Consider the following 57,176-nt stretch of genomic DNA (forward strand, 5'->3'; position numbering starts at 1 on the left):
GATAATACCAAGATAATACCAGATTTTCTTATCAAATAGTGTTCAGTAAGCAAGTTGTTAGAATTGTCATGTTTCTTGTAAGAGTATTGTGTAGTATGAAGGAATTATGGAACAAAAAAATTAAAACAAACGGAAATGCCACTTTAAAAATGTACCCTTCTGACTTCTTCATTTTAAAAATTATTTCTATTCCTATCTAGAATAGTATGAGCACCTAGTAGACATTTAATAAGTTTAGTGGCAACTTCTCTATTCTTAGGCTCCTTAGTTTATAAAGCATTGAACAGTTCTTATTCAAAGGAATTATAATTTTGTAGCATTTTATTCTGTCACTGTTTTTAAAGGATTTTCTGATTTGTAGACTGCCAGAAAGCAGAAACTGTATTTACACATTTTTCCCCCAGCTGTTCCTCTTAGGGTCTGGCATATAACTGGTACTCACTAACTGTCTAATAGAAATAAGAATAAGTTACATTCCTGTTAATAAAATGGCTCAATTTTCCCTGAAATGGGGATATTTAGTATAAAGGAGTGCCTAATGTGTATAGAAGTTTTTGTTTCGCTGTAAAATGGTAATTTGAAACTGAATTTAAACAGTACAGTAATGTTTACACTGCATTCATAAACATTGGTATTTTTGTCTTAGCTTTGAAAATATTGAGTTTAAACTTTTTAACTTGCTTTTCAGGAGAAAGGCCATTTATCTGTGAATTATGTGGAAATTCTTACACAGATATTAAAAATTTAAAGAAGCACAAGACGAAAGTCCATTCCGGTAAATGTTGTGTTTTTTTAAAAAATTTAGTGCTCTCATATTGGTGCTACTCCTAAAATGTTGAGATGCACATTATGACAGTTTAAATTAGATATATATATTTTTAAAAACTAAATAAATACATAATAGGAAGGTATCTAAGTTCACTAGAAATTTCTTTCCATATTGACCTTCTAATAAACGGTACTTGAAATATTCCTTCTTTTAAAAAACCTGATTTATCAAGTTTCAAGAAAAAAATACATAAACAAAATATGTATCACTATTCTCCATACTAGAGTCTGGGTTACCTGGGGATTACTGTAGTTATGTGATGAAAAGGGTATCATGAACACATGAATCCAGAAACATATAAGAAGAAATAGGGAAATGGGTAGCCCCAAATTGTTAAGTAAAAATGAAGTCAGACTTCAGAATTTTAAGTCCACTGCTTAAAATGAATCTTTGAAAAAGTTTCACTATGTTTGTCATGATTAGAAACAAAATACTAGGTTTCTTCAGTGTCTAGAGATGTTGACAAGTCCTTGATAGTAAACAGCAATATCATAAGGATTAAGGCAGTAACATATGAAAACTACAATGTCATTAATTCAACAAACATTAAATGCCTCCGCCTCCAAAATACACATAACTACAGAATATATGAAGTTGAAAAAGGCACAGTCTTAATTCTCAAAGAGTTTACAATCTGGTATAGGAGACCAGAAATCTAAATATATAATTGTGACTACAAGACAAAATGTAGCATATAGTAGAGACAGAAGTGCTAAAGAAGAGATTAAGTGCTTCTGAGGTGAGTATTGGAAAAGCTTACTTAATTCTAGGGAACTTGAAGGGAAGAGAGGAGTTCAGAGAATAGAGATGGGGAAAGGAGGACTCGTCCCAAGCAGAGAGAATACAGTAAAGGGAGTCACTGGGACAAGGATGTGCAGGTTGTATTGGCTGATTGAACTGAAGAGTAGTTTGGCAAGAAAGAGAATTCTAGTTTTATGAAAGCAAATATGCAGTTTTATCTAATGAAACAGATTAAAATCCTATAAATACTTTGGAGTGGCAGAAGCACTGTAAAGCTTGTGGAAAATTTGAAGGCAAAAGTATATCATAATCAGTGTGATAATTACGCCCTTAAATAGAGTAGAATTTCTTACTTCTGAAAGATATACAAAAGTGCCTATCTCTGAACTTGAACTCAGAGAATAGTACTTGTTCATACATTCAGGGAACAAATCTGTTTTGTGTATAGCACTATTATTAAGTGCTTTAAAGGAATTAGGGAAGTATAACTTGACACTTACCCTTTAAGGATTTTACCGTCTGTTTGAGAAGACATACCGAAGCAGAGTGTTCCTTAGCAATAAGAAAGAGATATCACAAGGTAGATAACAGCTCACCTTAGTCTAGAACAGTTAAATCCCTTTTAAGTTCAAGTTGGTGCTTGAACCTAAGCTTGAGGCCCATATTGGATTTGTGTAAATAATGAGGGTAAATCAGTATAAGAGAAACAGCATGAGTAAAGCTGTGGAGGTTGGAATGCAAGTTTTGGGAATGGTAAGCAGATTTAGTCTCTAAGAATTCTCTAAGAATTTTTGTTTTGTTTTCAAGGATACATAAATTTCTTTCTCTTCTATTTCAGGTGCAGATAAACTTCTAGATTCTAGTATAGAGGATCATCCATTGAGTGAACAAGATTCCATACAAAAAAGTCCTTTATCAGAAACACTGGATGTGAAGCCTTCTGATATGACTTTACCACTATCTCTTCCACTTGGAACTGAGGACCACCACATCCTTCTGCCTGTCACAGATAATCAGTCTCCTACATCAGATACCTTGCTGAGATCAACTGTGAATGGGTATTCAGAACCACAGTTGATTTTTTTACAGCAATTATACTGACTTTGTGAGGAATATGGAATTGCTAAGACGTCTTTGGTAGTAAACATAAACATCTCTGGTAAGGTGCATATATTCATATTAAATTACCATTCATTTGAGTTGTGACCATTATTTTTCATTCACTAAAGTAAAACACCTGATGCTGCATCATAACTGCAATGCTTGTTTTGATTTTTGGCTTCTATTGCCTAGATTATAAACATGACATGTTAAGGAGTGAATTATACTGTAGTAGCACTATTTTGGATGGTTAAGTTTTTTCTCTTAGAGCTGCCTTAATTCATTTTTATTTTGCATTTTAAATTGCTTTTCATTTATTAAAGTGGAATCTTTCCATTTATCTGAGTCAGTTTTGACCTGTGGTATTTTTTAGTTTTTTCCCCTCAAAATTTAAGCAAAATCTTTGATAGTATCAGGCCAGTAGTGTTGCTGTTACTAAGCCCCATAGATCAGTACATAAACTACGAGGGAAAAGTGAATTTTCATTCTTCTACTTAAGAGAACTTAGGTACTGAATAAGAATGTGTCTTTATTAGTATATTCCATTGGAGGTAACTTTTCTAATGACACTAAAAAAAGTGTTTTCCTTAAAAGCTAAAAAACTGTATATACATTTTTTTTCATTTAGAACTCAGTATTCTGGGAGAAAAAGCAGTCATGAGTACTTATGAGTTATCTGAGTCTACATTTATTTGCAAAATGGGTTTTAAATAGATCATTTGGTATTTTTATCTTAGTAAAGACAGTTTCAAAATTTGATTCAGGTAATCTTTTAATAGGTTTCTGAGTTACTGGAGATGAGGAAAATAGGAGCTTTGATGATTTTTGATAAGCCTCTCCTATACCTGTTACACACTTTTTAAAATACTAAGTTCTAAAAAGCAATTTTTAAATACAAACTTAATGTGTACTCTAAATTATTTGGCTTCTAAGTTGACACCTTGTAATTACATAAAGAATTAAGAAATTAGCTTCATTTATCAGTGAACATTTAATTTATCAGAAAGCCCGTTAAATATTTTATTTTTTTCTTTAAGTTTTGAGTTTTAAAATTTTATGAATTAAACCACATTTGGTTGTTGTCAGACTTCCTACAGTAGTCTGTCTTCTTCCTACTGAATGTAAAAAATTCAGTCTCATTCTGATATTTCCTTCTCCATGCCACTTTTCCCATATAATTCAGTTACGTTACTGCCTGATCTTCGGACGTTAAATTACCAGTTCCACAAAGTCAATTCCTATGCTGCTGATCAAACACCGTGGTGACATTATTTCTGTCATGCATTAGTTATGGCTTATTTGTTTTCGGTAATAAAGTTAATATGGGTTTTTTTCGGTACTGATTTCTTTAATTGTATTTTCTCTGGCGTCCTGGTCGGAGGAACCAGAGGATGTAGTGAGGCTACTTAATTCCTGTACACTGTAGAGATGGCCACCGTTTTTCAGCACACTCCGCATTTTCCCAACAGTCTGCCACCAGTGGGACTGACTTAACCGAACAGAGTTTGAAATATTGCCTTTGTGTAGTATACATCAGACTTAGGATTTAGTTACTTAAGAAATTTAATTATGCATGTGTATTAATATGCTGGGCTTAAATATAATTTACAAAGTTATAAAATGTTCACCTAATCTATTCTGGCTTAAATTCAATAGGAATTTATTGGAATGTGAAGAAATTAAAGAAAATTAAAAGACTCAGCCTCTTTAAGAAGTCTGCTGAAATGGAGAGGTTATATTTAATTCACATCTTCATTAATCCAAGCATCTAAAGAATAAAATTTCAAAAGCTGCTACAGTGATGGAAAAATTTTATGAGAGCTGTAGTTACCAAATTTCTTCTAATAATGGTGGTAATTAGCATTTTTTATAGATTAGTCTTCAAATTTATTATTTTTAATATTATTGGATTGGAATGGCTAAGGTTGATTTTCTGTGCTTTTTCTCCATCACATTATCTGCTTCATAGCTAAAATACTTTTATTTTAAACTGACATGGCTCGATGTTCTTCCAGAGTGACATGTGAGAAACCTTGAAGGCTGAGGTCCCTGTCCTGTCTTTCTTCTCATAATGCTGTATTTCATCATAATATGCTTATATTTTAGTTGTATCTGGTGTCATTCTAACACTCATAATTTTAATTAAGTCCAGTTTTAAATATATTTGTTAACAATGCAGTTTTGGGAAAGGTCTATTCTTAATTAAATATTACTACATTTTTGAAAGTCTGTTTAGGATGTTGAAGATGTCACTGAGAAATTATTTTCTAAAATAATTTTGTATGTATTAGATTATTCTTATTGTATTGTTAGATTTTAGACTTTTTAAAAAGAAACCATAGATTATATATAAATGATTTTTTGCTGTTTTTTAAATGGTATTTTATGTTTAATTTCATAGGATGATTTTGATAGACAAATTTTAGAAAAAAATTTTTAAATGGTTCTAACATTGTATTGCAAAAGTAGTTTAGAGCTTCTGTATGTTTCAATTCTACAGAAATTTTATGAGTGAGAGTAGTTGAAATGCACATGTATAAAAACAATGTACATGTACTTGTTTTTAAAAATATCCTAGAATAATAGTTCTAACATTTGATGCATATCAGAAACATTTTAAAAATAACACTATTCCAGCCCCGCCCCACCTTAGGCTTACTGAATCATACAATCTCTGGGACGTATATAGCTGGAAAAGCCCCATAGGTGATTTTAATGTAACCAGACATTGAGAACTAATATCCTAAATGTTTCTTGGTGTTCTTTTGGAAGATATTTAAAAATGAAGCTTTTGATATAATTCTCCATCTGGTACTCAGTTTTGAGTCTTTAGAACTTCATTAGAAATACTGCTGAGTAAAAAGAAATTGTATTTTAATGCAATTTCTGTACATTCTATGTTTTTACTCATTACTTATGAACAACATGGAGATTTAGTTATTGGAGCATTAATTTCTTGAGACAATAGTATGGTCCTCTGCAACCCCTGTCCCCTTTCATTCAAGAGAAATTTGTGGAGCATGTGGGTGTGTCCCAGGTGGTTAAGTGTCTGACTCGATTGTGGCTCAGATCACAATCACATGGTGATGAGATTGAGCGCTGTGTAGGGCTCTGTGCTGGGTATGAATCTTGCTTAAGATTCTCCCTCTCCCTCTGCCCCTTCACTGCGTGTGCTCCTGTACATGCTCTTTCTCAAAAGAGAGAGGTTTGGTTTATTTGTTTAAGGAATTAGATAATTATCCATGTAAACATAATAACCATGCAGGAATAGGGTATTTAATATCAAGAAGACTACACTAAAATAAATACCATGGGTGTAAATAAATAATTCAGATTAAAATGTCTGGCCAGTATTTCAAATGCTAGAAAATTATGGAAATCAGAATACATAAACCTACAAAAGTAAACACTACCCTAAGTCAAATGAGAAGGAAAAGCCTGAATGTAACTGGCAGTAAACAAGACACAATGTCAAGTGTTACAGGGGAAGGCAAGAAAGAAGATGTTGAGCAGTCAACCAGAGTTGAATGGACAGAAAAGGGGTCATTACTCCTTTGGATAGGCAAACAAGAAGAAATGGATAATAGGAAGGAATGTGCACACAGCCAACTGAAATAGGCAGAATGAAACAAGTATGAAACTTGGAGGAGATAGGAGTGAAAGACGTGTCTAGCACTGTGCCTACAGCATCTTACGTGAAAGTCTTCGGTCCTCTGCCTGTGCTGAGGGGTGGGATTGGACAGCCAGGTTTATAACCCACTATCTCACACACCCAAGCACCGTTGACGCTGAAGGCCAGGGCTTAGATAGCCACAATTATAACACATGATTCCATACTATGTCCACAGCTAACCAAACACCTTACCAGGGAGAAGCAATTCTTAGGCCTGACTGAGCGATTAGATTCTCAAGAATTTAAGCTATGAAATTCAGAGACTGTTAGGTTTTGGTAGGCATGGGAGTGAAAAGATCATTTAGAACTGGCCCAGAGTCAGTGAAGCAAGCCAAAGTCTAATGGAAATTATGAATAAGCAGACAAAGCTGATCTATAGAGTGAAGCAGGGGAATGAAATAGGTTCACAGAACTAGCCACAGATTCCCTGTGAGAGAGAGAGGCATGGCCTTGCCTTCTGGCTTTGCATTTCCATTCTTTCGGTGGCACAGCACATTGCTTTATTTCCTTATCCCGGGGTAGCAGTGATTCTTTTTTCCTGTTAGACCCTTCCGGTAAATCCTTTTCTTAAACAGGCATGAATTCGTTTCTTTTCCTTGCAGTTAGCTCCAACTTAGACACCTAAGTTTTGATCCTTAATGATTGGGAAGATGGTGATCCCATTGATTGTGATAGGGAAGATCAGGAAGAGGCTTATGAAAGAGAAGACTTTATTTTAGATGCACTGAGTTTGGTGACAAAACAGCCATGTGAAAATGTCTAGCAGTAGGTGGAGCCTTTAACCCAAGTGAAGTTAGAGCTAAAGATACAGATCTTGTAGCATAAGGCTGATAATTGTGATAGGAAGGATTAAGGCAGCCCTAGGAGATGGTAAAGAGAGAAAAAGAGGGAGGGAGGGTGGGAAGGAAGGAAGGAAGGAAAGGAGATAGAAAGTGGTAACAGGAGGGTCACCTGAGTGGTTCAGTTGGTTAAGCGTCGGACTTCAGCTCAGGTCATGATCTCATGGTTCTCGGGTTCGAGCCCCACATCGGACTCTGTGCTGACAGCTAGCTCAGAGCCTGAAGCCTGCTTCAGATTCTGTATCTCCTCTCTCTCTGACCATCCTCTGCTCACGCTGTCGCTGTCTCTCTCTCTCTCTCTCTCTGTCTCTCTCTCAGAAATATTTAAAAAAGAAAAAAGTGGTAATAGGAAGAAAATCAGGGTGGGGCAAGTTTCACAAGGACAAAAGTGATTTTATACGGGTCATATGGTATAAAGAAATTAAATAGGGTGTAAATCAAAGACAGCTTTGGGTTGGGTAATTGGAGCATGATGATCCTTTGAGAAGGCAGTTATAGTAAGCTAGGTGGGTATGGTTTGAGTAGTAGTTAAGACAATGAATACTGCTATTTAGCTTGGAAAGCAGAGTGTAGAGCAAGATCATTGGTTCACCAATCAAGCACTTTGTTTTCAAATTTGAAACATTGCAAAATGAAAAGCATAATATGATTGGTGACACCATAATCAGAGGCTGTATTTGAGCCTGATCTTAAAGGATGGTAAGAAAAAAATAGAAGGAAACCTACATATGGTCACTGATTTACTCATTATGGTTCAGATGTGCAGAGGAAGTAGAGTTTTCCGACAGAAGGTGCATGTGTTTACTCTTGAGCTCCCACCCAGTGGGAAATATGGAAAAAATTAACCTTTAGTCCCAGCCAATTTAAAACTTAGTCTAATATAAAGGAGATACAATTTATAGTATTTTAAGGTAATGCTTAAACTTTTGGGAAAATGCTGTCTTATTTCTGCCCTTTGTGTTCTCTTTAAACTGGTATCCATATATATGGAGGAGGCTTACATATGGGATCAGGGAAAACCATGTCTTAGGTCTTCATTCTCTGGGCATCCTACGTGGCCTCTGATGTAATAGGTGACAGCTTGTAAAATATGTGATCAAGTTTTTCCTAGCTTAGAGCCCAGTGATTCTTGACTGAATTGGCCTTGCCTTAGTTCTAACAAATGTGGAGAACTCAGACTTCTGCAACTCTGTCTCAAGCAGGCCAGTGTAGATCAGGTTGCAGGTTTAACCTGTGCCACCTCACCACAGGCTTAAAGTAAGCTTGTTTGCCTTCCATTCATGAACTTGCTTCCCACTCAGCTACCTTCTGAGTCTCCCCTTGAGAGAATGTAGAAACTTATGGGTCCCCTCTATCCCACACAAGAATAGAGATTAGCCTGGACAAGCAGATCTCGTTACCAAGGTTTACTTTCATGTGAGTGTTTCCTAGCCTGATGAGAGGCCACCTCTTACCAGAATCTGCTAGACTGGTCTACTACCCAGCATATTACAGAATACTCCAAAGCAAGAAAAAACTATTGCTACTTTAAACATGAGTAAATCACACTAATGTACAAGAGAAGTCAGACACAAAGTGCGTCCTATAAGATTGTTTCTATAAAATTCGAAAATAGGCAAAACTGTTTACTGCGGTGTTAGAAATCAGAAAAGTAGTTGCCTATTGGAAGAAGGTTGGGGGAGCTTCTGGGAAGCGTGTGGCATTTACTATCTTTAAGTCATGGCTGACACAGATGTGCTATTTATAACTCACCTATCTGTTCACTTAAGATTTGTGTACTTTCCCCTGTGATTGCCATACTTGTGTTTTAAAAATTATATATTTAAAAAACTGAAGAATAAGAAAACCAGAGCATTGGTTCTTAAACTTTAATGAGATCATAGATGACCTGGTTTGTATAAAAATGCAGATTTCTCAGACTATCCTCAGAAAATTTGATTCAATAAGTCTCACTCTTAACAAATCTGTAGTTTTAACATTTGCTCCAGTGTGTTCTGATGCTCCTCCACATTTTAAAAATGCTGATTTAGCATCTATAGTTTACTGAACTACTCTTAACTCTCTCAAGTGTAAGAGGTTTGTCATATTGTTACTCAAGTCTGAATTTATTGGATCTCTACTTGCTGGGAGCAATTTCCTCACCAGCTTAATGTTTTACAGATGTAATGACAGTTGTTTACAATGTTCCTATGTTTTCCTATAGCTTGGTTTTATTGCATCCACTGAATTCTGCAGTTTTTCAAATTTGATTAAAAAACAAAAAATTTTATTCTCTTTCTATTGTATTTTTAACAATACAAAAACATTTGATTTTTCCTGGGATATACAGAGTTTTAGTTACAGATATTCTAGATTATTCAGCATGTAATAATGTTAAAAGAACTCTAAAAAAAGTCTTTATATCTGCGTAGCAGAGATCTTAAAATGGAAATAAAATAAGATTCGAACACATAGAGAAGAATGTTACCAAGTAAAATTTGATAAAACCTATTAAATAAAGTCAGTAACTAGTGAAATCAGTCAGTTTCAGCATCAGGATACATAATGTCATTTATAGAATTCTGTAATCTATACAGTATAGTTTTGGTGGTTCCATTGTAAACATTTGCAGATCATTAAGTGATTTTTGCATCAATGGAAGGTCATGTTATTTCTAAAATTTGATTACAAGATTGTGGTAGTTTTCTTTGATATAACATATAAATAATATTTATCTTAAAAAACCCTTGAAATCCATTTCACATTGTTATTAACATGAACTATTATGTATTTTTCAACCAATTCCAGATGTTTTAAGATTTTATTTTTCAGCAGAGACAGCCTGATAGCAACCATCTGCCCTGTCCTGGATGATTCAAATTCATATCTGAAAGCATGAGAATGGATTTGGTAAGGCATTTAGGTCTTTTCTTGCTCAATGACTCTGTAACATTAAGTGAAAATAATGCCTCATATAGTTTATTCAGATGTTCTTCCCTTTACATAACCACTGTGCCCACCTTCCCACCTCCCCACCAGGGAGTATAGGAACCTATAGTAATTTAGTATAGGTGCTAAATAGAAGGAAAGACCTATAAAACTTCAAAAATCATTAAATACCGAGTAGGGGATTTTATCTTAATTGTTTAAAGGAATGGACCGATGTGGTTTTTTTATTGCTAATTTAAAAAATAAATATAGCTATGATTTTAGAAATTGACAGTACTTTAAGTGAATGCCATACTTTGATGCCTGTAAAGTTGACCACCACCTTGATTCCACCTCCTTGCTGTCAATTTAGAGATAGGTGGTATTTTCTTTAAGACTGCAGAACCTCACCTCAATTTAAAGTAACCTTTTAAAACTGTCCACGTCTTCTTTTCATAGTTTGCTTGACAAGTGAATCATTCAGATGAAGCAGCCTCTTCTTGGTATGTGTGAATAAATTTGTGTTATAGTCTGTAATTGAAGCATCATAGTGTCAATTGCCTTGTCATAGGAATCTTTTTTTAAGTGTTTATTTTGAGAGAGAGCGAGAGCACACAAGTGTGCCTGACCCAAGGAGAGGCAGAGAAAGAGAGGGAGAATCCTTTTTTAAAAAAAATTTATTTACTGTTTAATTTATATCCAAGTTAGTTAGCTTATAGTGCAACAATGATTTCAGGAGTAGATTCCCTAATGCCCCTTACCCATTTACTCCCTCCCCCCTCCCACAACCCCTCCAGCAACCCTCTGTTTGTTCTCCATATTTAAGAGTCTCTTATATTTTGTCCCCCTCCCTGTTTTTGTGTTCTTTTTGCTTTTTTTCCCTTATGCTTATCTGTTTAATAACTTAAATTTCTCATGAGTGAAGTCATATATTTGTCTTTCTCTGACTAATTTCACTTAGCTTACCAGCTCCATTTACATAGTTGCAAATGGCAAGATTTCATTTTTTTTGATTGCCAAGTAATAGTGTATTATGTATGTATGTTTGTGTGTGTGTCACATCATATATAATATATGTATATCACATCTTATCCATTTTTCTGTTGATGGACATTTGGGCTCTTCACACTTTGGCAATTGTCGATAGTGCTGCTATAAACATTGGGGTGCATGTGCCCCTTCAAAACAGCATACCTATATCCTTTGGGTAAATACCTAGTAGTGCAATTGCTGGGTCATAGGGCAGTTCTGCTTTAATTTTCGAGGAACCTCCATACTGTTTTCGAGAGTGGCTGCACCAGTTTGCATTCCCGCCAGCAGTGCAAAAGAGATTCTCATTCTTCGTATCCTTGCCAACATCTATCATTGACTAAGTTGTTAGCCATTCTGACAGTTGTGAGGTGGTATCTCATTGTGATTTTGATTTGTATTTCCCTGGTGATGAGTGATGTTGAGCATTTTTTCATGTGTCAGTTGGCCATCTGGAGGTCTTTGGAGAAGTGTCTATTCATGTCTTTTGCTCATTTCTTCACTGGATTATTTGTTTTTTGGGTGTTGAGTTTTATAACTTTGAACTTTGATACCTATAAATTTTGGATACTGACTATTTATCTGATATGTCGTTTACAGATATCTTCTCCCATTCCGTCGCTTGCCTTTTAATTTTGCTGATTGTTTCCTTTGCTCTGCAGAAGCTTTTTATTTTGATGAGGTCCCAATAGTTCATTTTTGCTTCTGTTTCCCTTGCTTCCAGAGACGTGTTGAGGAAGAAGTTGCTGTGGCCAAGGTCAAAGAGGTCTTTACCTGCTTTCTCTTTAAGGATTTTGATGGCTTCCTGTCTTACATTTAGGTCTTTCATCTATTGTGAGTTTATTTTTGTGTATAGTGTAAGAAAGTGGTCTGGGTTCATTTTTCTGCATGTTGCTGTCCAGTTTTCCCAGCACCATTTGTTGAAGAGACTATTTTTATTCCATTGAATATTCTTTCCAGCTTTGTCAAAGATTAGTATACATTTGTGGATCCATTTCTGGGTTCTCTATTCTGTTTCATTGATCTGAGTGTCTGTTTTTGTGTCAGAACCATACTGTCTTGATTACAGCTTTGTAATACAGCTTGAAGTCCGGGATTGCGATGCCCCCGGCTTTGGTTTTCTTTTTCAAGATTGCTTTAGCTATTCGGCATCTTTTCTTGTTCCATATAAATTTTAGGATTGTTTGTTCTAGCTCTGTGAAGAATGCTGGTGTTATTTTCATAGGGATTGCATTGAATATGTAGATTACTTTGGGTAGTATTGACATTTTAACAATGTTTGTTCATCCAATCCAGGAGCATGGAATATTTTTCCTTTTGTGTGTGTCTTTGGTTAGGTTTATTCCTAGGTATTTTATGGGTTTTGGTGCAATTGTAAATGGGATAGTTTCCTTTTTCTCTTACTGTTACTTCATTGTTGGTGTATAAGAATGCAACCGATTTCTGTGCATTAATTTTATATCTTGTGACTCTGCTGAATTCATGTATCAGCTCTAGCAGTTTTTTCATGGAATATTTTGGGTTTTCCATATAGAGTATCATGTTGTCTGTGAAGAGTGAAAGTTTGACTTCCTCCTGGCCAATTTGGATGCGTTTTATTCCTTTGTGTTGTCTGATTGCTGAGACTAGGACTTAAAATACTGTGTTGAATAGCTGTGGTGAGAGGCGCCTGGGTGGCTCAGTCAGTTGAGCATCCGACTTCAGATCAGGTCATGATCTCACAGTTTGTGGGTTCGAGCCCCGTGTTGGGCTCTATGCTCACAGTGCAGAGCCTGGAGCCTGCTTTGGATTCTGTGTCTCCTTCTCTCTCTGCTCATACTCTCTCTCTGTCAAAAATGAATAAATGTTAAAAAAAAAAAAAAAAAAACACAACGAATAGCAGTGGTGAGAGTGGACATCCCTGTTGTGTTCCTAACCTTAGGGGGAAAGCTCTCAGTTTTTCCCCGTTGAGGATGATATTATCAGTGGGGCTTTCATAAATGGCTTTTATGATCTTCAGGTGTGACCCTTCTACCCCTACTTTCTTGAGAGTTTTTATCAAGAAAGGATGCTGTATTTTGTCAATGCTTTCTCTGCATCTGTTGAGAGGATCGTGTGGTTCTTGTCCTTTCTTTATTAAAATTTTTCTTAATATTTATTTTTGAGAGAGAGACAGAATGCAAGCAGGGGGAGAGGTCAGAGAGAGAGGGAGACACACAGAATCCAAAGCAGGCTCCAGGCTCTGAGCTGTCAGCATAGAGCCCAACAATTGGCTTGAAGTCACTAACTGTGAGATCATGACCTGAGCTGATGTCGGATGCTTAACCAGCTGAGCCACTCAGGCGCCCCTTTCCCCTTTCTTTTATTGATGTAATGTATCACATTGTTTGATGGATATTGAACTAGTCCTGCATCCCAGGTATAAATCCCACTTGGTCGTGGTGAATAATTTTCTTAATATATTGTTGAATCTGGTTGGCTACTCTTGTTGAGGATTTTTGCATCCATGTTCATCAGGGAAAGAGAGAGAATCCTAAGCAGTCTTCACTCCTGAGCCACCCACGCACCCCATCCTTATAGGAATCTTAATTTGAAAATAAGATTGGCCATAGACGACAATAATTAGTTGCCATCAAATCATTAAAATGTTACTGGCATCTTCAGGTGCCTGAGTGGCTCAGTGGGTTAAGCATCCGATTCTTGATTTCAGCTCATGTCATGACGTCACGGTCCTGAGATTGAGCCCGATATAGGACTCCGAGCTGGGCATGGAGCCTGCTTAAGATTCTCTTTCTTCCTTTGCCCCTCCCAGCTCGTGTGTGTGCTATCTCTCTGTGTCTCAAAAAATCTCTAAAAAACATTTTTTTAAATAAATGTTGGAACATCTGGGTGGCTCAGTAAGTTAAGCGTCCAGCTCTTGATTTTGGCTCAGGTCATGATCTCCCAGTTGTGAGATTGAACCCCGTGTCAGAAATGCACGGAGCATGGAGTCTGTTTGGGATTCATTTTCTCTCTGTCGCCCCGCCCTCTTTTTCTCTCTGCATCTCCCCCACTTGTGCACTCTCCCTCTCTCAAATACATAAACAATTTTAAAAAATAAAAACAGCTCTTTTAAAAAACGTTACTGGCATCTTCTAAAAAATAACGATCTTAAAAAGTTCACTGGCGTCACTGACTTGTTTGGAAAGCATCCACTTATATGTATTTGTAATTTGTATGTTTATAATATATTTGCTTATATTTGTGAGATTCTGTCAATACACATAATACCTAAATATATAAAATACTTTTTCTACTTCTGAACCTCCTGAAATTCACTGACAGCCTACCACCTGAACCTTTTTTACAACCTCATGGCAACTTGCAGTTAGGATACCTAATAATGACCATTACTTTTTTAGGCTATTTTTACTACTTAATATTTTCTTTTTAAAAACAAATTTAGTTCCTTAATTTTTTTTCTACCATGCTTAAAATTTTAGTCCTTATTCCTTTTTTCTCCTCAGTCCTTTTTTTTTTTTTTTTTTAATCAATGTATAGGTGACATATTAGTTTCAGGGGTACAACATAGTGATTCAGCAATTACATACAAAATGCTCACTGTGCAAGTTTAGTTACCACCTATTACTATACAGTGTTATTGCAATATTACTATGTTCTCTGAACTATACTTTTCATTCTCATGACTGACTTATTTTAAATATTTATTTTGAGACAGAGCATGAGCAGAGGAGAGGCAGAGAGAGAGAGAGAATCTCAAAAAGGCTCCACGCTGTCAGCACAGAGCCCAGTGCAGGGCTTGAACCCACAAGAGTGAGATTTTGACCTGAGCTGAAACCAAAAGTCGGTTGTTTAATCAACTGAGCCACTCAGGTTCCCCTGATTTATTTAATAAATTTGGAAGTTGGTACCTCTTAATCCCTTTGTCTATCCTCCCTTCCAACAGCCACTAGTTTGTTGTCTATGAGTCTGTTTTGTTACTTTTTCTTTTGTTTTTGACTCCACATAAAAGTGAAAGCATAAGTTGTCTTTCTCTGTCTGACTTACCTCACTTAGCATACATAACCTCTAGGTCCACGGATGTTGCCAGTGGCAAGATTTCATTCTTTATGGTTGAGTAATATTCCATCGTGTATATGTGCACTACATCTTTATCCATTCGTCCACCTAAGGTGCTTCTGTGTCTTGGGTATTATAAAGTTGCTATAAACATAGGGGTGCATGTCTTCAAATTTGTGTTTTTGTTTTCTTTTGGTAAAGAATTAGAAACGGAATTACTAGATCGTGTGGTAGTTTTTAGTTTTTTTGAGGAATCTCCATACTGTTCTCCATAGTGGCTGTACCAATTTACATTCCCACTAGCAGTTCATAAGGGTTCCTTTTCTCCTCACCAACACTTATCTCTCGTCTTTTTTTTGGTACTAGCCATTCTGACAGGCGTGAGGTGATAAAATGGTTTTGATTTTCATTTCCCTGACGATTAATGATGTTGAGCATCTTGGGGCACCTGGGTGGCTTAGTCGGTTAAGCGTCTGACTTTTGCTTGGGTCATGATCTCGCGGTTCGTGGGTTCGAGCCCCGCGTCGGGCTCTGTGCTGACTGCCAGCTCAGAGCCTGGAGCCTGTTTCAGTCTGTGACTCCCTCTCTCTCTGACCCTCCCCTGCTCATGCTCTCTCTCTCTCTCTCTCTCTCTCTCTCCTAGAAATAGATAAAACATAAAAAAAAGATGTTGAGCATCTTTTCATGCATCTGTTGGCTATCTATGTGTCTTTGAAAAAATGTCCATTCAAGTCTTCTGCACATTTTTAGTTGGATTATCTGGGGTTTGGTGTTGAATTATAGCTGTAATTAATCTGAAACTACTTCTGTTTTCCTTACTGGGTTTACAAGTGATTGATCTAAGTTAACTATATATTTGCTTTTACTGTGTATTTTTTCCTCTCATAATTGTCTTCTAGTTATGGCCTTTGCTTTCCATTTATAGAATTTCTTTTAACATTTCTTGTTAAAGGAAATCATCACTACTGAACTAGTTTTACTTTTGTTTGTCTGGGACACTGTTTCTACCTCAGTTCTGAGTGATAATCTTGCTGAATATTTTGGTTGCGGGGTATTTTGCTGTTTTTTTTCTTTCAGCACTTTATGCCACTCCCTTCTGGCCTGTAGAGTGTCTGCTGAAAACGAGCTGATAGCCTTATGGGGTTTCCCATGTATGTAAGTTTGCATTTCTGTTGCTTTTAGGATTCACTCTTAAATTTTTGTCATTTTAATGTGTCTTGGTATATATTATGTACGTATAGTTATACATAATTATATGTATTGCCATTTTAATTATATGTCTTTGGGTTCATTGTAAGGCTCTCTTTGCTTTTTGCACTTGGATGTCAGTTTTCCTTCCCCAGGTTAAGGTAGTTTTTCAGCTATTATTTCTTCAAATAAGTTTTCTGTCCCCCTTCTCTCATCTCCTTCTGGAACCTCCTATAATGCAAATGTTCATGCACTTGACAGATCACAGAGGTCCCTTAACTTATCATTTTTTTTCTTTTTGCTGTTCAGCCTGGGTGTTTTCCATTACCCTATCTTACAGATCATTGATCTGATCTTCTGCATCCTCTAATCCACTGATTTCCTCTAGCACACGTCTTATTTTAGTTATTATATTCTTTACCTCTGACTAGTTTTTAAATTTTATATCTGTTGAAATTCTCCCTGAATTCATCTACTCTTATGTCAAGTCTGGTATCTTTATGACCATTACTTTGAATTCCTTATCATGTATATTGCTTACCTGTTTCATTTAGCTTTTCTTCTGGGGTTTTGCCTTCTTTATTTGGGACATATTCCTATCTCCTCATTTTGTCTGTTTCTGTGAATTAGGTAGGTCACCTCCTTCTCTTGGTCTAGAAGGTAGTGTCCTTCTGTAAAAGGGGTCCTGTGGTTCCCTGTAGCACAGTCCTCGCTGGTCACCGAACCTGTTGTGGTTGATCTGTGACTGATGCCAGCGTGCTGGGGTTGATGCTAGACCTCCACCCAGCTGACTATAGTGACCATCCTCTAGTGGTAATAATAAGCCCTGCTTCAGCCTCTGCATGTAGACAGCCTGTCTGCAGTGATCTGCTTTGCCTGCTGCGGGCTTACTGATGAGTAGGGCTTGCTTCCTCTGCGGCTGGCTCTGAGACCCGGTTGCTGCAGCTGTGGGTTTGCTGGTAGGTAGGGTTGGCCCATAGCCCAGCTGTCTGCAGTGAGCCTTGGTGACTGCTGCAGACACACTGATGGGTAGGGCTCGCTCCCTCCTCTCCAGAGCGAGAGTTGCTCTGCCAAGGTGGCCAGGTTGGAGAGGGCAGGGCGCACTGTGCTGAGAAGGTAGATTGCGAACGTCAGAACTGGCTTCCATACATGTTTGGCTGTCTAGGCTGGGAAAGCGCAGGAAGACTGGCACCCACCAGTACTCTTTCCTGGAGAAAGCTCTTGCCCCTCCTGTACACATCCTCACACAAGGCAATAAATCTCCCTCACATATACCCCAGGTACTTTTCAACTGCTTTTTAGTTATTAGTGTGTTGACTTTTCAAGGGTGGAGCCTTGGTTTCTTACGCCCCTTCAGCTCTCCTGGAGTTAAGCCCCACTGATGTTCAAAGCTAGACGTTGTGGAGACTGGTCTTCCCAGTGCAAGTCCCCAGGACTAGTGGTGTCCATTGTGGGGTCGCTTCTCCTTACCTGTAAAATACCAGGGGTTTCAGGGTGTTTGCAGTGAGTTGTAGCACAGGGAGCAGTTGCCTTGGTATGTTGGGGGATGAGGTGAATTCCGGGTTCTCCGACTCCGCCATCTTCGTTTTCCTATACAATTTTTTCTAAAAAATTTTATCACTCAGTTTTTCCACAATGGACAGCTAAAGTTTAATATAGTCCTATCTTTTACACATTTCAAAAAGTTAACATTCAAGAAGTAATTTATGAATGAAGAATGTAGGCCATAAACTACTAACATAAGGCAAGTATGTGAAAATTATTGTAGAGCTTGTTTTTCATAGATCTGGACCTACTGGTACAAGAATAGAACCTGCATTAGATGAGTGACTGCAAGCTTCTCTGTAAGTTGGTGTCCAGTAATAATGCTTTTTAAGGCCGTTGGAGACTTCTGCAAGATACACATGTCCATCCACCACAAATGGCTCCACATCTGTATTGTCTGGTTTTAGACGGCCCATTTGAATTAAGTCTGAATATGCCTATGATTTTTAAGAAAAGAACAACTATCATTAATAAAATAGGCTATTCATTTTATAGTAAACAAATTTCTATATCAAATTAACTGTACTAATTTCAGTTTAAAATGTTCTGAGTAAATTACTGAATTTTAATATTTTCCACATAGATTTTTCACTTAATTTCACAATAAAATTAAAAACAAAGAAATAAATTTTGCAAGATTATAAAGATTTTGAAGTTTTTTTTTTTGGTTTGTTTTTAATGTTTGAGAGACAAGGCATGAGGGGGCTGTAGAGAGAGGGAGACACAGAATCCAAATCAGGCTCCAGGCTGTCAGCACAGAGCCCAACAAGGGGCTTGAACTCCCTAACCGTGACATCATGACTTGAGCTGAAGTCGGATGCTTAACTGACTGAGCCACCCAGGTGCCCATTATGTTATAATCATTTCTAAGGCCACCTGTAAATGTCTGATGTTATAGAGAAGACCCCAGAAAAAGCCTTCAATGAAGGGGGAAAAAAAACAACTTACCACACATGTAGCCTCATCAAATTTGTTTCCCCAAATGTAGACATTCGAGAGTGTGGGGTTTGTTTTCATGGACTGTGAAAGTGCAACAAGTCCTTCTCCCTCTATGTTGTTGCTGACTACTGACAACCTAGGGAGAAACCAGAACAACCCTGGAAACCAGTAAGTCCACAAAGAAGATGCATAAGTTAGCCAACAAAATTTATTACATTTCTTTTTAAGTTTGCGATTTTAAGAGAGAGGAAGACAGAGGATCCGAAGTGGGCTCTACACTGACAGCAGAGAGTTCGATGCAGGGCCCAAACTCATGAAGTGTGAGATCGTGACCTGAGCCCAAATTGGTCGCTTAACCTACTGAGCCACCCAGGTGCCCCTATTGCATTTTATTGTGTAAAATCTTAGCATTATTCTTAAGCATCTAATGTAATCCTAGAATCCAAGAAACAGTTCTCTAGTTAGATGCTTCATGTACCTAGCATGGCCACCTATATTTAAAAGTCAATAGTCTTTTAGATCATTCAGTAAATGTTTGGAGTGGATTACAAATACAACCTTCAGGATTAAGTCATCCAAGTAGTATTTTCTTTCATTATTTTTTCAGTCTTGGTCATACTGAATGATTGTAATTTTTCTGTAGAATTCAGGATAAATACTGTCTGCAGTAAGAATTTTCTCAATTAAGCGATCATAACTAGAATCAATTCATTACTTTTGGGGGCATATGGGTGGCTCAGTCAGTTAATTGCCTGACTTTGGCTCAGGTCCTGATCTTGCAGTTCGGGAGTTCGAACCCCGCGTTGGCCTCTGTGCTAACACCTCAGACCCTGGACCCTGCTTCAGATTCTGTGTCTCCCCTCTACCCCTACCCAGCTTGCACTCTATTTTTGAAAGAGACAAACAGACATTAAAAAAAAAAAAAAAAAGACATTACTTTTGAAAAAGATGTTGAGATGTTTAATATGTCAAACTATTTTAATATTTCATCATGCATCTGGAGTTAAGGGGCCTGAAGTTAATATTTTAAAGGTTTAAGTTTGTTATTTTGATTAAATATAAAGGCATACTAACGCTTTAAGACTCCTGTTGTGTGAAGCAAGAGTTTCACTGAGATACTTTGCTCCTGCATTTTCTATTCTGTTAAAAGAAAGATCTATTACTTCCAGGGTAGTATTGCTTTTCAGTACGTCAGCCAAATACACCATTCCATCACGACTTATTTTGTTGCTGGGAAAGGAAAAATATGTGTTACATTTGGAAATACGAAGTTTTTTTCTTTTACTTATAGAGATTAACATGCTTCAGAATTGTTATATAGAATGGTACTTTCTAGTTTACTAAAAGATTTTAATCAGTTTCCGAAAAAGTTAATGAAAATTTGCTATAAAATGTTGCTTCCATTCTGGATCACTCGTGATTAAATTGCTCATCCACATTGTAGGACATACAATATATGAACTACATACTAAGGCTTAGGATAAAAAGTTGACAACAATGCTTGCATTTTCTGACTTTTGGTATTATTGTCTAACAACGTATTGTATATACTGTAAATATTTACATAGATTATTCCCAGGACTACTGGATTAATGGATTGTCACTTACCAGCTGACATCAAGGTAGCGTAGGCTTCTGTTCAGATACAGTGCATCACATAGCTGTTTTATACCACAGTTTTTCATGTTATGCTTACACATGTGTAGTGCAACAAGGCAGTGATTTTCTTTCAACATGTGGCCTAGATGAACTGTGGACTCTTCCTAAGAATAGGTAAAATCTTTTTCTAAAATATAATTTGAAGCTCTACATGTTTATTCCAAACATATGCTAAGTTATTTAAATTAGCTTTTTAAAAAAATATCAAGACTTAGTCTATAATTTTCATTTGTTTTGGCTTGGCTTTTAATAAAACTCATTTTTGCCACATATGATACTTTATCATTTTAAAAATCGGCAATAGGCACTTGCAGGGTACAGTGATATAAGAGAGGCTGGTTTTAAAAAGTCCATAATCCTAAACAATCATTCCAGAAAGGAAAAAAAAATTTGGCCCCATGATGTATTAAGCATATTAAGCTCCCTTGCTGTCATCCTCTGTCTCTAAATTTTTCTTACACCCTCCATACATTCCTGAACTTTTCTCTTGATTTCTACTGTTCCTAGTCTTTAGACAAAATACAAAGACATTTCCCAATGTTGATTCTGTTTTAAAAAGACTCATTAATCCTATGATATCCAGTTCTTCCCTTTTATAATCATCCCAAATTTCTAAATATGTTTTACTTTTCTAGTCACTGGAAGGCATATTTTTAATTCCAAAATCTAGCTGCTTCCAGGCAAAAGGTATATAAGCCTCAATGAAGATTTGACTACCAGGGACTTTTTTTTTTTTTTTTTTTAATTTATTTCTGAGGGAGAGAGAGAGAGACATTGTGAGCAGGGCAGGGCCAGAGAGAGAGGGAGACACAGAATCTGAAGCAGGCTCCAGGCTCTGGGCTAGCTGTTAGCACAGAGCCTGACCCACGAACCGGGAGATCATGACCTGAGCCGAAGTCAGATGCTTAACCGACTGAGCCACCCAGGCGCCCCTACCAGGCACTTTAGATTAACAGAGTCCAAGCATGTCTTAAAATGATGGGTCAGAGTATTTTATGGTAAGTCCTCTTGCGTGATTGCTGTATTTATAAGAAGTTTTACAGTCACTGGAAATGCTGAATACAAACATGGATAACTGTGTGCTCAAGTTATGTACTTCTACATAATACTGAGAAAAACTACTTTGAGAAAAGCTTTAAAAGTTAACTGAGTCCACATGGCAATAGCAGATAGTACATGAGTTTTATAATAAAAGTATATGAGCTTTATAATAAAACTGTCCAGGGGCACCTGGTGGCTCAGCTGGTTAGGCATCTGACTCCTGATTTCGGCTCAGGTCATAATCTCAGTTTGTCGAGTTTGAGCCCTGTGTCAGGCTCTCTGCTGACAGCTCAGAGCCTGCTTGGGATTCCCTCTCTCTCTGTCCCTTCCCTACTTGTACACACTCTTGCTTTCAAAATAACCTTAAAATAAAACTGTCTAAGTACTTGCATTATACGAGCTGTATGACTTTTATACTAGTTGTATGACTTTGAGCAAATTATTTCATCTAGCCGAGTCTGTTTCCTTTTCTGCAAGAAAAAGTAAAATTCCTGCTTCCGTCACAGAATTAACAAAAAAGTACCTGACCCCAAATAAGTGTTCTGTAGCAAGGCATTTACTATTGTTCGATATTCTGTAATCCTGTATCTGATTTAAATTATTGCCAACACTGAAATAGATACACCCAAAGGGAAGCTATAGTTTAGATTTTAACGAATGCACACTAGTCGCTTATGGGGTCAGGTATTACTCTGCATGGGACAGGATACATATTTGTCTTATGCTTTAATTGCATTTTTTTAGGTCAAGAAATTCAGTTGAAGGACTACCCTTATTAAGGGAGGAAACTAGAATCAGAAATAGTGAATCGATCTAAAAACCCTTTACTGAGTTTAACAATTTGCCTAGATGACACCTGGCATCAGTATCTTTCTAAGCTCCCCAGATAGTGAAATGAGATTCCTTAAATGGAACAGGTTTGCAGGCTTATGTTTGGGAAGAGCAAAGTATGAGGAAGCACATGGGGATTTTACTCCACAGCCACTGAAGAAACTAGTGCTCACAGGGAGAGAGAGGGTGGTGGCTGCCTTGGAGAGGAATAGAAAGCAGGCTAGAGTTTAGCTGACTGGCTTTCAGAAGCACCAGGCTGAGAGCAAGGGCTTGGACCTGAGAAAGGCCTTTGAGCTTTTCATAATTATTAACAGGTTTGGGAATGATGACAACACCTGACACACTTACAAGAGGAATCATGTCTGATGTGATTTCATATAGTTTAACATACTTATTTCCTTGAGGCTTTCATCCAGAAAATTTTGATTTAGCCTTCAAATCTCACGTCCTCAATCTGAAAACCTTCTCTGCCACTTCTCCTAAAAGGATGTTAAAGGAACAAGGAGAAGCCTTGACAGTTGGTAACCATGTTTTCATTCATCTTATCTCCAGTAGGTAACTTACCTATAAGATCAAGTCCATGCTTCCCAGGCTGCTAGTTACTCACATTTGCATTACTCATAATTTCAAAAGTGGTTTGTTTAGTGATACCAATATAAAACAACAAAACACTTCACACTGAGCTTTTATAATCCTGCCTTTAAAACTTGAATCATTCGGGGGCACCTGGGTGGCTCAGTTGGTTAAGCATCTGACTTTAGCTCAGGTCATGATCTCACAGTTGGTGGGTTCAAGCCGCACATGGGGGCTCTGTACCAACAGCTCAGAGCCTGGAGCCTGCTTCAAATTCTGTGTCTCCCTCTTTCCTTGCCCCTCCCCTGCTTGTGCTATCCTCCCCCCCCCCACCTCAGAAATAAACATTAACAATTTTTTTTTAATAAAAAAATAAAACAATCATTTGTTTTTTTCTGAATTACTTTGCCTCTCAACAGGTTTACTCACTGTTAATCTGAGTTTACAAGAAATAAAAAATGACGTTTACTGCTTAAATATCTAAAATCATAACTCAGTTTTTCTTCAAATAAGTTTTTGTTTGTAAATGTAGTTAATTCTAAAAATATAATGCATTCACGAATCTTGACATAACCTTCAGTAAATAGTACCTTCATTTTATTTACATGTAGTAATATTAGCTATCATCACTGAATACATACCTGTTCACCATACAGTATAGGTCGGTTTAGGTTTATTCCTTTAATTGTTTGGTTTTGAGTTAGGACTGTAGCAAATGCTGTCACACTTTGCATTCCCTAAAAACAGGAAATTCATTAAGGAAACTGACAACATATATAACCCATTTCAAAATCAGAAATCTGGATTCAGTTAAATAAATGTATTTCATTTGTAAACCTTGCATGGTCAAATTCAGCAATGAATGGTCACTGTGTTCTGTTCTTCCTGGCCTAAAGTCTGTCTATAACAGGATAGGGAATTCTGAAGTTTCAGTATCCATTTCCTTGGGATGTTCACCTCCAGGTTTTCTCCTAAGTCCTCAAGGTTCTGTGTTGCAGACCTCAGATACATAGACACACATGCAGGTCTCAGCTAGCATAGGGCTCTACACTACTGAGAACAAGCACCCTTGTGCAAGTGTTATGCATACTCATACCCTCATTGTGTGTGTTGGCAAAGGTTTACTAATCATTTTTCACAGCTTCCACAGGCCTCCCTCTTTACCTTATTAGAAGGGCCTAATGCTCCCCCATTTCTGTGATGGATACCACCAAACACACCCAGCTGTTATGCCAGAAACATACAGCCTCCTCGCACTCCACCAGTCCACTCACCCTCCCATCCAATTGATCAGTAAGTCTTAAGAGATCCTGTCTCCAAGAGAGGTCCCAAATTAGCCCATCTGTAGGCCACCACCCCACCCCCAGGTCTTCTCGCCCACCTGGACTACTGTAGTCACTTCCTAAGTGGTCAGTGGCCTTCCTCTTGTCACCCTCTAATTTCCCTACAGAGAAACCAGAGATATCTTTTTAAAGGACCAATCAGCTCATGTCACTTCTCAGAGCCTTTCCATGACATATATTTATAACATAATCCCATCTTCCTCCCCTGGCTAGGACCCACACCCATGCAACATTGCTGGACAGGCCTCTGCAGACTGCTCCACCTTCACTTTGGAGCTACTCTTAACTCTCTTGTCCAGCCGCTCTGGCTTCTGAGTTCTTAAATCCTGCTGGAGTCAGTATTTCATTATTCATGTGCCTCTCGTAGTTTTTGCCATATTTGAATATCAGTTTTACTATTTAATAGTTATCCATTAAATCAATTCACTTTTTCCACCTTATTTTAAAACTCTATCACTACCGTAAATGGAAAACCTCAAAATAAGTAAATTCCTCAAAATAAAGCACCTGTAAAAATAAATACAGGAGTATTAAAGTCACCGTCTGTATTAGTAATGCCACCCTGACGACACTTGGGGCAGCACTATCTTAGAGTCTGCGTGTGCTGGACCCCTACCTGGAATGTTGTGCCCTGGATGCTTCCAAGGCGTTGTTTCCTCATCCTTTGTGACCAAGTATTAACCTCCTCAGATATTAGAAACTACCCTGTCTTGCAGATTACCTCCTACTTGGCAATCTTTGTAGCACTTCTCTTTATTGACGTTTTCCCAACTAGAATATGAGCTTTCTAATGAGGTAGTATTTGTTTAAGAAAAAATTTTTTTCTCAAAAATATCCCATATAGGTTAAGAAGGGTTATAGATGGAAGCTTAGGAAAAATTTTATTCTAAGTATTCCTCTATAGTATACTTCAATCTGGTTTTATTAACAGCACTATTATGCCTAATAGTAAAAAACAAAACAACAACAACAAAAAACCTCAAAACCAAAAGCTTTCTCTGATATCAAGGAAAAAAGCTTAATCATTCATAAGACTGTCACATAGCTGGGGTCTTTAACAAATTCCCTATTCTGGTTTCCAGGGAAAATGGTGTAGTACCCAGGCAGTTTTTCCTCAAAACCATTTTACTCACCAGATCACAGTCACCCAGATCTAATTTTTCTAAGGATGAATTAATTTGTAGCATTGCAGCAAAAAACATTCCACCTTTATTTTCAATCTTGTTTCCAGTCATTCTTAGGTATTTCAGAGTTGTATTCGTCTGAAAAGGAAAAGAAGCAAAACTTCATTAAATTTTTATTCCATAGAAATCTCATTTGATTACAGGAGTTAAAAGACTATATTACTATTTGCAGACTCAACAATTTTTCATGGAGATAGAATACGGTATACCCCTTAAAGATACAATTCAGCTACTCACAACAGATAAAAATCTTCCTTAATTTTTTAGTGGAGAGAACGCCCAGGTAGCAGAGGCCCAAACAATATCCAGTAAATGAAGCAGATTTTAAGAAGTTTTCCTTTCATTGGGAAATCTATGTTTGTTTTCTAAGAAAATTATGCTTTTTTTGAGGTGAAATTCACGTAACCCAAAGTTAACCATTTTAAAGTGTACAATTCACTGGCTTTTAATAAATTCACAGTGTTATACAGCCATCACAGCTAGTTACAAAGTGTTTTTATTACCTCCCCATAAGGAGACACTATACCCATTAAGCAATCATTCCATATTCTCTGTTAACACTTTTAAAAGGAATATAATCTCTCAGACATTTGCCAAGTTTAACTCCTCTCATTCCACTCTTGATAATTGTTTCATAAAGAAAACTACAGACATTTCAATATCCCATTGAGTAAATATTAGAAGACATAAGTACAAATAGTTTTTAAAGTTAATCCAAACCCCTTAAGAATAGGAAGAAGGCAAGGAGGTCCATAATTAACACTTCTATTTAACATTGTACTGGAGATCCTAGACCAAGCAATTAGGCAAGGAAAAGAAAAGGCATCCAGATTGGAAAAGAAGTAAAACCATCTCTGCATATAACATGATCTTATGGAAAATCCTAAGGAATCCACCAAAAAAGCTGTTAGAACTAGTGAGTTCAGTGAGACTGCAGGGCAAGAGATCAATTGTGTATATGTATAAAAAAATCAATTGTATTTCTACACACTAGCAATGAGCAATCCAATATTGAAATTAAAATTATTCCATTTACAAGAGCATCAAAAAGAATAAAACATTAGGAATAAATTTAGCAAAAGCAAGACTTGTACATTAAAAACAAAGACTTGAAGGAAATGAAAAACCTAAAAAATGGAAATCCACCCCATGTTCATGGATCAAAAGACTTAATATCATTAAGATGGCAATACTCCCCAAATTGATCTAAAGATTGAAAGCAATTCTTCTCAAAATCCTTGTTTTTCTTGCAGAAATTGATAAACTGATCTTAAATTTCATATGGAAATGCAAGGGACTCAGAAGAGCCAACACATCTTGAAACACCAAAAAGGACACATGCTTCTTGACTTCACAACTGGCTACAAACTACAGTAATCAAGATACTGTGGGACTGGCATAAGGATCAACATATAGGTTAATAGAATAAAGAGTAGAGAAATAAACCATTTATAATCAATCGATATTTGACAAGGATATTAAGAAAATTAATGGGAGAAGCACAGTCTTAAATAGTACTGGGACAACTGAATATCCACATGCAAGAGACCCTCACATCAAATACAAAAATTGACTCAAAATGGATCAAAGAACTAAAAGAGCTAAAACAAAACTGTTAGAAGAATATGCAAGCGTCAATCTTCATGACTTTGAGTTAGGCAAACTTTTCTTAGATATAACACCAAAAACACAACAAAAAATAAATTGGCCTTTATCAAAATTAAACAATTTTGTGCTTCAAAGGACACCATGAGGAAGTGAAAAGGCAACCCAACCTACAGAATGAGAGAAAACATTTGCAAATCATGTATCTGATAAGGGACTTACATCCAGAACATATAAAGAACTCTTACAATTTAAAAAAGACAAACCAATTTAAAAATAGGCATTGAACATCTCTCCAAAGAATGGCACATGAAAAGATGCTGAACATCATTATTTATGAGGGAAATGCAAATCAAAACCACAAAAACTCTTCATATCCACTCGGATGGCTAAAATCAAGACAGTAACAAGTGCTGAGGAGGATGTAGAGAAATTAAAACACTCCTACATTGCTGGTGGAATTGTAAAAAGGGACAGCTACTTTGGAAAACAGTTTGGCAGTTTCTCAAGATGTTGAACACCATTACAAAATGATCTCTAGGTATATACCAAAGATCAAAGAACAAGGAAAATTGAAAACCTATGCACACAAAAATGTGCATATTCACAGGATTATTATAGACAAAAAGTGGAAACTCAAATGTCCGTTAACTGATAGATGAACAAAATAGGATATACCCAAACCATGGAATATTATTGGGCAATAAGAAGGAATGAAGTATGTTACAGTATAGATGAACCTTGACAGCATTAAGTCAATCACAGAAGACCACAATATTCCAAGGTTCCATTTATATAAAATGTCCAGAATAGGCAATCTATAGACAGAACATAGACTAATGTCTGCCAAGGGCTGGGGAGTGAAAGAAGCATGGAAAAGGATTGCTAATGGGTATGGGGCATCTTTAGGGAATGAAAATGTTCTAAAAACAGACTGATGGTTGCACAATTCTGAATATACAAAAACCCACAGAGCACAACACCTTAAAGGTACATTTTTATGGAAAAAAAGTAATTACGTATGTGAATTATACTTCACTAAAGCTGTTTATTCTTAGGGGCACCTGGGTGGCTCAGTCAGTTAAGTGTCTGTTCTGGCTCAGGTCATCATCTCAAAATTCGTGGGTTCAATCCCTACAACAGGCTCTGTGCTGGCAGTGTGTAGGCAGCCTGCTTGGGATTCTCTCCCCTCCTCCTCCCCCGCTCCCTGGCCTCTTTGCCCCTCCCCTGCTCAGTTGCTCTCTCAAAATAAATAAACTTATAAAAAAAACTTTTTCATGAATTCAAGGGGTACCTGGGTGGCTCAGTTGGTGGGGCTCTCTGCTCTTCCCCATCTAGCACTCTCTCTCTCTCTCTCTCAAAATAAATTAATCATTTTTTAAAAAATGAGTTCAAAGGTGCTTGTTACATTTTAATAAATTGAAGTGCAATAAAAATATGCATTTCTACAATAATGTAAGTTCACAATAACATTAGATTATGTTGTTTACAAGCTATCAGAAGTTTAAATTCCCAAAGAAAATGTTGGTTTAAGGTATATACTTACATGTAATGCTTTAGCAATCAGTTCTCCACCTTTGGGCCCAATATCATTAAACATAAGATTTAAATAAATGAGTTTATGTTGTTTCTATAATAAGGAGAGAAAAGAAGCTATTACACATGTAATTATTATGAAAAAAATCAATAATCTAGGAGCTGCTTTATTTAAATAAAAGCATTTACCTCCAAAGAAAATCTTTGCAACATAGAAAATCTGAACATCCAGCAAAAGAAGCTACCATGGGGGTGGAGGGGGGAGGGAATCACCATTCTCATTTATTTTTTTTTCCACCATTCTCATTTAAACATAATTGCAATATAAATGAAAGAAAAAGACTATATTCTTTTTTGATCAATGATTCAAAGAATGTGCTTTATGTATTTAATGATAGTGTACAAGTTTGCAAAATAAGGCTCAGGATCTCTAGGTAACAGTAGTCTACTGATAAAATACACAAGTGGGTTTTCAGTGTATTTCAAGGGTTATAAATACAGCACAAGGTCAGGACCCTGAACATTTTACAAAACTGTCATTTTGTGTGCCATGAGACTAGGTGGTTTCAGTGTAAACATACCATTGATGATTTTTGCAGCATTTTTGTAATTGTTGAGAATTATTTAGTTTATATTTTTTTAATCTTCACTCTGTCCTTATGTTGTGTGCTATCTCATTGATATGAAGATTTTAAAATCACTTTTATGCTTGATGGAAGCAACATTTAGCAGTTAAGATTGGGGAAGTAGGAACTTAAAAAGCCAATTTAAGAGAGGTAATGAGTAAATGATATATGCCGCTTTAAACATTTTAACTGAAAAAACAGACATATACACATATTTGCCAATCATGTGAGGTTGAAACAAGGCCTATTCTTAAAGTACACCTACTCTGATTGGTGAACCACATGTTTTGTTTTGTTTGTTTTGCATGCTGTATTTCTTAAATAAAATGCAGCCATAATGCAGCATTTCAGCTTGGGCAGTTCCAAAGTGAAATCAGCAATAAAGGGTTAACTTAGCGGGCCTGGGGTACTCGAACCCTGCACACCAAAGAAAGGACCAGGACCAGTTCTTAACTGGCTCCTGAGAGAAAACAAGAAGGACTAAGAACATTTTGTAGTAAAATACCTGAAGCAGTCTTGCAGCGTAGTATGCACCAACATCACTTATGAGGTTATATCTAACATCCAAGCCTGAAGAAAACGGATAAATAGAGGTGGATACTCCTTATAATGAATAATTCAAGTCAGGAAAATAAAAGCAAGAGGTAACGAGTCTTAAGGAGGCATATACCATTAATACATGGATTATTCTTTAAAATTCTGGAAAGAATCCAAAAATCTTCACTTGTTATTCTTTCTACTGGCATTAAGCGACTGTTACCAGCAATGTTTAATGTGATTCCTTCCAATCTGTTAAAATACAAATAAGAAACCCAGTAAAGAAAGAACTTTTCCCCTCATGTATATATCCTAACATCATGAGTGGCATCTGCTGAACCAAGTATGTATCACAATATAGATTTTCACCAAGTAACTTGAGGACTGAATAGTCTACAGATTTTACAGACACTTTTTTATTATAGAATTTTTCTCTCGCACACATACAAAACAATGTATCTCCACTTGGCAGATGACACCAACTTTCATAAATAAATCCAGCCCACAGGAGGTCAGCAGGAATCTGTAACCTAGACTTGGGAGGCTGCTGGTCAGGTGTTCTTTCCTATATACTCCACTACCTCCAAAACTAACAATGTCCATCATCTACTTCTCTAAATCAAAAAGTACGTCTATTTTAAAAAGCATTTGCAAATGGCTTTAAACAAATCACTCAGTATTCCAGGATTTTCACACAGATGATTATCAGTGAATATTACTTATGTAACTGAGTATTTGGCTTCCTTACCCCTTTTCAATTTCTTCATCCACTTCCTGAAGTAGATGCCATACGAAAGAATTAATTTTCCTGGACTTTTCCATACACAGATTATAATAAACTTCCTGGAGACTGCCCATAATTTCTGGAACTTTTGAAAAAGAATTACTCTTCACATTTTGAATTATATACCAGGACCTTTTCCTTTCCCCCTACCCCCCCCCCCCCAAATTACACCTCTTCGAAAGATATGAATGTGTAGGTATATAGAGTCAGGGGTAAGGAAGAAAAGGAGATGGAATTAAGAATAAAGTGGGGGCGGGGGGGGGGGTGAGGCGGATAGAAGAAACAGAGAGGAATGAAAATGCCGTTTGGAGAACTAGAGCCCTAGAAGCACCCACTGAGGGTAGGCAGACACTAACTGGGAAGTGACACAAAGGGGGAACTAATAGACTTGGTCTCTGAGGAAAAGGATATTCAGAAAAATTAGTCTGTCTAAAATCATACAGCTAATGAGGGCAGAGTATAAAAACTGACTTCAAAGCCTCTTACTATTCTGCCACATTAAGTTAGGGTGACTCACACTTTCTTATCATGACTTCAAATAAAGGAAATTCTACCGGAAAATCTAAACTTTAAGAAGATCTGAAGAATCACCATGTCCCAAAGCTTCTTGGACACCCTCTACACCATGCAAGTTGATGCATCTTTGAATACAGCTGTCAGTTCCTCCTAACACTAAGTGGAGGCCTGGCTCATAGAAGCTCTTCACTTACCCTGCCTTCCATTTCCTCTATTTTTTAAAAATGTTTATTTATTTATTTATTTTGAGACAGAGAGAACCAGTGGGGAGGGACAGAGAGAGCCGGGGGAGAGAAGATCCAAAGCCAGTTCTGTGTTGACAGCAGCAACCCCAACATGGGGCTCAAATCCACAAACTGTGAGATGACGACCTTGAGCTGAAGTCGGCTGCTTAACCAACTGAGCCACCCATGCACCCCCTTTTCCTCTAAAATTTTTTTTAACATTTTTATTTTGAGAGACAGAGACAGAGGGTGAGTGGGGGAGGGACAGAGAGAGAGGGAGATGCAGAATCCGAAGCAGACTGTCAGCACAGAGCTCGACATGGGGCTCAAACCCACGAACCATGAGATCATGACCTGAGCCGAAGTCAGATGCTTAACTGACTGAGCCACCCAGGTGCCCCCCTCCCCTTTTTCTCCTTCTGAAGATTGATTTTGCTCTATTCAGTCCATAAAGAAGACTGGAACAAAGCAGGAATTGAAATCGTTTTCCTTTGTTATACCACTCTTTCCTTTGTTATATACACTCTTCTTAGAAGCACATACCACTATCTTTGTTTTCTGTCCTATCTTTTGTGTAAGTCTCTTAAAAAATCTGTGCTCAGAGATCGCACTACTCAGCCAACTTAATGTCTTCAGGAGCTAGCCTCTGAGTCTCTGCATCTCAACAAATGTTCTTTGTGGAGATTTTGGCTAAGTAGATTTCTACATTATATGAGCCCAAGAGTTTGCTAAATAAATTTGCAAAACAAGATTTTTAAGATGAGGAACATTGTATTAAAAGGGAAAGCAGAAAAACCTTTCAACAGTTTTTTAAAAATAAGCTTTTAAAAAAATTAACCCACTTATTCCAGACAACTTAGAAATTTCAGTATCAAAAAGAAATAAGCATTGATTGGCCATCCTGCACCCAAAGAACCATTACAACTGAGGTCTGAGGGTGTTTCCTCCCTATTGTTTTTCTCATATATGTACATATTCGCATTTTTAAACAAAATTAGAATCTTTCAGTACAGTTCTAGGTCTTTCCAGTTAACATTATATTGTGAGCTTTCCCGTGTCATTTTCTGAAAATTTTTAATGTCAACAGAATTTCCTCTCTTGTGTCTAGATGTCCCTAAGAAAACCTTCACTTATTTTAGGAAGTTTTCATGTATTTAAATAATAATTTAGCACAATATTTCCCAAATTGTATTCTTTAGAATAGTAATCTTCTATGAGATGATCATAGATGTTCTGGGGTGCCTGGGTGGCTCAGTCAATTGAGCATCCGGCTTTGGTTTAGGTCGTCATCTCACGGTTCTTGAGATCGAGCTCAATGTAGGGCTTGCTGCTGTCAGAGCATTGCCCGCTTGGATCCTCTATACCCCTCTCTCTGGACCCCCACGCTGTGTACTCTCTCTCAAAAATAAGCATTTTTTAAAAAGATGTTCTAAGTAGAATAGATTTTATTGACAGATAAGCTTTGAAAGTGCTGCATTAAACAAATCTAAACAGACTCCTATCTATGTAACACTTCGCTGGACATTAAAAACACTCAGGAGCATAAAGAGTCTTCAAACTGTTGAGCCTGGAGAGAAGGGAGAAAAAAATACTCCATCTCCCAGACTTATGTGACCATGGTTCACATGGAATTCAATCTGCAAAATGCTACTTTAGCATTCTCGACAGGAAACATAGCAAACAGATCTCAAACACATTGTCTTGTTGGAGCTGTGTACCCACTGGGCTTGTTTCCTCCCTTCTGGCTACTACCTTCCTTGTTTGTTTGTTTTTAATTTTAATGATTATTTTTGAGAGAGAGAGAGAGAGAGAGAGAGAGAGACACAGCATGAACGGGGGAGCGGCAGAGAGGGAGACACAGAATCTGAAGCAGGCTCCAGGCACCGAGCCATCTGCCCAGAGCCTGACACTGGGCTCGAACTCCAGAACCATGAGATCATGACCGGAGCCAAAGTCAGACCCTCAACCAACTGGGCCACCCAGGTGCCCCCACCCTTGTTTTAAAAAGGGAAGACTGCCCTGAGAATCGGAGGCTCAGTGCCTGCCCTTAGATGGCCGCAGCACACCCAGGACATGCAGGAGAAAAGCGTCAGACTTAGAACGCCTGTTTCTCTGAAAGGAGGAAGGAATCCTAGACTACACACTGAATATAGCTAAAGAAAGTTATATGAAAAATTCTTATTACCTGACCATGGATTTAAACTATTTAAAAGTTTCTAGGGGCACCTGGGTGTCTCAGTCGGTTAAGCAACCGACTTCAGCCCAGGTCATGATCTCACGGTTAGCTGGTTCGAGCCCCGCGTCGGGCTCTGTGCTGACAGCTGGCTCAGAGCCTGGAGCCTGTCTTCAGATTCTGTGTCTCCCTCTCTCTCTCTGACCCTCCCCTGATCATGCTCTCTCTCTTTCTCAAAAACAAAACATTAAAAATTTTTTAATAAAATAAGGTATTAAAAAGTTTCTGGCATATTTTTCTGTAATGCAATCTTTCATTTAAAATTCACTTAAGTACTATATGTCAGGATTTTTATGGCATCAATAATTCATTTCCTGTATTCATATTCAGGGAAAATAATAAATCAGGGTTCCAATTGTAAAGCTAAGACTAGGAATAACCAATTACACAAGAAAATGTCAAGGTCTAACCCAAATGTTATTTTTCATCCATGCCAAAGTCTTATATTCCAAATATTTTTCACCTAGGAGAACGTTTTAAAATTTCTGGAAAAAAAATGGGGGGTGGGGGGGCTCATTTTTGAGGTGGCTCCGATGCCCTCCTACACTGGAACCAGCCAAGTACTGAAGAAATCCAAATGTTGGGAGTGAGTCAGAGTAAGTGCCTACCCAGGATCAGCTGAGTGACTTTGAACAAATTATTTAAATTCTCCCATCTTAAATTTCCTCATGCTAGAGGCAGAGCTCGATACAGTAAGGAACAGGTAAAGCTTCCAGCACAGTTCTATATCTACAAGCACACAACACTTTAAAACAAGCATCCAGGGGCGTCTGGGTGGTAAAACTTGGCTCAGGTCAGGATCTCAGCGCTCATGAGTTCAAGCCTCACATCAGGCTCTGTGTTGACAGGTCTGAAGCCTGTTTAGGATTCTATCTCCCTGTCTCTGCCCCTCACCTGCTTGTTCGTTCGTGTGTTCTCTCTCTCTCTCTGCGCCCCTTCCCTGCTTGTGTGCTCTCTCTCCAAAATAAACTTAAAAAAAAAAAAAAAAAAAAGATGGACAGGATTGCAGGAGGAGGGGTATGTAAGCAATGCTCGAGGACCTTCTTGCTCACCTAAGGCCCTGCTTTCTGGAGCTTCCACAAAAAAAAGGCCCTAGAGGAACATCTACACACCTCGCGGGGAGGGAGGGGGTGGAACTTGGGGCTCCCCTCCCACCCACATGTGGAGGCCCCCCAAGTTCCCGCCAAGCCGCCTCTGGCCGGCAGCCTGCTCGCAGGAATGGGCTGCTGCGAGTAAGCCCCCGCCGGGGCTAGCGCCCCTCGCCCGCTCCATCTGGGCCAGGCAGGCGCCGAAGGGACACCCTTCCTTACCGCTACTGTTGGCCGGGGCGCGGGACGTGGTAGGGGTTGTAGTGGGGGCGGGAGGCGGAGACCCGGCCACGGCCCCAGCCGCCACCTTCCCGCCGCCCCGCATGTTTCTTTTCACCCCTAAGGCCGCGGTGGAGTTGTCATGACGACCGCGCGCATGCGCCTGCCCAGGCCCCGGCCTCTCGCCGGCTGCACCCGGGCTCGGGTGACTGCCAGACCCCGAGGGCCACCTCCAGCCAGCCGCGCATCCATTACCCACCGGACCCTGAGGCCTGACTGGGCAGGCGGCGCCCGTCAACGCCATGGAGGCTCCTCGCTCACTGCGTCCGGCTCCGGGTCACCCTGGCCTGGGTTAAAAACACAGGGGGCGCCGGTTCCTTTGCAGGGAGTTCTTGAGGTTTAGGGGACGCGGCTGATAGGCTAGGGGCCGGGGCTACAATGACGATTATGACACAGTCCCTTCCCCAAACTGCACATACCTGCAGGGGCCGAGTACAGACGCACGCGGTAGCACCAGGACAGCTAAGGCCTGGAGCTAAGGGAGCTTAAAGGGGTACGCATGTAGAGCAGTCCTGTGTTGGGGCGGGGTGATCAGGGAGGGCTTTTCGTGGGAGGTGACTTCCTGACGGGTCTCCGTGAATCCGCCCCAGGCGGAACTGCTTGGTGGGTGCTGGAGACACACAGGCACTTGGGGCTGCCCAGATGAGGAGGTGGGGGAAGGGCGGGACCCACACGGAGCCCTGTGCATCCTCGGAGAAGCCCAGCTGATAAGAGGGGAAGGGTGCTGGGAGCCCTCGGATAGGAAGCAGCTGGTGGAGGGTGGATTTGACAGGACCTAGGGGAGCCGCTGAAGCAGCCGCAGACGGGGCCGCAGCCGAGGCTGGGGTCGGTGAGAGGAGGAGACGGGGACAAAACCCAGCGAGAGTTACAGGGGAACATGCTCAGGATTTGGTACTTGGAGGTGGGAGAGAGAAAAAGAGGAAGGAGGAAAGGAACGGTCCTCTGGAGTTACCGTAGACCGCAGAGGAAACAGTTGAAGGAGCCTGGAATCAACCAGAGGCTCCGTGCCTGGAAGATAGAAGGAAGACCCTCATGGTGAAACTAGGACATTTATGAACCCAGTTCAGAGGTGGAAAACAGTGTCCCAGACCTCTCTCCCTGAAGCTACCCCACTAGGCAATTCTAGAAGAGCACTCCACTAGTAAGAAAGTGCTAGAAGGCAGGGGTCTCTGTGTAGCCCACAGATTGTGAGCGTCACTGGAATTCTTTCAGGTTAAACAGGATAGAAAATACGGTTTTCATCTACCCCATGCTCTACCAACAACAGAGGTAGCTTGAAATACTCAAGCATCAATGTGGGCACAATTCAGCATCCGCCATCCCCACCCCCTCGAAGTATTTGGTGTCAAGTAGAGGAAAGTAAGGAGAGCTTAAGGATGAATAGCTGCTCTAGGGGAAGGGAGGGATTCACTTTTAAAGGAGCAAGAAGTGCCAATCAGACTAATAAACAAGTTCGGAACAGAACAAACAAGAAGAGCTGCTTTTCACCGAACAGCACTTAAAGCACTGTTCTATCTACCTTAGCAAACAAACAAAAAACAGTATTTGCACAGAACTACAGCCTGCGTGTCAAAATGCATATCAAATAAGATGGTCAAAAAAATACTGACCACATGTACAACTCATTTCCATTAGTACATTTGTCATTAACCCAATGATTTCCAGATGGAAGAGGGATGTAATTTTAAAGAACTTCCACTTGAGAACCATTGACTGAGGGGCAGAGAGGTGGGGGAAACATGTTGCTGAGTTAGCTTCACGGAAACTTAAGTGGATTCACTGGGTGCTTAGGTGTCAGGAGGTCTAACTTGAATATCAGCTTTCTAGAAGTCAGAACCAAAGAAAATATATGAGAGTAGGTAGTCCCCATTTTTCTTTTATTAAACTGTTCTTAATGTTTCTTTGAGAGAGACAGTACAAGCCAGGGAGAGGCAGAGAGAGGGAGACACAGAAGGCTCCAGGCTCTGACCTGTCAGCCCAGAGCCGGACACAGGACTCAAACCCACGAACTGTGAGATAATGCCCCGAACTGAACTTGGACACTTAACCAACTAAGCCACCCAGGCGCCCCTATAAAAGGTAGCATTTACCTTTCTCTGGCACCTTATAGTAGGAAGGTTTAGTAATGTATCTTTATGTAAGTAACTTATCAGACACATCCTTGGCTATAGTTTTACAGAAGTATTTTTCAAATGATTGTTTCTTTTAACTATTTAAAAGGCCGACAGATTGGTGTTTAACTATGACCTAAGAAAGTCCTGTCTTGAGGAAACAGATAATACGGTCTAGGTAAGTTGTTTCATGCTAACATGGAGATAGAACTCAAAGGATCTGGGAAAATATTTAACACGCCCATTAGCTCTTTTCTCCCAACTACCAGAAGGCTCAATGGAACCGCTAGCAAGTGTCAGAACAGAACAAATTCCTGGTTGAATTTTCTGATGAGTATCTGAAGTGCCGACTTCTGCTATTGACCATGCACACATGTTGTTTAGATACTGAATATGCAGGTGGAAAAATGTGTTCTTATTGAAAAACTGATTTGGCCCATAGAGAAGAGTGCAGTAAGTGGTCAGAAAAGTTTACATTCATATTATCTGAGGAGATGAGAAAGTAAATCAGGGACTAGTGGTAAATAGTGCCTCAAACTATTTCTTGCTCACTGTGAAAGACAGTAGTTTGAGGAAAAAACACATTCTAGAAGAAAAAAAAAATGTCCGAATTACTAGATCCATAGTTCGGTGATATGTGTGGTAGAAACATTTTGGAAAATGGGTAAAGTGCCATTGTGAGTCCATTTAAAGACAAAAAATCCTGAGAAGCTATTTCAGACCGATCATTTGGTGATGATGGCGAAATGGGCTGATATGGTGCAGCGCAAGTTAACAATTCCAGCAAACGAATGTTTCTCTAAGGCCTCTTTTACCCTTTAAGTGACTGATCTGAGGTTTTCAAAAGGTTAGGTTACTAGCCCAGTGCTTGGTAGAGCTCTTCACCTACAAACCTTTCAGAGCTCATTATCAGATTATAGACTTTTCTTCTATTTCTCTGAAGAAAACATCCTACATCTCAGTATCCAAGGACTAATTGTGAAGTTTCTAATTACAAGACACTTCTAACACCAACTGTGTGGGTTTTTCAAAGAAGCAAGTCTCCAGTTCCCTTGGAACGCTAAGTAGGTGTCGAAAAGTTTAATTCTGACACTGTACCCAGAGTTAGCACAGACCCTACAGGGTGAGGCTTCAGTCCCACCAGACTGCTTCCCACTTCAGATGCCAGCCCAAGTCCTAGGTTGTCACCAGTTCCAACGGACTACCAATCAGGGGTTCCCTCAAGTTCAATAATTTACTTTCATGGTTTACAGAACTCAAGGAAACACTTTACTTACTATTACCGCTGTATTCTAAAACCTACCATTCAGGAACAGCCAAATGGAAGAGATGCATGTGAGGAAGAGAGGGTATCGGGAAAGGGCACAGAGTTTCCATGCCTTCTTCGGGCATATTACCCTCCCAGCACCAACCCAAAAGCTCTCCAGTGACCTCTCGTTTAGGGTTTTTATAGAGGCTCCATTTTGTAGGGCTGATTGATTAAATCACAGGCAATTGGTGATTAACTAAACATCCAGCCCCTCTCCCCTCCCCTGAGGTCAAGGGCTGGGACTGAAAGGTCCACCCCTCTAATCACGTGGGTGGTTCCTCTGGCAACCAGCTGCCATTAGGAAGCTATCAACCAGTGCCAAACCAGAGGGCAATAGTATGAACGCAGGTGTGGTTGAATGGGGCTTATTATGAATAACAAAAGGCGCTCCTCTCCAACCACTCAGAAAATACCAAAGGTTTTAGAAGCTCTTATATCAGGAACTCGGGGAACAAAGACTAAATATATATCACAATATCACATCCAGAATCTTCCTTTATTATTGTCTGAGTGGAAAATCCCTTGCCTCTGCTGAAAATCTCAAGTTGCTTGCTGATAATAGTTTTCCCCTCAAGTCTGAATTTTATGAGTCTTCATTTCAGTATTACTTGAGAAGAGACTTAAAAATTTTTCATGGAATTTTGTGGTTTCCAGAAATTGTTATCAAAGCAAAGGATTACCATTACCATTACATGATTCTCCAGTCCTAGGTGTATTGAGGCTTTTTGCTTGTCTGTATTCAAGGAGAAGATCTCCCAGGTGTTTTAAGTAAAATTTGAAACTAATTTAACTAGAAATGGTTATTTATGGCATCCAAGTCATGTTAACCACAGGATCCTAATGTTATCTATCCAGTTGGTGTAATCAGACTTGGAAACAAAAGTGTCAACACTTGATGTAAATTTGAGAGGGCTGATCATTTTCCTAAATGGTTTTCTCAAGCATTAAAGTTAAATAAAAAAGAGCTAAGTATTAAACTAACTAAACCCTGGCTCCCTGAAATGATAAAACAGTTATGACACTTAGAAATTCCACAGTAATATCGATTTGTATCAAGTTAATTTGACCATGTTGAGGTAGCAATCCCTATGAAGAAAACAGCCAAATAAGGAATCAATCTTATTTACTGTGACTGAATTACTGGCCAAGCTGTTGCAAATCCTGACTTTACAACCTCCTTTTATTAAGCCTGCTAATGGATATACAATATATATAGCTTTCAGAGGCCATCAAATTGGTTCCAGATACATGTGGGCTTTTGATTCTACCGAGATAACACATGTACACACACATTCAGACATTCTAGGCAGGTCTCATCACTTAGCAAGACGAATATTAGGAAAAATAAGTTATAAAAGGTGTCTGGAAGCCCAGACACGCTTGTGTTAACCCTAATCAGATGGCTGGTCTGCAAGAATCTTCCCCAGATGACTCTGCCTGAAGCGCCACAAAAGAAAATCAAGCCCGAATGCTTACACCGAAGACCGATTTTAATCAAAACCAGGCTTCCTGTAAACAAATAATATAAATATCCTTGGTGAGGTTAAGACAAATTCTACCCTCCGACCTCTGCTCCCTACTATGTTCTGAGAAAGGCCCTTTTAGTTATTTAGTATCTGTATCGGTAAAACAGAGATCATAATGGTGTCTGCTTCTCAGGGTTCTAGTGAGGATTAAAGGCATTGAGTAAAACTTAGCACACACAGGGGCCCCTGAGTGGCTCAGTCAGATAAGCATCCAACTTTGGCTCAGGTCATGATCTCGAAGTTCTTGAGTTTGAGCCCCGCATGGGTTCTGTGCTGGCAGCTCAGAGCCTGGAGCCTGTTTCAGATTCTGTGTCTCCCTCTCTCTCTGCCCCTCCCCTGCTCATGCTCTGTCTCTCTCTGTCCCAAAAATAAACTATAAAAGAATTAAAAAAAAAAAACTTGGCACACATAGTGTCTGAATGTTCTCTATTTTCATTTCTAGCATCACCTTAGTCTGTATACTATGGATTGTCTAGGAGCCTTCAGTATTGTCAGTAGTTTATATTTAGGACACTGGAAATCTTTTCCTGCAGGACTGAACAGTAGTAAATCAATCTACTTAATGATCAAATGACAAATACTGGAGACAGCTCATTCTAGGCATAATCCAATCAATGATAAGTCTTTTCTTTAAATGACTGAGAGCAACTCTGTCCCTGAGCTCTTTTGGAAGCTAGCATATAGTAATGAGGATCTAAACCACATACTGTTGTGTTGCAAGGTGCAGCAGTACTAAGTGTGGGGCTCAAAGCACATCCCCTCCATCTAGGGATGGGGCCTCTGTGTGGATGAGAGGCCCCAGGCTCCAGCAGGGAAGTGACCATCCTAGAAGACAAGTCAGAGATGCTAAAATCAACCTAGCTATCAATCATTGTCTGCTCTGCCTTCCTTCTTTGTGTGTGTGTGTGTGTGTGTGTGTGTGTACTAATGAACAACAACTTAGTCTTCTGTAACACAATATTAACATCTTAGATTTACAAGATTTATAAATCCAGTAGTGCAAGTCTGCCAATTTTGTGATTATTCAAGATTGTCTTGCAATTCTAGGTTCTCTGCATTTTCATACAAATTTTAGGATCAACTTCCTAACTTCTACTGAAAAAGAAAAAAAAGCCTATTGAGATTTTGATTGAGGTTGCACTGAAACTATAGATCAATTTGGGCAATGCTGACATCTTAACACTGAGTATTCTAATCCATGCACATGATTTATTTCTCCATTTAATTTCTCTCTGGGTTGCAGCTGTAGTTCATTTAGATTCCCAGCAATTTCAAATGTCCCGCTTAGGGATTTAGCGCCCCCTGCCCAGCCAGGCTTAGGGATCTAAAAGCATGAGGGGACAGGACCTCTCTCTGCTCTTCCAGATGGCCTACAACTTTTCCTAGGCCACTGAGTCAGCCCCAGTCTACTCGGGGAGAGGTGGCTCTGCGTTTGAGGCTCCTCTGTGTTAATCTACCATCCTGCTCATACATGGCTTTTATGTTTTTATTATTTAAAAAAAATTTTTAATGTTTTATTTATTTTTGAGAGAGAGACAGACGGAGTATGAGCAGGGGAGGGGTGGAAAGAGAGGGAGACGTAGAATTTGAAGCAGGCTCCAGTCTCTGAGCTGTCAGCACAGAGCCTGACATGGGGCTCAAACTCACGGACTGTGAGATCATGACCTGAGCCAAAGTTGGACGCTTAACCAACGGAGTCACCCAGACACCTCTCAAATATGGCTTTTAAAAGTTTTACTGGTTTCTCCTGATTTCGGAAGCTCCTGTGCCTGGGCATATGGAAGGCTAGCTTCTCTGCCTTCCATTCCCCAAAAGTGAAAATGCCACCAGGCATGAAAGTGCCCACTGGTCTCTACTAACTTAGGGAAAGGATGAGTCCTTCTCTAGAATTAATTCTTTGAGACTCCTTTGCATCCACAATTCTATGGTAGCTTCAAGGAAAAAAAATGTAATATTTTAAAATATTATTTTTTCCAAATGTTTTCTCAGTGTTCATAGTAAGAGCAATCTTTTGCAATCTTCTACCATCTACCTGCAAATAGAATCAAGATTGGGGTTTTTTAAAACCTGAATCTAGACAATCTTTTTTTTTCCATATAAGTCAACCTGTTAGGAGGAGTCTATACTTGAATTCTTCTCCCAACACGAAACACAAAAACCTACATTTCATGCTATGTTAGAACATCAAGCCCTCGATTCAAGCAACTAAACTTGAATTTTATCTCTCTTAAGGACAGAAAGTATCATGGTGAGTAAACTGATTTTGTTTTCATTTCACACTATTTCAGGTTTTGAATATTCGCACTTTCCATCAACATGTCAAATGACATCATAAAAGAAGGACATTCGGTTAAAACGCATCAGAAAGTTGATCCACCACGGGCCACCACCACTAGAATATTTTTCATGGATGCTTCTAATCAGAGCTTGACTACCATTCCACCAGAGATCTTAGAATTAAAAGATTTAGAGGAAGTGCACTTGGAAAACAACCAGATTGAAGAAATCCCCCAGGGTATTCAGCATTTAAAGAAAGTCCGGATCCTCTACCTGAACAAGAACAAGCTGAGAAAGCTGTGCCCCGAGCTGGGCAGGCTGAGCGGCCTGGAGGGCCTGGACCTGAGTGACAATCCGCTCCTGCCCTCGTCCCTGCGGGTCCTCGGCGGCATTCGGAGGCTGCGCGAGCTGCGCCTCTACCGCACGGACCTGGCGGAGATCCCCGTGGACCTCTGCAAACTCCTTCACCACCTCGAGCTGCTCGGACTGGATGGAAACCGCCTGAAATCGCTGCCCAAGGAAGCAGTGAACCACACCAAACTGAGGGAGATCTACCTGAAACGAAACCAATTTGAGGTCTTCCCTCCCGCCCTCTGTGTCCTCTACAACCTGGAGATCGTTGACCTGGATGACAACAAACTAACTGCCATCCCGGAAGAGATTGGGAACCTGACGAGGCTGCAGAAGTTCTACGTGGCTCGTAACAGCCTGTGCCTCCTACCCGAGTCGCTGTGCCAGTGCAGCAAACTGTCCGTGCTGGATTTGTCCTACAACCACTTCCGCTGTCTCCCGCACACCCTGGCCCAGCTGTCGAGGATGACGGAGATTGGGCTGAGCGGGAACCCCCTGGAGAAGGTGCCGCGCCTCATCTGCAAGTGGCACTCGCTGCACCTGCTCTACCTCCACGACACCAGCCTGTGGACGCTGCGACGCTCCTTCCGGCGGCTGGTCAACTTGCACTTCCTGGATCTCAGCCAGAACCATCTGGAATGCTGTCCGCTGCAGATCTGTGCACTCAAGAACCTGGAGATCCTGGCGCTGGACGATAATGAAATATGCCAGGTACTGATTCCCTTCCCCGCTGTCACTGTGCTCTCACAAGGGCTTCTCGTGCCCTGAGTTGACGCTGGACCCTCATTTGGACGTGGGTGATCTTCTCCTCGGTGATACATGGGGAAAATGAGGCACTGGGAGCTTAACCAACCCATCAAGGCCACTCCCCTTTACATGACAGAGCAGAGTTCCAACCCAGAGCTGCTGGGCCCCAGAGTCTAAATTCTTACCAAAGAGCACCTCTTAACAGGGTTTCCTCACACAGCAGATTTCTTTCTGACACCCACAAACTTAGGCCTCCACTCATTGTGAACTGCAAAAACAGATTTGTCCCTAAAGAAACTCTCCAAGTGTGCAGGATGACGTGGTCAAAAACGTTCATTACTGCACTGTTGACCGTCATGAAATATGGGAGACCGTGTCAGTAGAGCTATGAGCAAATAGATCGTGCTATATTCATAAAAGTAAAAAATGACACATGTATGTAAACTGGAGCGATCAATATGTGCCAATGTAGACAGATCTTAAAATTGTGATGTTTATTAAAAAGGAGAACACCAGGGGCGCCTGGGTGGCTCAGTCGGTTACGCATCGGACTTCGGCCCAGGTCAATCTCGCGGTCCATGGGTTCGAGCCCCACATTGGGCTCTGTGCTGACAGCTCAGAGCCTGGAGCCTGCTTCGGATTCTGTGTCTCCCTCTCTCTCTGTCCCTTCCCTGCTCATGCTCTGTCTCTCAAAAATAAATAAATGTTAAAAACAACACCACCACCAAATTGCAGAACCTGACACCGTTAGTAAAGTTTTAATCACACAAAACTACATATATATACACACACATAACACATACTTTGTGGATATTTATATATGTAACAAAAGTATAAAAATATGAACTAGAGGGGCCCCTGGTTGAGCGTGGGCTTTGGCTCAGATCATGATCTCACAGTTTGCGAGTTCGGGCCCCATATGGGCCTCTCTGCTGTCCATGCAGAGCCCATTTCAGACCCTCTGTCCCCATCTCTCTCTCTCAAAAATGAATAAACATTTATTTTTAAAACATTATGAACTAGAAAAAAACTCACTGAATTCTTAGTAGTGGCTGCCTCTGGGAAGAGAAAGAAAGTCAAGGAAATGAGGAGAGGATCCCAGGGAGCTCAATTTTAATTGTGGTATTTGATTTTATTTTAAAAATATTTTTATTTGACTATAGTCAACTATGAGTTGACACACATTCATTTTGTTTATTAACAAAAGATTTGGGTGGGGGGTACACATGTGTTTGTTTTAATATTTGAAAATTAAAAAGAACAGTTCTGTGAAAAGCAAAAGACAAGTGTAAAGGGAGAAATCAGGCGATCTGGAAATCAACAACTGTGATCAAATAATAGGTCTGTTTTTCCTGGCCATGGACACCAGTCTCCTGTGTTCACCATACCTTATGTAAATTGTGGGCCTTAAAGGTTTGTTGGGGGTGTTTTTGTTTTTGTTTAATCTCTTATTCAATTTGTAATTTAGAACTTTGTTGGGGGGGGAGGATTGGTTGTTGTTTTTCCTAGTTGCTATAGAGTTTTAAAACTGCCTTTCAGGAAGTAACCATTTTGATGGTAATTTAGGATTTAGGAAGAGAATCTTGGACCTAATCTCTACTTAGGCAGCAACCCATTTTGGAGGATATTAGAGGTTTAGCGCAGGCCCCTTGCCCATCCCTATTCCACCACTGAGGTAAGAAATTCCTTTTACGGTAGACAAAGTCTGCCATTCCACATTGGGAGTGAGAGGCTTAAAATATAAAGTGTCCTTGGGAAAAATAACACATTGATTCAATTCCTTATTGAGTCATGAATGATACCTAATCCTTTCCTGTGAAACACTTTAAGAGATCAGAATAGAGGAGGGAATCACATACAGATGGCTCCTTAACAAAGCTAAGCCTCATCCAATTCCAAGGTTTACCAGTTGTCAAGCTGCACTGAAATGTGGTCGTGTTCAATATTATTATACTGAATGTGAAAATCTCTACGTACCATTGCCTGTTATTCTCCAGCTCTTATGATGGTATTTCTGATTTTTTTTGTTTGTTTTTCTCATTTCCTATTACGCGAATCCCTCCAGTAGCCTCCCAGTGCATTTGTCTGTATAGTGATACGTGACCTTTACAGCAGCTCCTCACCTCTCCCACCCCAAAGACTTTCCTGATGGGTTTCTGGCTCCTGGAGCCTGGCCAGTAGCTTTTTCTTGCCTAGGTGGATGCAAAAGTAGCTATTGGTGTGTGTCTAGATGGATTTTATTTGTATGGTACATTTCTGTTAGGGGAGAACTCAACCTTAGAATCAGTATAGCTCAGTGAGAGCATCAGTAATAATTGACCTCATTTGGCACTCTGTAGGATTTCTGGGCATCCAGATTTACTTCCACTGTACTTTAATGTGACTGTGATGGGATTAATTATTGGATCTTGAATATCCTGAAAAAAAAAATCTTTAAACATTCAATGTGCTTTGAAAAAGAAAAGCTAAACCTGTGAGTTAACTGAACAGCAATGTGAAATTACTAGGTTATAATGAAGGGGTTAGATTGAAAAACATTCTTCCATTATTTTGGATTCTTTGTATTAAAGGGATCTAAGTGCCTAATGAAGAATATTGAAATAGCCAAGAAGGAAAGCGTAAACAACAAACAGCAGCTTTTCCGGAGACAGACTTAGAAAAAAAGTAAATGGATAAATAAAACTATAAATATTTTATAGCATTTTTAAGAAAATCGGCCTTCCCTCTACCCAATAAAGGGAAAAATACATAAGATTGCAGGTGTGTGAGACTTACTTTTATGTTATCCCTCTAGGGGGCTTTCTTTTGACCTATTCCCCAATTTGATTTATCTCTCCCACCCATCTATCGAGGGGTCAGGCTGAGCTGAACTGTAACCATTCTCATGACGAAGAGAGTGGTGGATTGAGGAATGGGTTGGGGAGAAGCCAGGGCTAAGACAAGGAACTATGGGAAACAATTTCCCCATTAGGAATGAGGCCAGATAAAGGAAAGTGGTTCAAAGTGAGTTAAGAAGCTCTTGAGATACATAGCTGGGCTCTTTTTTTCTACAAGAAAATAGATGTCTCTGTGACACAGTCAATGGGGAGACCGTCCCATATTTTAAGAATGAGATTTTTCAGTGTGGTTCCAGAGTGCCAGAAAGAGGACAGTAAGTGAACATAAGAGACTTTGACTTGAAGGAAATCTGGTGATTAGAGGTCCCCATCCAAGTAATGAGCTTTTCATTCCAGGAGGTGGTGGTTAAATGTGTGCTGGATGGCTAGCTGTGGAATATAGTCTACCATCCTATTAAAGGATTAGAACCATTCTAAGGCCTGGGGTGCCTGGGTGGCTCAGTCGGTTGAGTGTCCGACTTCAGCTCAGGTCACAATCTCATGGTTTGTGGGTTTGAGCCCTGAGTTGGGCTCAGTGCTGACAGCTAGCTCAGAGCCTAGAGCCTGCTTCGGATTCTGTGTGTCTCTCTCTCTGACCCTCCCCTGTTCACATTGTCTCTCTCTCTCTCTCTCTCTCAGAAATAAAAACATTTAAAAATATTTTTTTTAAAAAAGAACCTTTCTAAAGCCTTCCAGCCCTGACAGTCTGAGAGTCTCTGAAACGCCTACCTAATACCTGTAAAGGGCCTGTAAACCCTGGGATTCACAGGAAGGCAGAATATGACCAGATAAAATCAGAAGAGTCTTCATTGTTTGCTTCCAGCTGAGATTTCACCTGAAGTTTCTAAATTGCTGAGCTAAAAAGCCTTTCAGGGTGAGAGGTCATGTTACTAAATTGATCGGTTCCAATAACTGAACTTGTTGATATTATAGTTGCAATATCACACCAATAACTTTAGTACTTTTTCAGTAGTGTCAAGCATTTGTTACCCTGCCGTTCAAAAATTTGCAATGAAGTAGGTTTAAAATTGCTTCAGTTTAAAGCAATGCATGAAAGTGAGAAACAGAGAGGCTCAGGGAAAAAGAACTCCAGACGTTAGATCTACAAGTATAAATACTCTATATGCAAAAATGTGTGCAAACTTTTCATCAGTAGGAATTGCTAAATTGCTCTACTTGATGTTTATCAATTTGCCTCAAAACTAAAAGCCCAATTTATTTTCTTAATGTTAACAATAATCTTGACCTGAAACTCCTCTTTTTGGAATACTTCTAGCTACCTCCAGGATTTGGCTCCCTTTCGAAACTGAAGATGCTTGGATTAACAGGAAATCGATTTGCTTCATTTCCAGAAGAAATCCTTTCTTTAGAGTCTTTAGAGAAATTATACCTTGGGCAAGACCAGGGAGCCAAGCTCACCTATATGCCAGAAGACATTAGTAAACTACAGGTAAGGGTCCCCAAATGATTAGGCAAAGAAGTACATGCCCACTGATTCCTTAAGTTGGCTGATGCTGAGAACACACAGGGTGCCCCCACAGGCTGCATGTGGAATCACCCAGAATAGATTTCCAACCCCCTAACAAGCAGTCATTATTCCACTCTGCAGCTTCCGCTGTTTTCCTGAGCCCCTGGATCCATACTCAAAGAACGTTTTGTTGTGATTGCCATTGGCTATGCTGCGCCATACTGCTTTTCACTGTACAGACTGGCATGTTTCATTTCCAGAAATTGAGGGCCCCTCCAGCTTTCCATTTAATTTCTAGCTTTTGTAGGAGGCCCCTGAAAATGGTACTATTTTGAAGTGCCTGTGGCTAGGAGCCCACATTTTTGGAGGGGTCAACATGACCTCCCTTCCTGCGTGATGGCAGGCAAATCAGGGTTCTTTAATGTTGCCCCAGTTTCCTGTGGAGATGGGTCCACAGCCCTGTCCTAAATCCTAACAAAGCAACAAGATAACTTCAGTCAAAGGAGCCCTGCCACTGTGTCTTATGTATGCATAGTTAAAGAACTGACACTTTTTTCCATGTGGGTGGTACTGCACTCTTACTAATGATAAAGTAGGGGTGGGCCACCACACGGCCCCACCCCCCAGTCATGGAACTGAGCAACTGCATGTATAGCATAGGTACCTCTCACTTGTGGCATAGAAGTCTTCTTCCTGAGTCTCCATTCTTTTGCCCTCTGTTCAAAACTCTTCTCATCTTGCTCCTTGACTTGCCATGCCATGCCACGCCACACTCTCTGAAATGGTAGGGTGACATGCAAACATTATATTTTTGCCCAGCAAATTTGAAAACAGTTAACTCATGATCTACACATTTTGACTTCTTCCACTTGGGCAGTGTTGGATGGATGGATACTTGAGGCAATTTCAGTTCTGTAGAAACTGCTACAGAAAATTAGCTTTTGAAAGCACGCAAATGATATAGATACTAACATTATCAAAATTATTTCTCCATAAAGTTCTTGTGAAACAAATGTAAGATTCCCATGTTTTCTTTTCCCTGCATAGATGAGAACCATGTCCAATGGTTTTACCCAAAAATAATTTTATGTTTGGATGTTGGTTCTTTTTTTTTTTTTTTAATTTTTTTTAATGTTTTATTTATTTCTAGGAGAGAGAGAGAGACAGCGTGAGCAGGGGAGGGTCAGAGAGGGAATCACAGACTGAAACAGGCTCTAGGCTCTGAGCTGGCAGTCAGCACAGAGCCCGACGCGGGGCCTGAACCCACGAACCGCGAGATCATGACCTAAGCGAAAGTCGGATGCTTAACCGACTAAGCCACCCAGGCGCCCCTGGATGTTGGTTCTTTAAGTATGTTTCCCCCTTTGCCCTAATGCATAGAATCCCCATTGAAAAAGCATGGAAATTCACCAACAATTCTGGTTATTATAATTCTTTTTATCGATGTAAGGATCATTATGGTCTACTGCCATGTTTTTCAGACTCTTAAAGAGCTGTATATAGAGAACAATCATCTGGAGTACCTGCCCACATCCTTGGGATCCATGCCTCACCTGGAAATTCTTGACTGCCGCCACAACCTGCTTAAGCAACTTCCAGATTCCATTTGCCAAACACAAGGTGAGGAATCTTAGTAGATCCTCAGGCTAGTAGAGTGTGAGGCCAGCATTTCCCATTTCCTTGATTTACCAAAGACCAATCTCAACATCAGAGAGCTTTGCCCTACCTAGTACCTCCTTGCAGGCCTCACTAGTGAGATAAGGAAAGCCAGATGCCTGATGAGTACCTCTAAGAACCTCACAAAGGCCATAAGTCTTACAATAAGGCTGTTTATTGTAAATCAAATAGAGGAGTAAATAGCAACTGCTGAGAAAATAACCATTCATCCAGATAGTCATTACACCACCAACAATAATTTACTGAGTACCTACTACATGCCAGAATTTGAGTTGGGGTTCTGCAGTAGATTTGCCCTACGTCACTAAGTCATTTGAATAAAAGGAAAATGTTGACCCAGAGTGATGACATCAGCAAGGGAGGACTTTTGGAGCTGTATGATTGGCATGAAAACTCCTATATGATTCATATTTAAACACCCAAACATTTTACACTAGGCTAACCCATTGTTTATTTGTACATGCATCAATTCATCCATCCAAAAGGTTAAAACAACCTTTTCCTGAGCTTCTAGTGGGACCAAATACAAATGGTTTTGGCCATAGCATGCTGAATCTTCAGGTTTACAGATAGTTTTCAAACTATGACTATTTTTCTTTCATGAAAAGAGGATGAATAAATATGAGTGGGATCTGTTGCCTACCCCCCAAGACATTCAAAGGTTGGAGTTGAGGATGGGCTTACAGTGTTCCTTAGTAATGCTTCCAACCATACACCTTGATCCTGCCCTTGGCCCCTGGAGGAATGAAACATTATCAACTTTTTTTTAGTGTGTACTACTTTTCTGTCTCTCATACTTATATACACTGGCTCTAACAACTCTGAGCTGTTATAAGGAAGAGAACTTGGTTTGCCTTATTAAATGTGTCTTTTGTGACATGACACAGCAGGAAACAAACATTTCAGAGTAAGCGGACTAAAGAATGTACAGTTTAATTTTGCTTGTTCTTAAGATAAATTTATCATTAAAATGGGGCGCCTGGGTGGCTTAGTCGGTTAAGCGTCCGACTTTCGCTTAGGTCATGATCTCGCGGTTCGTGGGTTCGAGCCCCGCGTCGGGCTCTGTGCTGACTGCCAGCTCAGAGCCTGGAGCCTATTTCAGAGTCTCTGTCTCCCTCTCTCTCTGACCCTCCCCTGCTCACGCTGCCTCTCTCTCTCTCTCCTAGAAATAAATAAAAATATTTTTAAAAAAATTAAAATAAAAAGATAAATTTATCATTAAAAAAAAAACTGTTTCAGCTTTGAAAGAATTACTGCTTGAGGACAACTTGATCACCTGTCTTCCAGAGAATTTGGATAGCTTGATTAACCTAAAGGTGTTGACACTGATGAACAATCCTATGGAAGACCCCCCAGGAGAAGTGTGTGCTGAAGGCACCCAGGCCATCTGGGAATACTTGAAGACAAAAAGAAAGATGAATATAATGGCAACAAAGGTAAAATCAGCAAAAATTCTGGATAGCACATTCGCGGTTGCTTTGGAGAGGGGTTAATGTTAAACATCTTACCGACCATTCTGGGGCTGCTCTTTACGCATCTATACCTTTTCCTCACCGAGAGTAGAGACTCATTTCCTTTATATCCTCAGAATTAAGCAAGGGAAACTTGGAACACCAACTTAGCATTTTTGTTCTTTGTGTCTTTGTGAGATAAGAGGACAACAAACAGGTGAAAGGAATCAAAACTTCAAATATCCCCAACGGTCTAAAACTCTTGAACTATTCAAAGGCTTGAAAGGCTTCAAAGTCACTAAGTAAGGCTTAAAAATCAGAAGTGAAAGTATCAATGGAACAGGGGTATAGAGATCAGAGTTCTTCTCTGCCATTAACTAGGATCGCAGGCCCTTTAAAAAGGAGGGAAAGCAAAGAACCTTGTCATCTCTTCCTTGCCCACCTCGCCCATGGAGACCTAGGATGCCCCCAGACAGGCCAGTGTCCGCTTCAGTCAGTATTCAGTATACTTTATTCAACCGGTCAAGCCTCCATTGCCCCACAACCTGACGGCCACCTTAGTCCTCCAACTAGTACCCTACCGTATACCTTCCACTTAGCAGTCAGACCAGTGCTGTTAAACCAGAGGTCAGATCTTATCGCTGCTCTGCTGAAATCCATGATTTTCCTTTTTACCCAGAACAAGAGTCAGTCTCTGGTCTCCACTGTCAATGCCCCTTAACTGTATCAAACCTAACACCCTCTCTTCTGTGATAAATATTATCTGATACCTTCTTTCCTCTTCTGAAATTAAACTCAGATACTATAACCTACCAAACCCACATATTTTTTTAAAAATGTTTATCTATTTTGAGAGAGAGAGACATAGAGAATCCCAAGCAGCCTCTGCACTGTCAGTGCAGAGCCTGATGCAGGGCTTGAACTTTCCAACTGTGAGATTGTGACCTGAGCCAAAACCAAGAGTCAGATGTTTAATCGACTCAGCCACCCAGGTGCCCCAACGTAATTTTAATAAATGAAAATAATGCTCAAACATAAAGAAAAAAGGACAGTAATTTATTTATTTTAATATGTATATTCTCAGGAATGGCTACACTGGAAGAATGAAAAGAATACTTTATGGATACTTCCTAAAAATATTGTGAAAAGCCATGTACCCTCTTGCACATTTTAAAATTTATATTTAGGGGAGCCTAGAAGGCTTGGTTGGTTAAGTGTCCAACTCTGGCCCAGGTCAATAGCTCACAGCTTGTAGGTTCGAGCCCCATGTCAGGCTCTGTGCTGACAGCTCAGAGCCTGGAACCTGCTTCAGATTCTATGTCTCTCTCTCTCTCTGCCCCTCTCCTGCTTGCTCTCTGTCTCTCTCTTTCAAAAATAAATAGACATTAAAAGTTATTTAAAAATAATAAAAGTGATATTTAATTTTTTTGCCAGTAAGTTTAAATTATTGCATAGGATTTACTTGCCAGTGAGTTTTAAATACTAACATCTTAATATAGAGCTCTTAAATCAGTATCTTAAATGCACCCAGTAGAATCTAAATACTCTTATGATTTGATATGTCAGTCACATTAATTTACAAAACACCTGAGGGAAGCTTTTTTTTTTTTAGGCAGAAATTTTATATCCATTTTCTTCTTGAACATGTATGTCTATTTCACTTTCCCCTAAGAATTGATGTTAATGTCATATATATATAGTTTTAAGTCATTTATAGATGACCTTTCATCCTTTCAGGCAACACAAATATACAAATAAAGTTCTAAAATTAACGTTTTTTTCTGTGGCCATAAGTTTTCTAATGTCTTGGATTGAGTCATTAGTAGTATAAAACTGACCAAAAAAGTATAAAATCCATTAAAAATTTTGGTGGAAAATTATTTGACTTATAGGATTTGGGGGAAGAAATACATACACAGATGAGACTTTTCCATATAGTTTATATGTCCCCACATAAACGTTACTTATTGCTAGAATGAGAGGGGTCAACATCAGTTCTATTCCCATTTTTCATTTTACAAATGAATCTTGTTTACATAGCTAACTTGACAAGAATGGAAGAAGCTTTTTTTTGGTCCATATTATTTTGTTTCAAATAGTAATGCTTCACACATCCCTGAACTTCTTCCAGATTTATATCCCAAAAAATCAGGTAACAGGCTCTTAGCTAGCAAATCAACTGATCTTCTTCCAATTTTCTTGAAGGCAAAGAGCTACGAACTACCTGTTTTACAAAATAATTGGTTACCTAGTCCCTAGAGCCAACATCAATACTCCTAGTCTTTTATTATTGAAATATAATCAACACACAATTCTATATTAGTTTCAGGTGCATCATGTATTGATCTGACGACTCTGTGCAGTGCTCACCACACAGTTACCACCGGTCACCATCCAATGGGATTACAATATTATTGACTATATTCCTGGTGCTGTACTTTCCATCTCCATGACTTACTTACTTTACAACTGGAAGTTTGTACCTCTTAACCCCTTCACCCAGTCCACTCATGCCCCCACTGTTCTCTGTATTTAAGAGTTTGTTTTATGTTGTTTGTTCGTTTGTTTTGTTTTTTTCAGTACTATTGCTTTGTATTATCTCTTTTTTGTGGTGTCTAGAGCAACACACCCTAGTCATTTTCAGGTGGCAGTTGTGAAGGCAGAGGTGGGAATGGAGAACAGCAGTTGTGTTCCGAGGCAGATACATTGTATGAAGGGGTGCACGTGCAAGTTGAAGCTATGGAAATGGATTGCCTCCAGATTATCCAAGCCTGCACCCCCTGGAAAATTCTCAGCAGACCAGGGTACCTGTTACACAACTGAAGACTGCTAATCCTGGAGATAACAGAAAGCCCTGTAAATATGTAGAATGCCGCTAGAGGGCGATACTGTTCCCCGGGAAAATCCCCACCTGACCGGATATGCTGCTGCTGTCACTTCCCGGCTCATCTGTCCCATTTTCACATCACAAATGGATCCTTGGGGTTTTCCCAAGGCCCAAGCTTGCTCCTCTCTCTGCTCAGAGATGCTTCCCCCAGACACGGACAAGACTCCAGCCCTCACTTAGTTCAGTCCCTGCTCACATCTCTTCATACCTACCTGTGACCCACCTTACATAAAACAGCATAGCTCACCCACTTCATTCACTCATTTGTTCACTCATTCAGCAAATACTTATTGAACTTTTGCTACGTGCCAGGCACTGCTCTAGGCACTGGAAGTACATCAGTGAACAAAACAGATTTTTTCTGTCCTCTTATTGCTTAAAGTCTAGTGTGATGGAAATAAAGACATGAAATATGAAACATAAAATTATATAGTCTGTTAGAAAGTGATGAGTGACATTGGAAAAAAGTTCAGGCTAAGGGGAACTGAGACTGCCAGAAATCGTGTGTGTGTGTTGCTTGGGTTGAGGGGGGTTCAATTTAAATAGGATGGTCAGGGTAGGCATCATTGGAAAAATGACTGGCTTAGTCAGCTCGAGTTACTATAACAATATACCATTGACTGGGTGGCTTGAACAACAGACATTTTCTCACAGTTCTAGAGGCTGGAAGTCCAGGATTAGGGTGTTGGCGTGGCCGGTGTCTGTTGAGAACTCTCATTCTGCCTTGTATGTGGCTATCTTCTTGCTGTGCCCTCACATGACGGACAGAGTGAGTTTCCCGGTGTCTCTTAGAAGGGCACTAATCTCATCATGAAGACCCCACCCTCATGACCTCATCTAAGCCTAATTATCAAGGGCCCATCTCCAAATACATTCACTTCAGGGGTTAGGGCCTTTAACATAAGAGCAGGGGATGAGGGGGCACAGTTCTGTCTACAGCCACGACAAGTGAGTAACTACTTGAAGAGCTGGAGGGTAAGCCACCTGAATATTGGGAAGAGTGTTCCAGGCAGAGGAAGCAGCAGGCGCAAAGGCCCTGAGCTGGGGTTGTGCCAGGCGTGTCTGACAGTGGGGAGGCCCACACAGCTGGAGCACAGTGAGAGAGGTGGGGGAGTAGTTATGAGACAGTGAGGTCGAGAGGGAGGAGGCAGACTGGATAGGGCCTTGTAAAGACTTGAGATTTTTTTCTGAGAGAAGTGGGGAGGGATCTTTCTGAGTAGGTGGGAGGGCATAGCATCTCAGAACGAGTGAGGGCTGCCTGTAGGTAGAAGCTCAGCAATCCAGTGACAGAGGGAAGACAAGTATAAGCCCTCCTGATCTCCCCTTCCTGTGCTCTGTTGTCTCTGTAGTGCTTATTACCATCTATCCTGTGTTTATCGTCTTTTCTTGCTGCAATGTGAGATCAGAGACATTAGCTTTTTTTCTTTTTAAGTTTTTATTTATTTATTGAGAGAGAGAGAGAGAGAGAGAGGAACAAACAGGGGAGGGGCAGAGAGAGAGGGAGAGAAAGAATCCCTAGCAGGCTCCACCCAGTGAGAAGCTTGACACGGGGCTCCAATCCATGAACCGTGAGATCATGACCTGAGCCGAAGTCAGATGCTTAACCAACTGAGCCACTCACATGCCCCAGTGACATTAGCTTTTAACTGCTGTTTCCTAAATGTCTAAAACAGTGCCTGGGACATAAAAGCCCTGAATTTTTCTTTTTTCTTTCTTTCTTTTTTTTTTTTTTTTACATTTCTCAGCCAAGATGACTGAGAAAATAAGGTAGAGTTCTAACAACATTCCTTTCTCCACATCTTTAGAATTACATATCCAGAACAAAGAGATCACCATCCCCAGTCCAGAGTGATACCAGCTGATGTTGTTTGGGTTTATCTTGTTTTCAGATTCAGGCATGGTGGCATGGAGTAATGGTCCGGAAAGGATTGGGGAAATATGAAGAACTAAAATTACTAAAGAAAGGAAAGACTTCTCCAAAAGATAAGAAAGGGAAAAAAAATGGAAAAGGAAAAGCCGTAAAGAAAAATAAGAAATAATTCCATGATGAATTGAGGTAATGTTCCCTGATGGATTAAGAAGCAAAATATCTAGGAATTAGATACCTACCACACTGAAATTATTCATAGAATTATGGTTATGTATAAAAATAAAAATTCTCACTTTATTGAAATATTTATGGATGAAATAATGTGATGCCTGGGAATTGTGGCAGAATAGTATCAGGGAGAGGTAAGTGTGGGGGATCCAAATGAAATAAAATTGGCCATAAGTTGATAATTGTAGACGCATGTGATCAGCAAATAGAGGTTCATTATACTACCCTCTACTTTACAACTTTTTTTAAAAGTTTATTTATTTAAGTAATTTTTTCACCCAACTTGGGACTCAAACTCATGACCCCAAGGTCAAGAGTTGTATGCTTTTCTGACTGAGACAGCCAAGCATCCCTACAACTTTTAATTTTGAAATAGAGACTCACAGGAAGTTCCAAAGAAATGGACAGGAAGGTCCGTGCCCCCTTCACCCTCCCTCAGTGTTGACATCTCATATAACTCTAATAACAAAACCAGAAAATTTATATTGGTACCATCAACTGAGCTTATTCCGATTCTTTCTGTTGTATGTGCTCTGTGTGTGTATGTGATGTGTAGTTCAACACGGTTTTGTCACATGGAGTTCGTGTGACCATCACCACAAGTCTCCTTTGTGTTTTTCCTTTTAGTCACACCTATGACCTACCCTCTTTTGATACCTAGCCTTTTCTCCATCTCTATAATTTTGTTATTTCAAGAATGTCCTATAACTGGATTGGCTTTTTCATTCAGCAGAACTCTTAAGTCCATCCGCATTGCTGATGTATCACTTTATTGCTGAGTAGTACCAGCTAGTATGATGGCTTGTTTAACCATTCACCGACTAAAGGATATTGTTTCCAGGTTCTGGCTAATTCACAGGTTTTACATGTGTTCACATAAACCCAGGAGCATAGGTGCTCATAGAATTCATGCGGATGCCCAGAGAATGAAGAATACCACAGTTACCTAAAACATCCCCATTTACACCACTTAGCTTCTCATCCTGATGGCTTTCTTTTGGAGTAATATTGATTAAAAATTCTACATGTCTTTCAAGCAATAATTGCAACACAAATTATTAGTGTGGCAACGGGGAAGCAAAACATAATTGATTAGAGTGTATGAGAATAGAAATGTGTTGGGGCGCCTGGGTGGCTTAGTCGGTTAAGCGTCCGACTTTCGCTTAGGTCATGATCTCGTGGTTCGTGGGTTCGAGCCCCGCGTCGGGCTCTGTGCTGACTGCCGGCTCGGAGACTGGAGCCTGTTTCGGAGTCTGTGTCTCCCTCTCTCTCTGACCCTCCACTGCTCACGCTGTGTGTCTCTCTCTCTTTCCCAGAAATAAATAAAAAAAAAAAAAAAAGAGAGAATAGAAATGTGTCAGCAAACATACACTTCTGCCGTGCAGGGAGTTCCACGCTCCTGCAAAAGGTATCCCCAAATTTCAAATGCCACTTAGAGCAAAACAAAAACTTTGATGAATTAAATAGGTTTTATGTAGCAAAAAAAAAAAAAAGCCAAAAATGTCCAAAG

General features: G+C 39.6%; 3 protein-coding genes across 8 annotated transcripts in view; 2 read left to right on the plus strand and 1 right to left on the minus strand.

The window, feature by feature from the left end:
* MYNN (myoneurin) overlaps window positions 1–5,006 on the plus strand; it is a 15,448-nt gene extending 10,442 nt beyond the window's left edge. For 2 of the 3 annotated variants that reach the window (XM_039236538.1, XM_039236537.1), the window contains 2 exons: window positions 689–775; window positions 2,409–4,010. In XM_039236538.1, the coding sequence (XP_039092469.1) occupies window positions 689–775; window positions 2,409–2,671 (350 nt within the window). In that variant the 3' untranslated portion in view covers window positions 2,672–4,010. Of the gene's footprint in view, window positions 1–688; window positions 776–2,408; window positions 4,011–4,327 lie in introns of those variants that run through there. The other variant, XR_005529142.1, reaches the window with a different exon arrangement.
* A 12,922-nt stretch (window positions 5,007–17,928) lies between these two features.
* LRRC34 (leucine rich repeat containing 34) lies at window positions 17,929–35,015 on the minus strand. 3 transcript variants are annotated; one of them, XM_039236535.1, is made up of 11 exons: window positions 34,832–35,015; window positions 30,513–30,627; window positions 29,898–30,016; window positions 29,733–29,797; window positions 28,612–28,695; window positions 25,410–25,538; window positions 23,575–23,670; window positions 20,438–20,592; window positions 19,904–20,059; window positions 18,839–18,965; window positions 17,929–18,327 (listed from the first exon to the last, which is right to left on the minus strand). In XM_039236535.1, exons 1-11 carry the CDS (start codon window positions 34,932–34,934, stop codon window positions 18,124–18,126), a joined length of 1,353 nt encoding a protein of 450 aa, XP_039092466.1. In that variant the 5' UTR covers window positions 34,935–35,015; the 3' UTR covers window positions 17,929–18,123. The 3 variants fall into 3 exon arrangements, with proteins under 3 accessions (XP_039092466.1, XP_039092465.1, XP_039092467.1); XM_039236534.1 differs by having other exon boundaries at window positions 17,930–18,327; window positions 30,513–30,633; XM_039236536.1 differs by lacking the exon at window positions 30,513–30,627 and having other exon boundaries at window positions 17,934–18,327; window positions 34,832–34,889.
* Window positions 35,016–35,313: 298 nt separating this feature from the next.
* On the plus strand, window positions 35,314–55,722 carry LRRIQ4 (leucine rich repeats and IQ motif containing 4). 2 transcript variants are annotated; one of them, XM_039236531.1, is made up of 7 exons: window positions 35,314–35,381; window positions 37,109–37,177; window positions 42,123–43,173; window positions 47,362–47,535; window positions 49,035–49,173; window positions 50,470–50,666; window positions 55,458–55,722. In XM_039236531.1, the coding sequence occupies exons 3-7, from the start codon at window positions 42,151–42,153 to the stop codon at window positions 55,605–55,607; spliced, it is 1,683 nt and encodes a 560-aa protein (XP_039092462.1). In that variant the 5' UTR covers window positions 35,314–35,381; window positions 37,109–37,177; window positions 42,123–42,150; the 3' UTR covers window positions 55,608–55,722. The 2 variants fall into 2 exon arrangements, with proteins under 2 accessions (XP_039092462.1, XP_039092463.1); XM_039236532.1 differs by lacking the exon at window positions 37,109–37,177.
* Window positions 55,723–57,176: the final 1,454 nt, after the last annotated feature.

Source organism: Hyaena hyaena, unplaced genomic scaffold (genome assembly GCF_003009895.1).
Source record: "Hyaena hyaena isolate Hyena2069 unplaced genomic scaffold, ASM300989v1 scaffold_112, whole genome shotgun sequence".
NCBI classification, from domain to species: domain Eukaryota; kingdom Metazoa; phylum Chordata; class Mammalia; order Carnivora; family Hyaenidae; genus Hyaena; species Hyaena hyaena.

Coding starts and splice junctions, on each gene's coding strand:
- LRRC34 (XM_039236534.1), bottom strand. CDS start 34,934: ATGCGGGGCGGCGGGAAGGTGGCGGCTGGGGCCGTGGCCGGGTCTCCG. Junction 28,696..29,732: donor ACGCTGCAAGACTGCTTCAG/GTATTTTACTAC, acceptor TCCTTATTATAG/AAACAACATAAACTCATTTA. Junction 23,671..25,409: donor ATCTGGGTGACTGTGATCTG/GTGAGTAAAATG, acceptor TCCTGTTTTTAG/GGAATGCAAAGTGTGACAGC.
- LRRIQ4 (XM_039236531.1), top strand. CDS start 42,151: ATGTCAAATGACATCATAAAAGAAGGACATTCGGTTAAAACGCATCAG. Junction 47,536..49,034: donor AAGACATTAGTAAACTACAG/GTAAGGGTCCCC, acceptor CATGTTTTTCAG/ACTCTTAAAGAGCTGTATAT. Junction 50,667..55,457: donor TGAATATAATGGCAACAAAG/GTAAAATCAGCA, acceptor TCTTGTTTTCAG/ATTCAGGCATGGTGGCATGG.